The sequence below is a fragment of the Scomber japonicus genome, chromosome 16 (assembly GCF_027409825.1).
Source record: "Scomber japonicus isolate fScoJap1 chromosome 16, fScoJap1.pri, whole genome shotgun sequence".
In the NCBI taxonomy this organism is placed as follows: Eukaryota; Metazoa; Chordata; class Actinopteri; order Scombriformes; family Scombridae; genus Scomber; species Scomber japonicus.
The window spans coordinates 5,109,286-5,170,261 of NC_070593.1; the positions used below are offsets into that span (position 1 = coordinate 5,109,286).

Here is a 60,976-nt window from a genome sequence, read left to right on the forward strand (position 1 = left end):
CTTAAATTTTGATGGTGATCCTTCGACATCCTTTTGATGAATATCAATCTCTGGAGCTTTAACCTTGACTTTAAATCCATGGTCAACATCAGGAAGTTTGACTTCTGATTCAATTTCAGACAATGTGGCATCTACATCTTTCTTTGATAAGCTTAAATCAATTTCAGGACCTTTAACTTTTGGCAATGATATTCCAAATTTTGGCATTTTGAACTTGCTTCCTTTTCCATCAAGTTCAGCTGCTGGTGTTTTCATATCAAGAGATGGACTTTCAATATCAGTGCTAGTTACTGTAATGCCAACTGTGCCACCATCTTCAGGTGTTTTCAGTTGTGTTTCAGGAATTTGAATGTCTTTGTTTTTATCAGATATTTCAACACTGACATTTGGAGTAGCAGTTCCAAATTTGGGTAGTTTGAAAGTTGGCATTTTAAATTTCAATGGTGATCCTTCTCCAGCCTTTCTCGTACCTTTGGTTTCAGGAGCTTTAATTTCTACTTCAGCAGATGGTCCCTTTAGTTCAACATCAGGAAGTTTGACTTCAGCTTTGGCTTCTGGTAGTGTGATATCTACATCTTTCTTTGATGTGCTGAAATCAATTTCAGGCCCTTTGACTTTTGGTATTTTGATTCCCAACTTTGGAATTTTGAACTTTCCTCCTTGTGCATCAAGTTCACCTTCAATGTGCAGAGGTTTGATATCCAACTGAGGTTTTTCAACCTCCAGTTTTTGCTCAGGAATAGAAACATCTATGGTCCTCTGAGTAACATCAATCTCGTGGGCTTCAGGGAATTTGACCTCAGCTGTAGCCTCTGGGACATCTACGCCCTTCTTTGATAAGCTTAAATCAAATTCAGGCCCCTTTATTTTTGGTATTTTGATACCAAACTTTGGCACTTTGAACTTGCCTCCTCGTCCATCAAGTTCACCCTCAGTTTCCAGAGATTTGATCTCCAACTGAGGTTTTTCAACCTCCATCTTTAGCTCAGGGGCTTCAGGGAATTTGACCTCAGCTGTAGCCTCTGAGACGTCCATATCTTTCTTTGATGAGCTTAAATCAAATTCAGGACCTTTTATTTTGGGTATTTTGATACCAAACTTTGGCATCTTAAATTTGCTTCTTTGTCCATCAAGCTCACCTTCAATCTGCAGAGGTTGGATTTCTGATTCAGGTTTTTTGACTTCCAGCTTTTGCTCCGGAATGGAAACATCTACTCTTCCAAGAGTAACATCAACGTCAGGGGCTTCTGGGAATTTTACCTTAGCTGTAGCCTCTGGTAGTGTAACATCTACGTCTTTCTTTGATAAGCTTGAATCAAATTCAGGCCCTTTTATTTTTGGCATTTTGATTCCAAACTTTGGTATTTTGAACTTGCTTCCTTGTCTATCAACGTCACCTTCAGACTGCAGATTTTTGATTTCCAGTTCAGGTTTCTTGACTTCCAGCTTTTGCTCTGGAATGGAAACATCTGCACTTGCTAGAATAATGTCCTCTGTGTGTCTGATGTCTGCGTCTGTCTTTGTGAGGCCTACATCCATTTTAGGTCCTTTCACCTTTGGCATGGAGATACTGAGACTTGGAATTTTAAACTTACTACCCTTTCCTTCTTTTTCAGGTGTTTTTATCTCTGCCCCATCAATGTTTATATCCTTAGCTGCATCTGGAATAACAGCTCCAAATTTGGGCAGTTTGATTATGTGCTCCTCAGCTTCAACATCTTTAATTTCACCTCTGATCTCTGGAAAAGAGACATCAGCGTTTGCCTTTGCAGCATCAAGTTTAACACCGAAACCTGTATGCCTAATGCCCCCATCCTTGGTGGCTAGTGAACCACCTACTGAATCAATGTATTCAAAGTCATCCTTGGGAGCTTCCAGTTCACCTCCAGTTGTCATTGCAGATGTTTCGATTGCAGGTATTTTGATATCAGCCATGACTCCTCCAAGCTGCCTCTTGTCTTTCCCTCTTTCAGTTTTTGACATCTTTCCTTCTACTTTATCAGCTTTTTGCTCAGAGATAGTTTGCTTTGGAAAATCAATTCCAATGTTAGGGATTTTTATGTCTGGTTTTTTAATCCCAAAGCTAGGTATTGCTATCTTTGTCTTCTTTGATTTGTTATCAGATTCTTTTGAACTGAGTGCAGTTGTAAGTTCATATTCCAATTTTATGTCCCCTGTGCCTTTTGTTTTCTCAATTTCTGGCGTCTGATGAATGGCTACCTTTTCTGGACTCTCTTTTCCAATCATAATAATATCTTCTTGTATATAGAGGCCAGTTTTAATATCTTTGTTGCTTTGTTTTTGCTTTGCTCTGGATTCCTTTTCAGGATCTACCTTGACCTCACTAACAAGTTCCTCTGAGGTTACATCAGCTTTGATCTTTGGTAGTTTGATTGAAGACTTGAGGATTTCAGGAGAGGCAGTTACGTCAAATTTAGTGACGTGTGCCTCTTGTTTTGTTTTGGTCTCTACAACTTTTGTTGGTGTTTTCACTGATATTCTTTGTGCATTTGCATCTATCACAGTAATTTCCTCTGGAATTGGCATGCCAGATGTATCAACCTTGGGCAACTTAAATCCAGGCAATTTTGAAACTGCCTCTTTCACACTGTTGACATCAATTGACATTTGTACAGTTTCAGACAGGATTTCTTCATAAGATCCTGTAAAAACTGCTTCAGGCACTTTAATTCCTTTGGCTGTGGTCCCCTTAGACACATCCTCCATACCTGGGATCTCAATGTCTTCACGTTTGGGAAGTTGTGTTCCAGAAACGGTGCTTTTTGACAGTTTGTCATATGGGTCTTCTGTTACATCTTTACCCTCAGTTGTAAATTGCTTGATATTTGTTTTGCTTTCTTCAACATTCACATTGATTTTTTGTATAGTTTCCTCAGTGACAATGTCACTGAAGCCTACTTTAGGCAGTTTGAATGTTGGACTTGTCTTTGTGTCTTGTTTTTGTTTAATGCCCTTGCCTTTCTTTGTTTTTTCTTCGCCTTTCTTTGGAGATTTTTTTACAAGTGCAATATCAGTTATATCAAGTTCAACCTGTGGTACACTTATTTTCACTGGTGTCACTGATTTGGCCTTTGGACTCTCACTGCTGATTATTTGGGTACTGGTATCAAGCATCAGTTGATCCCCCTGTAGATCTGTGTTTGACTCAACAACTGGGATGACATCAGATTTTTCAATTTCAGGTTGATCTGGTTTTTCTATACTTGCCCCCAGCGTTTTCAGCCTTTTAGGTGATTTCGCCTTTGAATCTTTCTTATCTTTCTTAAGCTTATCCCTCCCCAAAAGTTTCATTTTTAATTCAGACTTTTCCTTCTTTTTTTTCTTTCCTTCGGGGGACTTGATAGGAGAGGAGCTTTCTTGATCTGTCAGAGCCATAGTTAGATCTGTTGTTTTCATAGTGCTATCTATGGTGATCAGTTCAACTTTGTGTTGAACAGTTTCAGACTCAGTCAGTTTTTTCTGATTTTGTTCAAGTCTCAAGTCTGACCCTTCCACCACTGTCAAAACATCTTCAGGTGTTTCTCCAGGGGGGCTTTCAGAGCCTATGTCTGATGCTTCCGGTGTCTGATGAATGTCAACGCCACTGATCTGCCCAGTTGTTGGTGTGTCTGTGTCCTGTTCTTCAGATGAACTTACGCGTCCTCTCCTCGTTAGGACAGAAAGCTTTATCTTATGCCTCTTCTTGCCTTTGAGGGCATCCTGAGATTTTATAGGTGAATCTGTGTAACTTGTGGTGGGGCTCAGCTCCAGCTTTCTCTGATCCTCAGCTTCTGAGGAACTGTGAGACCTTGTAAAGCGTGACTTCCGTCCTTTGCCAAAGGAGGGAAACTTAGGCCATGAAATTCGAGTATCACCACGCCTCTTAGTTTTTTCTTGCTCCCTCATCTCCGGAGCGTAGAGGTCTTCTTCCTGTTGGGCAACACAAATACGAAATGTCAGTTTTAGCCTAAAGACTAAATATCACAGAGGAGTGAGCAGTGAGTGTGAGGAGACAGCTTGAGAATAGTTACAGGGATGGCATCAGATTCGATGGTTGGTTCAGTCTCTGTGATGTCTGGTTGGCGTTTCAAGCAGAGCTTCACTTTGTAAGCCTGAGCATGCTCCAGAATCTGAATGGCATCCTCATAGGACACGTTGTCGAAATACACAGTGGCGCTCAGAACCTGATCACCTACATTAAAAAAAAATGAAACATTTTACTATGATGAGAAAACTTTTAGTCTATGGAAATCTATGTTTAAGGTCTCTTGCTCATAAAGTTCCCTTTTTAAAAATTATTGTAATGGATATTTGAAATTTTAAAATGGGAAAATATACAAAAAAATACGGTAGAATCCATTGATTTTTCAGTTGATTAAATTAAGTTATAATTCAGTAATTGAAAAAAGTCACTGTAATACGTACTTATTTGCAACTGCTGGCTTACCTTGTTTCAGTTTTAGACTCTTTGAGGCAGGTGACTCGGGTACCACGTCCTTAATGAAGATTCCCTCTTTACCACCTCCACCATAAATGAGACCCTCCGCACATCCATCTTTGGCTGTTTTCACAATCACCCCTGACTCAGGGCTGGGTACTTCCTGCCAAAACATCAAAATAGAAAGGATAATCATTTTTACCTTTTAGCTGTGCTATTTTCTGGTGCGACTCAGCCTGAAGGCATTCACAGCTCCAGCACAGAGAGGAAAAGGTGGGAAAGTCTCACCTTCAGTTTACTCATCTTGGGAGTTGAGTGCTTGTCAAACATGGACCCAAACCCAGACTTTTTTGTTTTCTTCCCTCTTTTGTGGTGTGGGTCATGCTCCGCTTCACACTTAAAGAAAAATGGAAACAAATATTTGAATTTCAAGTAAACATAACACTGAAAATAGATTACTGTTGCAGTTTGCAGAGCTACAGCTTAAGTAAACCTGAGAGGCAACAGGGATCATTCATTCATTCAGCATCGGGCTTGAGAAGCATTTGCACTGAGAGTGAAGGAGTACATACTCTATATACTGTACAAACAGGGGAGCCTGGGACAGCATTGCAATAAACAACAAAATAGAGAGCCTATTTGCAGCACACACTGTTGAGTGTTGACAGAAATACGGAGCCTGACAAGTAAAGGGCAAAACGCTGACAAATTGTACCCCCCAGAGACCTTTGGGCAGTGGGTGTGTAGACCCCCACCAATGCCACCATACATTGTGTAAGGGCGAGACTTTAAAAAACACAGCAACCACTTCATTTCACGTGCTTTTGGTAACGTTGAGCCGGTGAGAAGGGGCCAACTTTGAATGTTATTTTTCCGAAACACAACCGACAAATCCTCAACCTCTCTTATCTAAGAATGATGATGTATTTCTACAAATATCACTTATTATTCAATCAAATTATTTTTTATTGAAGATGAAATGCTTTTAGTTTTTGTGTGGCCAACTAATCTTTATCTCTTGAGGGATAGCTGATAAGATTTAGGTCTAATATTACCTTCTTTATAAATCATACAGAGGCATAAAAACGAACCGACAAATCTTCATTCTGCCTCTTTCATGTAAGAACAACAATGTATTTCTACAAACATGTAACACTGGATGGTAGAACTTGTGTATGGGATCTTCATGTGGCCCCATGTGAGCATAAATGAGCCAAAAACACAAACTTGGTCACAAGCGAATCTCTCTAACTTCATTTATCTACAGCCTGAACAAAATAGACTGTTGAATCAGAAACTGTTGAATCACTCACTGTGTTCAGCTGCATTTAACTAACCAGGTTATGGTCTGCCCTCTAGTAACCTAATTTTTCATGTAAAGGGGGACCCGGTTTCCTCTATTCAGAGAAGTTTTTGACAATTACAACGTACACCACTCGATCCCAGCTGGAGAAACCTGCCTTTCTGATCATGTGTGTAATTCATTTAGGGTATTGTTGGTTGGTTCTCTGATTTCCTAAAAATAAATCAGCTTAAAAAATGATTTATTTTGTCTGTGTACTGATAGTGATGTGTTGTTCTGTACCTCCTTGTCACTGTCGGTGTATTTCTCAGTTTCAGGAAACTCTTCGACGGGGGACGATCCTTGAGGGCGAGGTCTTTCTCCCTCGGTGAACTGAGCTGCCTCGTCACATATCTACAAGAACAGAAGGTCAGTCAATAAGCACATGGTCTATTCCCAAAACTGTTTTTTTTTTTTCAAAGAGATATAACTACATTTGAGTCCATTTCAGTTTGACATTGCATCTCTTGTTCTGCAGCTCCTTGAAAAACTTAGTGTCAAAAATGTTGTAGCTCCGCCTCCAGCATGAAAAAACATAATCTGAAGAAAGATGGATGAAATGGACAAAATGTGTAGTAACGACATTTTTCCTGAGCTAAAGGCTGCATTGATTCGGTGTTTAGCTGTTTGCCAGTTTTTAAATGTCACATTAGTGGTTTGTTTCCAGGAATGGTAAATTTGGCCAACATTTTGATCCAACGTGAGATTTTAGCAGTAATTAAATGTATTGGCATGAAATTGGTACAGAAATTTAATGGTTCCTAGAAGATTAATCCTAATGACTTTGGTGACTTCCTCACTTTTCATCTAATGCCACCAACAGGTTGTGACAGAAACCTTTTAAGCTGATCACTGAATTGTGGCCTCAGCTGCACTTGGAGATTAACACTAAAATATCTAAATAATATATTCCTACAATTTACGACGTATTTTTGGTTGTTTTTGTGGTTATCCTTATCTGATGGAACCAATTAAATACTTACTTCAAATCAATAGATTCCATAGAATAAGATGCACATTAATTGATATTAATAATGTACAGCAGCAAAACAATTTAAGCTATAAAATCAAACAAATCAATTGTGACATTGTGTAAACTTTAAGCTATCAGCATCGCTAACACATGCAGACCTGGAAAATGTTAATAAAGTAAAGTATAACTCATGGTAAGTAGGATGGTTTAAATAAAAGGGAAGTTTTAATATACTGTTTTTCTTTTAACGGAGCCAATACGGGAACATCTTCCCACATTTAATGAATGATAAATAAACTGAAACATATAAAATGATTTAATACATTAAATTCACTTACTGACTCGTCCTCTTTCCCGGACTCTGGTCCTCTCGCCCTTCGAGCAGCCTCTGTTCACAAAGAAACACACACAACATAAGTACAGACTCCACACTGATATGACATCTGTTCATCGTAAATATTTTAGTAAATAGTTGAGCTTCATTCCACCAGGATCTGCACACACAATTAAATAACCTACAAATGACATACTTACAAATACACTGCATGGTGAGGCATGACTAAAGGGAAAATTGTATTAGGGTAATTTTAGCAGGAAAGCGGTCACAGAGTAACTGAACAGAGTGAGACATCTGACAAATAATCACCCATACATATAAAAACCCAGCAAATAACATGCATTCAACAAGACATCACTGTCATTAAGTAAATTATATTAGTATAAAAAGTACAGTCTGAACAGTTATCCTTCACAGACTGACATTGTTTTAGCCCTTTTTTTTTTTTTTTTTTTTTGCATGAATGAAGGAATGCAGCACAAAAAATAGACAAAAACAGAGCAGTAAAAGTGAAGCTTCCACTCAGTCTGTTGTTGTTTTGAAACTCAGAGAGACACTGGAGCTGATGAGGAGACTATTTAGAGCTCTTCCTGGCAATAATTCCCCCAGGAACCCGCTGCCTCCGACGTTTGTTAAGTGATCCACTGTATTGATCTACAGATTAGACTCTGCAGCCTCTCAGCCCCTTCAGGGCTTCCAAAAAGGGAAAGTCTGACTCCAGATGAATCGGGTTAGTCAGTGGGAGCGTTATTATTACCAGCTGTGATACCTAACCTCTGATTTGATTTGTCTCTATTTCAGATTAGATTAACACTCTATTCAAGACATTTAATGTAAGGTCCATTATATCATGAGTTGTACTTGTTCAAATGTTTGAGATAAAAAAAAAAAACAGCAGATAAAATAAGTAAAATAAGGCTTGAGTCATGGAGAACTAGTGTTGCCCTGTTGCAGCTAAACATCTCTTCAATTTCTGCGGTTTCGGATTCTTATTGACTGTTAAATTAATATCATCAAGAGACTAGAGATCAGTATTTGTTATAGTGTCACTGGACATTGACATGATTAAATGCGGTTTCACTCAACATTGAGAATCAAATTATTTCCATTGCAGATAAAATGTTTTTCGGCTTTGGGCAAGACAATTAATCTTCATCAAATGAAGGATAGTTGATCGTTTTTATGTCTATGATTACAGTCAGATAAATCATAAAGAACCACCAAACTCCTCAAACCCAAATCAAGTACTTAAAATGATAATATTGGCATTATAATTTTATTTTTCTGAAATTGATAGATGAAAATGTGGTTGTGGTTGAACTTCTGAACAGCAAGGGAGCTCCTAAAAGTAAATTATATTCCAATGTTATTAATAACAACAATAAAAATAAAAATAATAATAATGCACTATTGTTAAAATCTCTGGTATCCAAGTCTAGAAAAATATAAGCACTCTGGATCTACTTAGTATTATTACTAGAGCCAAATAACCCAACTAGGTTGTGTCACAGTGGAGGTTAAACTTTCTGTGAAGGATTTCCAAAACAACCTCTTTCCTCTGGCCTTTGAAGCTGGATTGATTGATTGGTTGATCGATTGATTGATTGATTTGAATTTATTATTGTGTCAAGACATCATGCAAAGAGGCACAAACCAGATACCAAATACAGGTAATACTAACCAAATAAACCAGCTTAAGCTTTAGAGATAAAAGTAGCCAACTTATAAACATTCAAATTAAACAACCATCCTATCATCTGTCATCATCAGAGCACCAAAACATCTCTGGTTCATTTCATTAAATAACTGTTCTCTTAACTCATCATAAAACATGACAATACAGAAGAATTCAATACAATACTTATAATTTTGAAGGAAGTATTAATTTAAAACCTATATAAAAGAAAGAAAGTGTTGAATATTGAAAGAGAGATTGTGTAACATTCCTGCAATTTGCACAGTGCTGAAGATGTTTACTATAGCATCCATCACCCCACCCATAGCCTTAATGTATGTCATGTGAAGTCCTCTGAATGCCTGATGGTATACAATCCTCCTACTGTATCAGGGTGTGTCCCCAACTCAAGATTTATATCAAGACGTGATCAAATAACATTCCTGATACTGACACATAACCTGCACTGTCATCATAAAGCTAAATTCCTCTGACATCAGGTTTAGGAATATCATTTATCTGACAGAGAAAAACATTCACAAAGAGCTCGCCACAGTCTAGACGTGCTGTGAAACGTAATAATCAAAAGCTGCCTTTCACTGTGACCTCTAATGTGGAATGAATCCTTTCCATACAGTCATTAGCATCCTCTTATATTCAACATCTCACCTACCTGCTGCTGTGTGTTAGTTTAACTCCTCGGGAATAAAAAAACGAGGTGTTTAATAACTCGTCGTTCAAACTGCCTTTAAACACTCCTGGTGTGAGTCCAACTGCCAAAATGGCTAAAGTGATTTGTTCAGCCTGAGATGGACAAAGGAGGCGGGACACTTTCAGCCTACTTTTAGGTTGCAGTCATACCTTGCTCGAACTTGTGTCACTCCCAAATTGAATTAAGTGGTTTCAAAAAGTCCATAATGCTGACTTTGGTTCTGAGATTTGACTCTTTCAACTATATATTCCTCAAAAATAACCTTAACTCTATACACTCTATACACTATAATCTCTTATCAGTCAACAACCACACCCACATTTAGCTTATTAGGCAGATTCATTTCTATTATGATGATGAGAGTTTGCCATTAAATCCACTTCAATCTCCAAATCCATCATTTTTCTTTTTAAGTTTTTAGTAAAAGACTGATACGCTGTGCCATTAAAACAGAAAAGTAATTGATTGCTTGTAGTTTAATTAATTTAATTGACTTAAAGCTGCTAAAAATCAATAATTTTATAATAACAATGCATCAAATGACAGCATGTTATCGTCTTTATCAGCTTTACGGAGCTTTATAGTTGAGTTTCAGCTCATTGTTTAACTGTCCATTCTCAGCGCTCTCGTAGTGCTGTTTTTGGTCGTAGCAGGCAGCTGTGTTCAGAGACGAAGCTGTAATGTGCATTATCTACTCGGCACCAAATGACAAACAGACACAGTTAGCGAACATAATGAATAAAAATGAGCAGTTAGCTGAGGAAACGCGACTCCAAATTAATGATAATGTTGCTCCATAACTGCTGGATGTGGAAATAAACAGCTGTTTGCTAAAAGGTTCAACATATCAGCTTAAATAATGATGATATGTCAGTGTTGTGTTTACAACTTGTTACTGCTGACCTTCAAGTGTCCTTATCTGCATCAGCTAGAGACTGAACAAAGAAAGATGTGGTACTTTTAATCGTGTAATTGAGTGTAATGTAAGGTAATCAGTCGTAGCTTATTTAATTTGGTGTTAAACTTAAGAGACTAACATTTTCACTCTAGCAACCAATAAATAAACCGATGCAAAAAACATCATTAAAATCCCTTTTATAATTAGTGAGTCCATAAACCAATTTAAGAATATGTCCCTTAAAAGACCCATGATATTAACACTATGAGATTTTAATCTGCAATTCACCCCTAATGGATCAATTAAAGATTTAAGGAATAATATCAAGTTCCCATCTGGACATACAATCATACAACCTGGTGTCACATAAAGTAGCAAAATGTCCTTCTTGAAATCCAGAAAAGGAGGGAGAAGCAATAAATGTTTGAATAATAACAGATGTAGTCTAACACTGAAATGGAGCAATAGAAAGTAAAGATGTGGAGCACTTTAATGTCCTGGGTTGAACTCTTGAGACTTCCTTTCACTGAGGAGTAAAGTGGAGTGTCTGCAGATCAGTGTCTCTTCAGGATTCAGGAAGATAAACTGAACAGAATCAGATGAATTCATTAAATTAACCTCAAGTGCCTCAATGCTGAAAACCGTCATGTGTCATGTCTGAAGTACACAGCCGCTGTAGCTGTAGCAGTGAATCATGGCGTCAGTGTGTACAGGGACCTTTGTGTATTCGGGCCCTGTTTGACTATGATTCGATGATATATTACTTATATTATTCACCACTTAATTCAGGCGGATGTCCAGTATTCCTGCCCAAACAACTGGCGGGCCACATGTAGAAACTCCTTCCTCAAATATTTGTCATGTGGGCGCTGCAGAGGCCTTGATAACAACTCTCATTGCTGCCTTAAACTGTCAAAACAAAATCATATTGCAGGGTATATCTACTTTTTCCTCTTATCATAAATTAGATATACATAAAACATGAATGAAATCTGATCTGCTGCCTCACGTTTGAATGTAACTTTGAAGGCGATATTCTGCAGATATGTACCCACAAAGCAAGAGATGCTTAACTGTTTTGGTGGTGCAGATCCTGCATGATTCATATTTGGGTGCAACTGCAGCTCTGGATTTGGGTGTGGCTCGTTCCTCAGTGCTTCTACTGATGTAAAGACCAGTGAGACCAGTAAACTGCTGTGGCTGCTTTCAAACACTCATGATGCTGTGACAATGAGCCTCTAATATTAATGTATTCACAGCATGTATTGGCATTAATTCAAATTATAAAATATTACCAAAAACCAAAAACTGTAACCCTGTAGATATAAATAATTTTATAGATTTGCTCTGACTGTATTGTGCTAGCTGCCTGTCCTCAGCTCTCCTCTTACATAACTGCCTCCTGCTCCAGTTTGGGTTTCCTGTTTGAAAGTACCTGGAAGGCTCCCTGAGGCTCTCCTCTTCATTAAACTAATATAAAGTGATACAGCTCGTTATTTGTGCTCTCGGATTTGGGATGCTGCTGATTTTTTTTTTTTTTGCCTTTTTTTTGCGCAACAGACAGACACAAGCTCCTTTCACTGGAAGACACAGTTCATTTGGATCCAAATTATAATGAGATTTGAGGGCAGTGCAGAATTAGATTTTCTGCATGGATTATATGAACATGAGACTGCAAAGGCGCATGCTTTCAATCTATTAATCTGCTGCAAATTTACAGCGAGTTTCATCACAGCTTTGGAATTCGTATCTTAATCTGCCTGTTTTCCCACGACATGCATTTACACCAACAGCACACACACATACACATACACATGCACACACACACACACACACACACACACACACACACACACACAAACACACTCTATTATATCAAATCAGCAAACCCACACCTGGGCTGAACTGTGTTTGCAAACACTTCTCGGTGTTTGTTTTTTCTAGCATGCCTGGAGTGCCAACTGACTGATTTAAACATGATCATTTAGCCCAGTTAGTTCAAAGAGGCTGCTGTGATATGATAAATTGTGAAGATATCAAGCTTTTATTAAATATAAGTTATTGACCTGAAAAAAGTTATTTAGTGACAACTTGCAACTTTATGTCACAGTTTCCTGTACTTCGCTTGTTCTCAGTTTTAATATACTGCAACAGATGCTGTTTAAAAGGCACTTTCCATCACAACAAGAAGGGAAATCTGGGTGTAGATTATCATGATATGAACAGATATATGTAAGCGTTACATGTAGACACAAACTATGAGCAACTTCAGTTAGTTGAAATCAAATCATTTAGAAATCTATGCATCAGTTCACCTGTCTGATCCAAGCAGGTTAAAACAAACACTCAGACTGTCTTTTTTCAGACTGACGGTGGTGTAATATTGATTTAAGAGCAGGATTCATCCCAATGAGCCAGATGGTTCGTAATGGATCAGGATCGTCTTTTACAGGCACCACTGCCGAGTAGATCAGCCACTTTGTCTGGCTCGCTTCCTCGCTGTCAGACAAACTCACTCTCTGTCTCTCTCTGAAACCTCTCAGAGCAACACAAACCTCTGCCTAAGTGGCAGCAGAAGAAAATGAGGAGAATTGGCAGAAATTGAAAAATCTATCTTTTGCTGCGACATGGGACAGCATAGTCTATGATATCATACTGTAATACTCCATTATCCTCCAATAACCTATGAAACATAACCATCATTTTACTTTTTATGGGTACTTTGCTGCTTTTATCGTCGCTGTAAATTTCTCCTGATCAGGAAGAACTGTATATTGGTGACGCAGCAATTTCTTCATCACTAACTTACTCTTTCTTATTAGTCACTATACACTGTAGAAGCCTATAAGCTACATCTTAAATCAAATTAAAACTGCTGCTCATGCACCAGAAAACATCCACACAAAGCAACTATTTAAAAGGTTTAAAACTCGTCTTATCTGATAAAGCAACTAAAGTACGAAAATCATAACTTTTCACAGACATGCACTCAAACTTCAAAATACTTTTTCAGCTTCATATGTGCTGATTCAGCTTGAATTTAATTTCAGTTTTCAATTTCACACAAACCATATAGCTATGCTCTACGCCCACATGATCAGATACGGTTTATTTACATGACGGATCATCAGCATCTCTTTGATGTCATTTTTTTTGCCTCAACTAATTTCCATGTGATTCCCTTAAACTGTGCACTAATGAACATGAAAGAGTAAGTAAAGCATATATGAAGAGGGAAAGTGGAAAGTGCAAACTGCAGCGCTACCAGTGCACTCATGTTTTAGAGATTTCAGCTTCCTAAACTTTCAGAAATGTTCATGTATTTTATTGTTATTACAGTAAAAGTGATGCAAGGTTAGTAGCTCTTCCTTCTATCACATAAAGCCTGGAGCCTTGCAGCTTAGATCTCTCAGATTCTGCCAGCGAAGATATATCTAATTTTCCCGAAATATTTATGCTCCCACATTTCAGCAGACTCATTCATCTCAGGAAGTTATCCTCTGCTACTGTTTTTTGCAAATCCTGATTTCTGCTCTGCCGAGCCGCCACAGTAACACCTCGTCTGTTTGCCTTTCAGCCTCTGCTTCAAACACACAGCGGGAGAGAAACAGGAGAAGTGCGGAGCTCCCTGTCAAAAACGATGATGACATCCTTAAACACCCTCCCCTGCACTCTGCAGACACACCCAGCGCTCACTGCAGGTCAGTAACACAACAGCAGCAGCAGCAATAGAGGCAGCATCACACTCGCTCACTGTCTCTCTCCATCACAAACACACACACTTAAATAATCTCTTCCACTGCACTACTGAACCCTGCTGCTGAATCAGTGAGTTGCAGAGGGGAAAGCATCGGACAGAGAGAGAGAGTGAGAGAGGAATAAAGAGCAGAGAGAGAGAGAGAGAGCAAAGAGAATGATGCCCACCCGTCCCTGAGGAGGCTGCGTGCCAGTTGGGGAAGGCCAGGTGGAAACAGTCGCACATGATGGCAGCGGTGATGGAGGCAGCGGCAGCAGAAGAGACGAGGTCCCGGGCCACACAGGCGGGGGGAGATGGAGGGAGGAAAGGTGGTGGTGGTGGTGCAGGGTTGAGCAGGTGCTCGTGTAGCTGCTTCCCCCCGGCTCCTCCTGCGCGTTAGGGTCAGCCAGTCGCAAGCGCAGCGAAGGATGAGTTGCAGAAATAACCCGAGAAAGAAGAGAAGTGAGAGAGCTCGCTGCTGCCTACTCCGCGCTCTGAGCTGTCCACAGAGTGAAGGAAACTCCCTCGCCTGCCCCGTAAACATGGACCTCCAGCACAGCACGCTAACTTAATTATGGGAGGAGCTGCCCCCCTACCCACACTCCCTCCTCCTCCACCCCACTCTCCTCAACACACACAGACACATCCTTTAGTTCTCCTTCTACTCCTCCTCCTCTTCCTCTTCTCTCCCCTCTGTTCACTGTCATTGATCGGCCTAATCGGACAAGGACATTCATGATCTCAGCTTCTGGCTGCAGCACTGACAGCCAATGTGGTGGTAGTGGTGGTGTGGGGGGGTAGTTTATTGACTCTGAGACATAACTCAATTTAACGCTGTGTACACTTTGTTTAAATCCCCTAATTGTGGACAGGGAGGCAAGATGATGAAGATTTTGAGCTGGGAAAGCCGTTACCTGTCAGAGAGCAGGTCAGGTTTGTCTGAGAGGCTGCAAACTGATAAACTTTGATTTTTAGGTCAAGATAAACAGTCGAGCAATCAGAAAAGTTTATTTAAAGACAGAATAACTGCAGTGGTAGCCCTGTGTCATATCGTATAAGATGTCCACATGTAAAAGCACCAATAGAAACTTTAATTTCATGTTCCAGTGGCAAAGACCTGAGGAATTTGTTGAAAAACATCAGCGTAATGAATTATAGATGCTGTAACATTGAAAGCATCAACCTGAGAGCTGCTGAGGAGGAAAAAAATCCACTCTGTCCTATTTTGTTACCTTTTACCTCAAATATTATGATTTACTTTTATACCTAATGAATGATGAGTTGATCAGTGGATTAGTAAACTGATGAACTGTTTCCAATCAATTAATCATCACTAATTGATTGTAAATCATTCGTCAAACATTCTCTGATTGCAACAATGTTGGAAAGTGTTTATTTGCTGTTTTTTCTGCTTAATTGATTATCTTTGGGACTGTTGGTCAGATGAAACAAGCATTTTGTCTTGTCTGGTCTTGAAATGTACAACTTTCACTACTTTCATTTTTTAGACTAAGAATAATCAATAATCAATAGGGCAGCAAATAACGATTATTTCCATTATTGTGTGTCAGTTATTTTCTCAATGATGTTTTCAATTATTGTTTATTAAAATAAAACACATTTTTTAATATGTATTTAAAAACCCTATATTTAACCATTTTCTAATATGAAATATCAGAAAATGGTGAAGAATGTCCATCAGTGTTTCCCAGAGCCAAAGATGCAACCTTAAAAGTAGCTGTTTTGTTCCGACCAACACAAACACAGTAACACAAAAATTCAGTTTACTACCACAGAGGACCAAAGAAACCAGAAAATATTCACGTTAGAAGCTGAAACTAATGTTTTATTTTGTATATTTTTTATTTTTCAAAACAAAAAAGACTCAAAATGATTAATCAACAACAGAGACTTCAGTGTGTAATTATTTTGGATCTAAAAGAAGATTGAGGTCATTGAATCGGAGAGATGACTGACTGTAAAACCTTAATTTTTATTGCTGAGACATTTTTCTAAAGTGGGGTCCAAAAGTCTGAGACCATTTTCCCGGATCGGATGCTAAACACCAAAATGACTCATAAGGAGCAGCGACTCTTTCCCTGAAACAGACTGAACATGTGATATCAAGTGAAAGCATCGATCTTTTACTGATTCTATCACTACGCCTGTAAAGTCATGAAGGCCGGATGGACATGAAGGAGAAAACTCACGTTAAGAGCTTTTAAATCTGGGCAGGTAGGACGTGGCCTCTGTCCAAAAACAGACCTCAGCTGCCTCGGGAGGGGGTTACTTATGTTGACTTTATATTTACCCAAGAGGTGCTATCCCTCAAATGTTGCGCTCACATCCTGTTTGTCAGCGTCAGGGTTTATTAGAAAATCTATTTGGACGTTTTACCTGCCTGCCGGCCAAATCCCCCCCCACGAACCTGAACAAATCATCTGGGGCACTCATCCCGTCTCTGGGTGCTCTTGTGCTTGATCGTCAGTGCTAAGTGATGTTTGGGCCTCGGAGTGAAGCTAGCGGTGCATTAGCCTCGTTGGACCGAGTGCTCAGATCAATACCAGAGAAATGCAAAGCAGCAATATGGTGTGACAGGCAGCGCAGGTATCAGGTAGCTTATACTGTCCACGACTTGTCTGTCTCCAATATGTTTGTTTCCTCCTTCTTGAAACATGAGTGCAAATGAACAACAGAGCAAGCATGAAAACAGGAGTGTGGCTGTGTCATACTTCAGTGTTTCAAGTGGGTGTTTCTATGCCAACAGGGCAATTATTATTATTATCAGGGCAGGACTCTGCTCAGTTAGCATGCAGCAATTCAAAAATGATAACTACTTTATTATTTTATGCTATTATGTATTAAATCACACATCATTTAATCTACTTAAAATAATAAAAAATACCTGATGCATCTTATTTTTTATGCTTAAAACAGCTGTATGAGCAGGATGTGTGATTTGTAACTAAATCTGCATTCAAGTCAGGGCAAATCCAGACAGATGAGATAATCTCTTTACATCTTTTCTTTCTCCCCCCACTCCCCCCTCCCGTCTTGGCCAGCAGTAGCCAAAGTGACACAGCATTTAGTTTTGGCTGAAATTCAAAAAAAACGTTTCCAAACCTAAATCAATTTCTGATGAGAGAGGAAAGGAAAAATATCCACTCCGAGCCGAACTTGAGCCAGGGCCCACAATGGAAATAAGCCTCTGGGCTGTTGTGTGTTGTCCTGTCTCTTCTTTTATGCCTCGGCAGAACTGGTGTTTTTAATATGAAACCATCAAATTACATCAATCAATCAATCAATCAATCGCAACTCATTTTAAATTGATCACACTAGCAGAAGACAAAAGACAGCGAGGACAACAGAACCACTGAGTCAAGATGTTTTATGCTCTGTGGTTTGTTGTTCATCCTTCGGAGGTTAAGTGTCTCAGTGTCCTTCAACAAATGTCACAAAATTCCCATTTATTGTGTATACGACTGTAATGTGCACCAAGAAGAATAGAGCTAAAGAAAGCAGAGTCATTCTTAGCGTAAAGTTTGCACATGCACATAAGCAAGATTACATTATAACCTCTCAACAGATCTCAGTCTTATATTTAACCAGCAGGCGTTAATCAATATTAACTCTATTTAAGGACACACAAATCACAGTCACAGTCTCTAAAACAGGTTACTAATGACCTGATGTTATCTGGGTCCTGTGTAAGCATGACACTGACATGAAACTGGTTAAAGTCAGAGAAGCTATTAGTGACTTAACTGATGTAATCTAAATCTCATTCTTGTTATTCGCTGTACGTCCATTTCATGATCAAATCAAGTCTTTATGTCCCATGACGAATCATATTGCTGCCATTTATTTAAAACACTACAACTCACCACATGAGTCGATAAAAACTATACAAACATGAAAATAATGTATAATAATTGTATCTTCAAATAGCTGAGACCTGCTGATCTGTTCTGTTGTGTGTTGGTATGTAGAATAATATTTGTGTGACATTCAACTTAGGCACGCTGATAAGTTGCATCCTGTTTGCATTACACGTACTTTAAGTCAGGTTAGTAACCCTTTGATTGCACAACCTTAAAGCTGGCAGTCAGACATTTCAAATTATGTAGTTCAGAGGTTTTTAAAGTGGGAGGTGGGCTTCAAACAGTTTCAGGGCAGGCTTAGTCAATGGTTTTGGATTTGGTTAAAGTGATAGTTCAGTAGATTCAGTAGTTTTGGAGAGTCTGAAACGAATAAATAAACCTTCAGACAGACCTTTTTTATGTATTTGGTGTTATCTGAAGTATGTTTAACAGGAGTATTAGACTTTCTTGGCTCAGTTGTTGAGTGTCTATGGGTTCAAATTACATAATCATGATGCCATAGACATACAGGGATTGAGCAAAACTAAGCAAATTAACTAAAGTGGAGAGGACGCCAACAGCCTCAGACTATGAAAACCTCTGATATAGTTCAAATCAGGGCTGCATGATACATCAGAATGATTTGATTCATTTAAATATTACTTTTTGCACTTGTGTAAAATGGCTAAATTGTGTATTTTTAGTCAAGAAGTAATGTAGACAGTAGCTGGTTACATGTTGAGTCACAACAGTCTGATATACTGAGATTAGTTTAACTACACGTTGACCTGCTGCAATTTACAGGACCGTCATGACTCCAGGTGACTCGCTGTCTCCGGCTAACTCATAGTCACATCTACAGACTGAAAATGACTCTGCACCTAATCTGTGCTCCTGGTTTGGTCTGGTAACAAGAGTTAATTTGCTGGAAGTCGACTGAGTTTCCAGATTCTTTGCTCAGTTTGTACCAGGTAGCCAATCAGCCAGCAGTCTGCAGACATCATGTAAGTCTGTGGATGCTCACATGCAACTAGAATCACTTCATTGCTGGTTTTTGTCTTCAATGAGATCTGTTGACAGGAAGAAATAGTAGCATACTTATTGAAAATGCATGACACAAAAATGCTTTAACAATGCACAGCATGCAGCTACTGTAACAATGTACGTCAACTGTCCTTAACTTAATATTAGTTTGATCCGAGTTTCATGAGTTTTAGGCAGTGCTGAACAAATATGGATCAAGATTCTGTCAATGCATTGCCTATTTCTTAACTCAAATGCTTTCAGAAACATATTTTAGTGAACTGTTGAGCTATAATTTCAAGAAAGTTTGTGACAGACAAAGAGGACACAGAGGGACTCACTGCACTAACATGCACATGCAGCCGGTGCAGCTACTAAAACAAAGAACAGAGAAGATAGAATAACAACACACATTAAGGTAGTGTGACTTTATTCACTGCTCTGGTTGCCATCACTCGCAATCAATAAATCAATCTTTATTTGTATAGCGCCAAATCACAACAGAGTTATCTCAAGGCACTTTACACATAGAGCAGGTTCTAAACCGAACTCTTCAGGTTTTAACTTTAAAGAGACCTAACATTCCCACATGAGCAACAGTGGCAAGAAAACACTCCCTTTTAACAGGAAGAACCCTCAGAACCAGACTCAGAGTGGGAGAACATCTGCCTCGACCGGTTGGGGTAGAGAGGAGAGAGAGGAAGGATAGAGGAGAGAAGCACAATGAAAATCAACAATGAAGCTAGAAGGTTCGGGACTGCAATCTGTCATCCGGACTCCATTTTATCCTCACATAGTAAAATAGTTGTTTGCTGACATCCAGGGAGGCTTAGTGTTATTTATTGCACCTTTTTAAAAAATAGTTAAGTAAGAAAGTAAATGAAACGTCTCCTGCATCAAAAACACAACAAAAAACAGTGTGAGCTTTCCCTGTTTTGTTTGCGACAGTGTTGTTGGCTTGTTTTTAAGCAGCTCCGATGGATTCGCTGCAGTTAACGTGCTGTGAGAATGTCAGCAAAGGTGTGCAACTCAGTTTGAGCCCAGTTTCCCAGAGAAATGCAGCCTGACGAGCGTTCGGTTCCACACAACGCACTGTGAACAAATCTGAGAATCCAAGAGACGAGCCAGCATCACATGGCAGCTTATAATACACGCTCGCACACAAACACACAAAACATGCGTGCACATACCACAGGCTTCATAGCGTATACTCTGAGGCGGTTCTTTACTCTTGACCGGTCCGCTGGAATGTGCGTGGATGAGACTGTACATGATCCATACGCTCTGCTGGCGTCACACCGATTTGAATTCCAACTCAGGGATGTTCTGGCACTTCACGTTTTAATCAGCGGAGGGGACAGCTGGGCAGCGCAAGACGTCCAGGTTCAGGAGGGTTGAGTTCAGGGCAGCTGGCATATTTGTGCGCCTCAGCTGTACAAGTTAAAGGGCAGAAAGTCCTCAACAATTTCAACTATTACAGAGTCCAAATATAGAGGCTTAATGAATGGACTTTATTGTCATTACACCAGCAGTATAATGAGATTTCTGTGAGGCTTTCTCTCAATAAATAAGATGCAAAGACAAACAGACAAACAAACACACACAACAATATAAAAAGCTAAACAAACAATCTAAAAGTGATGCAGAGTTACACCATCAGAGCAGCCTTTGTGTAATGTAGCACCATAAATGTCTTAAAGTGTCACGTGCAAGTGTGAGGAGGGGAGAAATGGAGGCAACAGCTCCAGCGTAGAAACAGTTTCTCAGTCTGTTGGTTTTTGTTTTTATTGTTCTGAACCTCCTTCGAAACTTCCTGTATATGCAGAGACTAAATTAAGTTAGTTGGTGGATAAAGTTAAAACAAATCCACTAACTTTTTGAGACAATATCTCTCATTTGTTTGGATTCTTTGCAGATGATGACAGTGTCTTACAACATTGCAGTCATTTAGAAAAGAAATGCTAGAAACAAACCATCAGAGCTTTAATTTATCTCTCAGAACTTTTTTAGTTTTTGGCTCTCCGTCCCAAGCCCACTGATTTACACTAAAGATAATCAATATTTCTTATAATGACAATGTATTAAATGAGTAATGATGAACCTACAGAGAGTTAACCGTGACTCTGCAGCTCCTCTCGGCTTTACAGAGCTTTATAGTTGAGTTTCAGCTCATTGTTTAGCTGTCTGGCTGCAACTCTACTGTTTCGGTTTACTGTCAGCGCTCTCATAGCGTCATAAAAGCTGTAAAAAGCCACTGTACATTACCTGCTCAGCACCAAACGGCAAACACACAGTTAGCTGTAATACTAATAATACTTATAATAATAATAATAACTTAAATAAAACAGTTGTTACTATGTGGTTCAAAGAGCATAGGAAGGCGAGAAATTTAAAGGAACAAGAAATAAAATCACTCAGAGTCCATGTACAAAGTTATAAAATAAACTAAATAAATAAATAATTGCAGGCTGTAACTTGAGGGCAGGAAAAGCCTGAAATGTTTTTTAAGAAGAGACTTGAATGTTGAAACGGAGGTGTTGCTCCTAAGTTCCTCTGGAAAGGCGTTCCCGAGTCGGGCGGCAAAAGCTCTGTGGTGCCAGCCTTGATTTGGGAACAGGCAAGAGGTCCTTACCAGAGCATCAGATGGTGATTTGGTTCATAAGGGGTTCAGAGCAGTTCAATTATTTATCCTGCAGCAAGACCCTGTTTAGCCTTGAATTGAATTAGTAAAATTTTAGAAACAATTCTGAAATGAACTGATAGCCAGTAAAGAGAAGCCAAGATGAGGGGGATATAATCACATTTCCTTGAGTTAGCTGGAGACTAGCTGGTGAACAGCATTTAGCAGCTAAAGAGTCACATATTTCCCTCAGGAAGTTGGTTAGAGAGTCAAATCAGAGCAAAAAGAGAGTGAATATTGGACTTACATTCAGCACATTGACAGAAACACGACTCCTAATGAATAATAATGTTGTTCAGTGACTGCTGGATGTGGAAATAAGTTCAACATATCAATTTGAAATGTAATGATAAGGCACTGTTGTGTTGATAAGTAGCCAAAAAATCAGTTCATGTAGGTTTAAAAACAAATTATTATATATAGTTTAATTTTTTTTAAGTAGTGTCCCTTCCTAAAACAGCTGGGAGTTAGTCTTTAACCAACTTCACTCAAACAGGAGGAAACTTGTGCTTTTGTTCTCAACTATTTTCAGCAGCAGATTAATCCACATTTGGTGCTCTCGTTGAGTACTTGTGGCAGCTGAACTGTGTGTGTGTGTGTGTGTGTGTGTGTGTGTGTGTGTGCATGCATATGTGTGTGTGTGTGTGTGTGTGTGAGAGAGGCATTATTTTTAACCGGTGCTGTTTTCATTCACAGATCTCCACTCAGTGAAGAAAAGGGATTTGTTTTGGCCCCTTTGGCGCGACACATTGTGATACCAAAACTGTCTGTGTGTTTTACAGTTCTTCATCTAGCCCCTCCCTGTCAGTGCTGCAATGCATTGTGGGTGTTCCTGATGGACAGTTTTGCTTTTAAGTATAGCACCATCTGTGTCACACTCAATGTATGTAATTATATATGTTAAAGTGTATTTCATGTAGTCATTTCTCCAGTGTGAGCATTTAACACACTTCAAATGACGGCAGAATTTAGTATTAAAGGAGACAAAGCTACTTATAACTCGGCTTATGGAAGAATGTGTACAAACAGTATTCCCACTAATTATTTGTTTGTAGTATTTACACACAAGTATCATAATTAACATGTGTAGAAACAGCAGAAGTAAACTCTTGAGTTTTGTAACAGAGATACAACAGTACAGTAAATATCTGTGCTGGTGATTCTGATCAACACGTCACGCTCTTCCACACAGCAGTGTTGGAAATGAATTATGTTATCATGCATACAACGTGATTTCATTTTTTCACGGATAAGGAAAACTCCCCAAAAGGTGGAGAGAAGAGGCATGTTTAAAATGCTGCATTGATACGCTTCCACTTTACATCATTTGAAATGCATCTATTTATGGACGGATGGATTAATTACTCACTCTGTGTAGCTGCGTATCACATGGCTGCTTCATATTGTTGACAAGATGTTATAGTTAAAATATGATCAGAATGTGGACGATATGAAATAGAAATATATAGAATATGGAAATAATTTAGAGTGAGTCAGACTTCATGTGTTGTTTTGTACTTTTATCCTATAAGTAAAAACATAATAGTGACTGTTTTTCTCCCTCGTATGTTTTTCATCTCAGGTGTCGTCTATCAGGTTAAAGAAGTAAAGTGAGGGCTGGAAGGTTGCTGGTTCAGATCCCATCACATGCAGGTAAATGAGAGTTTCTCTGTTTCAGCAGCTGTTGTTGAGCAAAGCAGCATGGACTAATGTGATTGTGAGACAGGGCATTTCTGGGACCTCAAAGGGGTTTCCCCCCTGGATGGATAAAATAAAATACCTAGTAAAACATTTTTTTATACTTAAGGTTTGTGTGCCATCTTCAGACATTGGATCTAGTCTTTTAACAGAGACTCTAAACCAGAGGTGTCAAACTCATTTTCATTCAAGGGCCACATACTGCCCAATTTAATCTCACGTGGGCCAGATCATTACAAGGAAGGAAGGAAGGAGGGAAGGGAAGGAGGGAAGGGAGGGAGGAAGGAAGGAAGGAAGGAAGGAAGGAAGGAGGAGAAGGAAGAGAAGACAGGAATGAAAGACGAAAGGAAGGAAAATAAGACAGAAAGGAAGGAAGGACAGATGGAAGGAAGGAAGGAAGGAAGGAAGAAAAAAAGATAGGAAGGAAGGGAGGAATAAGGAACGTGGGTCGGACTTGGACCCCTTGGCGGGCCGGATCTGGCCCATGGGCCGCATGTTTGACACCCCTGCTCTAAACCTTTCACTATTGTTTTAAACACCAAATCACTGTGCAGTTTGGTGCTTTTTTGTGCCATTATGTGAATTTGAACGGTCTGTTTGGCATTAAGAGGACGAGAGCTGATGCTTGTGTTGCATCAGGCCGACCTCTTCGTGTAGAGACACACACAGACCTTTTCTGTTCCCCAATAAGTGATTGATGAGTGGAATATTTAGGTAAACATGTTATGTTAACAGTCCAGACAGAATGAATCCCTGAACTTTCACAAACCATCAGTTTCCTAAGTAATAGCAGAGCTGTCCAGATGCTTTAAAACAGAGCGTTACTCAGAGCGATTGACTGAAGGGGGAGGGTGACAGGGCACGCCATCCAAGTTGCATAATTCACCCACCCTGACAGTGACTGAGGCCTTTTGTTCCTGCTAATTATCTGTGAGATGGCGTTAAAATAAGACTTAGGTTATACTTCTAATATTTTCTTTGAGTCCTGAGAGGCACGAAGCATGACAAGAACAGGACAGAAAAAACATTAAAAATAACAAATTAGAGAAGAGATTTATTTGAAAAGGAGAAGAAAAAAAGATTCAAACCTCATGCAGGTGAAAGTGACCATCATTTTATTCTCCAATTGATTTCTTGACCTGATGTTTACAATGACTTCATGTGACACTTGTACAGTCTGGGATTTTCTACATGGAAATCACCTAAATCTACAGGTTCTTTCCAGGATGTCTACTGCTGTATGAATAACCTTCTGTTACTGTGTGTATGTGATTATCACTGTGATTTGCTGCGTATGGTCAATACTCTCTTTAGGTTTTAAAGAGATTAAAAGTAAAAGCTCAAAAAATCTACAATAACATGACCACATTTCATCCAGTTGAAGGAATTATGATTTGTTGCTGAAATCATCGTCAACCTCACATATATACCTTCTCACAACTTCACAATTTGACCACAGTCCAAAAATAGTATAAATATATATTTTTTTTAGGAGGGGGGTGGAGTTGTTTCATCAGTGTTGTCTTAGGAAAATGTTTTAGCTACATTTATACATGTTAAAAACAACAAAAATCCTTTATTTATATAGCTTTGCATCAGCTAATGGGGATCATAATTATTAATATAGAACTTTACACACAGAGAGAGGAAGACAAAACAAAAGAAAGGATGAATAGTAACTAATAACAAGAATAATAATAATAGTAATAGTAAAGGCATGTGGCCCATAGTATAAACACAGACCTACAGACTTAAGGAGAAATATCTGCGCTGGGTTAAGTTAGTCACAATTAAAATCTCAATAGTGGGAGAATCAGAAGTTGGGAGGACGAGACCGCCACAGTTTTAGGGGCAGCGATAGAAAAAGTCCTTTCCCCATAACACTTCATCCTGGTCTCTGGTTAGACAATCTCTCAGCTCTCTCACAGAGTTCTGTAATGTAAGAGAGAGAGAAAAATCCATTTAATACCTTGTAAACAAACACCAAGATTTTAAAATCAATTCTGTATCTCACAGGCAACCATCAGATTAATATGCTCCTTCTGGTTCAACCTTGACAAAACTCTTGCTGCTGCATTTTAACTAGCAATTAAACAAGATATATATTAAAAAGGGAAACACATGACACAGCAGGATAAGGAGAACCAAGGAAAACAGTAAGGAGCATCACAGAGATTGTAATAAATGAAAACGCAGATGAGGCAGCAAAGATAAAACCAAGATAATCCAAAACGTTGCAGAAAGTTCTGATCGGTGATTAAAAGGAAAATCTGAGGTTTTATAGTAAATACTGATAACTAATATCTGTAATTAATGTTATTACATATGACTCGAAGATTTACCCCTCTCATGTGACTGTCACATGATGGACGTCCACGCATGTTGGTGCCACATGCATGTGCCTCATCTACATGCGACCAGCGGCAGACATGACTAATAGCTTCTACTCTGCCTTTAATTACCCACATTTATAATTCATTTGGAGAAAATTAGATTGAAGCGTGCGAGCGAGCGGCGCGTCCACGTGGTACACCGTCACTCCTGTTCTCCTCATAAAGAGTCGTGGACTTTTAGTTGGTTTTCAGCCATCATCATCATCATCATCATCATCATCGTCATCATCATTACTATCAACGAGATGTCATCACAGGAAAAGCTTTCAATCACATTTTTATGCCCACCTGATCAGCCTCTAAGCCTCCACTCTTACACTCACTCACAGCTTCATGTTGAATCCATATTTCTCTCTTTAGTAAGATGTCAAAGGCCGTGACTCATGCATGGAGGCGTTTCTCATACCTGAGGAGATGCTAATTTAGTGCTCATTACTATTAATTGCTAATTTAGTGTCTGGCTGTAATTCTAATAATAATCACAATACATTTTTTTGTTATAGAGTTATAAACCATACAGAATAAAGAAAAATACTATTAAAAAAGCAAAGCAGAGAAGACGAAACAAACAACGAAAGAAACATCAAAATAATCAAAGAAGCATCTGATGTGGAACTACAATCACCGAGCAGTTTATTAGGAGCACCTGTAATATTTTGTCCTCATTGTCCCCGAACTAGAAATCTCAATGTAGTCTTAGACTCAGACCTCACTCTCAACAGTCACATTAAGATGAGTACAAAGTCAGAATATAATCACTTTAAGAAAATGTTAAGGTTTAAACCAGGGGTGTCAAACTCATTTTCATTCAAGGGCCACATACAGACCAATTTAATCTCACGTGGGCCGGACCATTAAATAGATGGAAGGAAGGAAGGAAGGAAGGAAGGAAATAAGAAGGGAAGGAAGGAAAGACAGACAAAAGGAAGGAAGGAAGAAAGGAAGGAAATAAGAAGGGAAGGAAGGAAAGACAGGCAAAAGGAAAGAGGGAAGAAAGGTAAGAAAGACAGATGAAAGGAAGGACAGATGGAAGAAAGGCAGGCAGGGAAGGAAGGAAGAAAGGAAGGAAATAAGAAGGGAAGGAAGGAAAGACAGGCAAAAGGAAGGAGGGAAGAAAGGCAGGAAAGACAAATGGAAGGAAGGAAGTGAGGAAGGACAGATGGAAGGAAAGACAGAAGGACGAAAGGGAGGAAGGACAGATGGAACGAAGGAAGGACAGATGGAAGGAAGAAAGGAAGGAAGGTAGGAAGGAAAGATGGAAGGAAGGAAAAGAACACAGGAAGGAAAGTGGGCCACATTGGACCCCTCGGCGGGCCGGATCTGGCCCATGGGCCGCATGTTTGACACCCCTGGTTTAAAGGATTTACTCTTGTCCATGCGTTCATCTTCAGTAGACTCGACTACTGTAACGTGACTTTACAGACCTCTCTAAAAACTTGCTCAAGTTAAAAAAAAGTGGATCCCATAACTCCAGTTCTCAGATATTTAAACTGACTTCCTGTCTGACAGCAAATAGATTTTAAATTACTGCTGCTGGTTTATAAAAAATAGTTTATGGGCCAAAATATATTTCTGATCTGCTGCTGCGTTATGAACCATAAACACCTCTCAGGTAGTCTGAAACAGGTCTGCTTTATATAAACTGAACCTGGAGAAGCAGAGTTCAGTTTTTATGCTCCACGTAACTGAACAAACTCCGAAAACTGCAGGTCTGCTTCTTTGAAATCAAGGCTGAAGACCTTTTTTGTTTGCTGCTGCCTTTTATTAAATCAAATTATTATAAATTTCACTGCACTTTAACTTCTACTCTTGTAATTTTACGCCTGTTTTATTCTGTTTTAGCTTGTTTTTGTTTCTATTCTCTTTACTCTTTAATGACTTTTTAATTATATTTAAATTCCCTTTTAGGCAGTGTGCTACTTCTGCATTGTCTCGATGCTTTTAATGTTTTATGTAAAGCACTTTGAGTTACTTTGTGCCATATAAATTAACTTTCCTTGCATTACTCCATTAACAAAATATTAGGAACACTTTTCAAATGAATGTGCCCTCCTGTACACCATTACCACCCACTACGACCTGAATAATAAACATAACATCATCTTATTCTGTTACGTAATTACAGGCTGCTGCTCCTAAAACAGAAGTTACTTGGTATCACTGTTTCACTGTTTATATTCTGAACTACTTCATTCATGTTTCTGATGATGTCGCTCGTAATAAACAACCTCCGCCTCTTTCACATGAAGTTGGAGAAAACCCAAAGTTAGTTGCGCTAGCCAGCTTCCAGCTCCCCCTAATTAGTTGATCAACTGAATATTAATCAATTTCAATTAGTCAATTAAAGTCATTTATTAAAGAATATTGCCAAACACTGCACTGCATTCACAACTCATGCCAGCTCCTCAAATCCCAGGATGCGTAATCTGAATATTGGACTCTTGATACGAAAAATATTTCACCTTAGGCTGTTATTCCAAGTTAGTATCATATGTACTGATACGCTTTGCCAAATGAGATTAATTTAAAACTAAACTTTGGGTTTTTAGGGAAAATTATGAAAATCGTTATCGTCATCGTTATGCCATAATTTTTCATCAAATTATCAAAACATGTCATCAGTGCCAAAATAGTCATTTATAAATCTTGTCCACCAGAATCTGATTACTTCCCCAATTTGTCATATTTAATCAGTTTTAGTGTAAGTTTTTAAAAATGCAGCGAGGCACAGATCCAGTGTAAGTTTGAGTATTGGCAGCGGGCGTCTGGAAATGACCTCGGTCAATAACTTCCCCTTATTTCCCCTTTCAATTAACGAGACCACGTTACGGGAGGGTCGCGACCTTTACATGAGCGCCTTGCTACAAATCACTACGTTCTGTGCTCTGTCTCTGTGTTACTGTCAGTCAGTGCGTTCAGCCAGAAAAACAACATACCAGCAGCTAATTTGTTTCCCCGTGAAAAATGAACGGGAGCCTATTGGTCGGAAGATGCCGCTTCAAATCCATTTCTACATGAATGTTGGTGTTCAGGTCACATTTCGGACCTGCGCTTGAATCTCCACGGTGTCTGGAGAACCTTGTAAATCACTTACAGATAATGTGGAGAATTTGTTCCTCAGGGTTCATGTAGCTTGTCAGACACATTCCCACATCCGTCTTCATCGGATAACAACTCAGAGTTGAGACATTACTCAGAGTCACAAGGTTTCAGCCTCTTTTTACTGCAGTATCATAGACAGGTAGACAACCTTACATCCTCAGCCTGAACCCCTGTCAATGATTTTTTAAAGTTATGTGAGTATTTATTTGTGTATTGCCTTTTGAATGAATCTATTTCTACATTATTAGTGAGTGTAGGACTCACACAACATGATAAAGTATTTTAAAGAAACTACTAAGTATAAAAAGATAAGGTCACAATTTGTACTTAAGCAGCAGTCAGGTGTCTATATGAACATTGAAAGAGGTTTCCCTCGCTGTAATCATTCCTCCTGTTCATACTGACTATTAAAAGATCTTCAAATGTGCTTTCAATGTAAAGTGATGGAGGACAGAATCCACAGTGAGTCCACGCAGTCATTTAAAAGTAGATGACCAGCTTCTATTCAGCTTCATCAGTGTGAGTTAGTCATATTAAGTGGTATCTGACACATTTACAGTCTATTTTTAGCATCTAATTCCCTCTTTGTGTTTCCCTGTTGAGCTGTGGTGGAAGTATAGTAACAAAAAGAGAGACTTTGACACTAAAAACACTGTAACGTTGAATCATTTGGACGACTGAAGCCTCAGATTACAGCCTTTAAAAAAAACATAATTTTGAGCCAAAGAAAACCAAATGTGTGAAAACAATTACATAAAAACCATCCTGTTCATAAACAGCAACACAACTAACCAAAATAGAAAGACTTGGCATCATGTTTTATAACCATAACTCAACTAGTGTGTAACATTTCCTGACAAAACAAACAAACAAAAGGGATGACAGTGGAAGACTTCTGTAATGCATTTAGCTTTCTTGTACCCTCTGCTGTTGAGGACACTGTTTGTTTTGATTCTTCACTTCCTGTAAGCAGAGAAGTGATCGTACATGACATCAGAGTTAACTTAAGCTAAAAAAAACTCAAATCTCATGAAACAGGTCTAATAAAGATGATTATCTTCACTAAAAACACGTGATTTACAACTTCCGTAGTGCAGCTGGATCTATCTATCCATCTATTCATCCATCCATCTATCCATCTATCCATCTATCCATCCATCCATCTATCCATCTATCTATCTATCTATCTATCTATCTATCTATCTATCTATCCATCTATCCATCTATCCATCTATCCATCCATCCATCCCTCTGTTCAGTCAGTCCATCCTGTTGTTTTGCAGCAGCAGATTGTTTGTTCGGTGCGTGCTGAGTCAGCCTGGTAGACGGAGGCTTTCCGAGCCGAAGCCCAGTTTTACTTCACCGCAGTAGACTGATGTCTGCCTGCAGAGAAACATTAAACCCAGACTGACACACAGCAGCACTCTGCCAGATATAGATAGATAGATAGATCCATAGATAGATAGATAGATAGATAGATAGATAGATCCATAGATAGATAGATAGATAGATAGATAGATAGATAGATCCATAGATCCATAGATAGATAGATAGATAGATAGATAGATAGATAGATAGATCCATAGATAGATAGATAGATAGATAGATCCATAGATAGATAGATAGATAGATCCATAGATAGATAGATAGATAGATAGATAGATCCATAGATAGATAGATAGATAGATAGATAGATAGATCCATAGATCCATAGATAGATAGATAGATAGATAGATAGATAGATAGATCCATAGATAGATAGATAGATAGATAGATAGATAGATAGATAGATAGATAGATAGATACATAGATCCATATATAGAAAGATAGATAGATAGATAGATCCATAGATAGATAGATCCATAGATAGATAGATCCATAGATAGATAGATAGATAGATCCATAGATAGATGGATGGATAGATAGATCCATAGATAGATAGATAGATAGATAGATAGATAGATCCATAGATAGATGGATGGATAGATAGATCCATAGATAGATAGATAGATAGATCCATAGATAGATAGATGGATGGATGGATGGATGGATGGATAGATAGATAGATCCATAGATAGATAGATAGATCCATAGATGGATGGATGCAGTGTTGCTCATGTTGCTCCTCCTCATGTTTGGCCACTCCTTGAATTTCAGCTCTGACCAACATGAAGTGAAACTTTACTTGTGTCTGTTTCTCTGATACTGACAGAAGGAGAGCAAGGTGTTTAAATGAAGCAGCACTAATTAGATACAAACAAAAGTGGAACACATATTTTCACATATCAGACAGCTGCAAATTAACGTCAGCTGGATGCCCCGAAGTTTATGACATCATTTCTTTAATTTCTATTTTCCTTGTTAAAGAAACTAGCTAATAAACAGACAAATAAATAAAAAAAGAAACAAATAAAAGCAGCAAACAGGACAGGGTTGAGGCTCCATGGAGATGCATTTAATTACATTTCCTCCCAGGCAGCCGCATGGGAAGCTTTTTGTTGTGGGAGGTTAGTAAGGACACTCGTGAACTGGTACTTTATTTAATTATTTTCATTTTGTGAGATATTTTATCCGCTGTAAAAAGCAGAGAGAGAGGTTTTTTTGGCACAACTTAACCTGCAGCGAAAGAGGAAATAGCCTAAAAAGCTCCAATATTTCTCTTTTTACACCAATTTATCTGATAGCACATGTACTGCTTACTCTAAAAAAAAATGTGTTTCTGAATGTAAGTTTAAAGTCTGATTGACATTGCTAGAGTTCAAATGATAAATGATGCAGTTCACATGCAATATTAAAAATACTACATCAATAATTGGATCATGAACTATACTTTTAATATGTTATTATATATATATAAGGGACATTTCTATTGTTTGATATATAGTTTTGTCCTGTGGAGCCGTAGAGGTGAGACGAGGCTTCTCACTCAGCACTTTTCCATTGAACGAAGTGACGTCTCATTATTTCTTCGTATTCCTCGTGTTCGGGCGTGGGAACCTTTTTTAACACGGCCGTAAAAATCACTGATCCTGATTTTACTGAAGAGCACAGACGCCGGCTTTGAGCGTGGATCATGTTCCTGCTGCACCTGAAACCAATTATTAGTGTTGAAGCTGCAGAAACGTCAACAGCGTCAACAAGCACGGCAGACGCTGATTAATTAATTTAAAATAGTTCATAGACATTATTTACATGCATTTATGTTGTAAAATGTTGTTCCATTTTACTTTGTTATCCTTCTTATGGATTTAATGTCTTTGTTTTGTCTTTTTAATCTATTGTATTTAGTTTAATATAACTCTATTTCGCTACTGTTACTGTTATTATAGCTTTTAAATATATTTAATTACATTTTAATCATTTTTATCTCCTGTGCATTGGTGTTAATTTGTTAGTTTTTTGTTGCTTTTGCTGTCTACATTAGTTCTGTATTATTATTATTATTGGCTTGTCAATCATGTGTGAAGCACTTTTAACTTCTCTAATCTGTATGAAACATTGCTACACAAATAAAGTCTGATTGATTGATTGGTACTGATCATGTTTGTTTAATTTGCACAGTCACGCTTAAGCTCATATCTGCTCTTCACTGAAGCTGCCACTAGAGGGCAGTGCAGGCTTTCATTTGACTCCTCAGCTCTGAGTGGAAAAACATTTAAAGGGTTTTTTTGCCCTGAGCTGAGTCTGCTGGGCTGTTTATCTAACAATCTCCATCAGTGAAATGATGGGAGATTATCTGTTTATTGTCCAGCTTTAGGTTTACCAGTTGCAGAAAAGGGAAGCGTGGCTGTGTCTGAAATCACTCCCTCATTAACTACTCCATATGTCTAATAGTCATTCAATAGTTGCAGAAAATTTAGATTTCTCCTCTTGTGTTGTCACTGCCAGCTGTTGAGTTGCACAACAGTATTTTTTACATTTTCTATTGTTAGTAGACAGTAGTGCAAATGGCATGAACGCTACTTCTTTCTTTGCATTGTGGAGTTTTTGGACAGTTGAAATAAAAAAGCAGGCAGTAAATATAGTAATTCTACTGTAAATGGCATAACTCAGGATTTCTGCTGAAACCTAAGAGGAATATTTGCCTTGTATGCTGAACTCAGGGCAAAAAAAAAATCATTTCAAAACAGAGCCAGTCCATAAACCATATTGCAGTCAGTCGTGTATTGAGTAATACCTCATTGTGTATGCGTGGTGGATGTAAGCCACAAACATGTTTTTATGTGTGGCTGACAGAAATGGCTGGTTTTATGGTCCGTTTTTGTAACACAAGCAGGTCTGTGTGAGGTTGTTATGAAACCTGCTTCAGTTTGTGGAGAGAGAGAGAGAGAGAGAGAGAGAGAGAGAGAGAATAAGACACACAAATGCAGTTAGGGTTTGTTTTTTTACTTGTATTGTTTAATAAAATCTATAAAATATTTCACAAAAAAATACAATACATTATTAATTGTCATCTCATTACCCGGCAAACGCATCCTTCAGATACATATATATCATAATAATCAACACCAACATACAGCTTGTGCTTTAAAGAGACCTGACTGACACTCCTTTCTCACTCTTTGTACTTTCATACAATTATAAATAAACACTGAGGCTTTCTGCTTATTATTTTCAGTCCGGTCAAACAGATTATACAAAAAACAAAAAAAAAAAGATGAAACAAACAAACAAAAAAACAAAGAAGTGGTTTTTATATTTCTCAGGCTGAAATCCAACAGCTTCACACTGTGTTTCTGTGTGTGCGGAGCCATCAGAGGCAAAAAACAAGTTGTTGGGGCAGCAGTGTGCTCCTCGTACATCTCATGTGATTGGTCGGTGGTCTGAGACTGGGCAAAACAAGCTTTTAAACCCCTCCTACTGAACAAGTGACGCAAGCTGCTTCCTCCCAACCCCTCCTCCTCCTCCTATTTTTTCCCTCCCGGCCCTCGCTGCCACCTCCTCCCTCAGCTAGTTCACTGTCAGCCTGTCAGGATACATTAAGATCATATGCCAGTAGTGTTCACTGAGCATAGAAAAAGGGCCAAGAAGAAGGAAGGAAGAAATGATGGCGGTGCTGGCTTTGAGTGCTTTACATAACACCTCAACACAGCTCGTTCTCTTTTTTTTTTTTTTTTTTTCCTCTCCTTATCAATGAAGCTTCGAGCTCAGACAGCCACTAAAAAAAAATAACAAACCTCGACACAGCTGAGAATTAGGTTCAGTAGTAAGGCACGTTGTCAACATGAGACAAGATGGAGATGAGGACGGATTACTTTGGCCTTTGGCGGGAAAGCGTTGGATTTTCAGCCCAGAGATAGAGAGAGAGAGGGATTTCAGACAATGACATAAAACTAGATATTCTTTTCTATCAGTGACAGTCCATGGCTCACGGTGTAAAAAACAGGAGTGTCCAGGTAAACCGACGACAGACAACAGACATCCGGAGGTAGAACAGGAGTAAACAACAGATAGCGAAGGTCCGAGCATCTGCTTCATGTCAGCCTTTCACTCGCTGTATCTCTTCTACTGGACAGGAGATTGGAGTTTCAGGTAGAAACATACAAAACTGTTTTTAAAAAGAAAAAAGAAACACACTCCTGACTTTGCAGTAAAAAAAAAAAAAAAAAAGTCATGCCATCAAGGCCATAAAAATACATAGGCTTTAGTTATCATTTACAATTCTCAGACATGGCAAAGTGAAGTCCTGATTGTTGACTTGAGGCAATCATCTCCTCAGTCAGAACAAGACTGGGATTACATTACTAATATATATATATTTATGTATATACGTTCTCTGCTGCGTTCATGTCACGTTGGATTTAACGTAAATACGAGCTGCCGAAGAGGAGAAGCTGTTAACATCGTCCTCGTGGTGATTTATAGAAAGTACATGTCCCATTTGGTGTCGCAAATGGCGCAAAAACAGAAAGCAGCTGACATGGCAGCCCAAGATCTAAAATTATAAGTTACACTCACACCAAACGATCAACTCTACATACAAAAAAAACAAGTCGAATCTGCTGCAGTTTGTGGTCGATTTTCATTCATAAATAAGAATAATATTACATAAAAGGTGTTCTTTTCTTTATCGCGGCAAATGACGTGACATCCGAGACTCCTCGACATGAACGCGGCGTTACATTTACGTGGACTGGAAGCTTTTCTTTTGTCATTCCTCAATTTCAGAGGCCACATTCTCCCGTTTACCCAGCCAAAAAAATAATTTAGACTGCAGCCGCAATGACTTCTGTGCTGATGTCAGTTTTTTCTCAGTCTCATTTTAAAGATCCTACACGGTTCAATAGGAGCCGTTCAGTCTCAATACTGTGAACGGAGACCCAAGGCCTTTGCCCTCTTGGTTGGCAAAAGCAAAAAACCCTCCTCTTAAGTAATTGAATGGATTTCAATTAATAATCAACCTGGGATCGGATCTAACAGCGCACTACAACCTGACAGCTCAAGTTTCTTCCTCCTGAGTGGATTCAAACTTCAGCTACGACTTTTGAGAGAAAAAGAGACATAAAAAGTGGCAGTGAAGATTAGAAATGAAAAGGCTCCATCTGCATTTGAAGTTTTACTCAATGGAGGAAAAGTCCAACATTTCTGCCCCCAATTACACGTGTTGCAATATACTAACTTTGTCCCAACCTGACTCCTTTACTTTTACTACAGATTGATCACTCATTACTCAAAACACAAGCTGCTCTGAGCCTTTAAAACACGTGCAGGAAGCTCGGCCTCTTAGTGTTTTATATGGGATATTAAACTGGATTCTTTTATATACAATCATAAACGTTTGATATCTAATTATAGAAAGTAGCTCGTGTTTATAACTCATGATTTTAAATGAGTTACATGCATCAGAATTTGGGACTAACTGAGGCTTAAAACATATTTTTCAACCAAAATGTCAGATGGAGCCTTTTTTTAAAAATCCAAAGTCACGCTAAAAGTTCGCCCCCCAATCCTCGAATCACAACAGTCAATATTCAGGAGTTCATGTTGAGGATCAGGACTTTACTAAAATCTCCATGATGTGGTCCAGCTCATTCAGGTCCATCAAACACGACTGGAGACTCCCGGCGGAGTTGTGACCGGCCGAGCGCATTTTAACGTCCTCGTCCGCCCAGAGCGACACACTGATTGGCCACAGGGAGCCCGTCGCCCAGGCCGAGGGCAAGTCCGACGACGTCTCGTACATGGACGTGTCAATGTCCTCAAAGATGTCGTCCAGGGCGAGGTCGCTGAGGTAGCCCATGGCGTTTACTGCATCGCTAAAAGTGTTGATTGTCGCGGCAGGAAGTGGTTTCTGCTGGTCAGGCGAGGTGTTTGCCTCCTGAGAAGATAGTTCTGGGGACAGAGGCGGAGAGAGGCTTTCCCCGTCCTCGCTCTCCTCTGCGCACCCGGGGCACGTAACCTGCATGTCCCCCCTGAGAATACACGAGTCAGGGTGGGCGCCGTTGAGGAGCACGTCCGGGGTGCAGGTTCCCGCCACGTCGCTCCGCATGTCGTCCTGGATCTGCCTGAGCGTGTTGATGAGGAGCACGGAGCGGCGAAGGCTGAGCTCCATCCCGGCCTGGTAGCGCTGCAGCTTCTCCAAACAGAGGCCGAGCACCCGCTGACGCTGCTGCAGGTGGCTCGTGTCGGATTTGGACGGACCCACGAGGAGCCCGCTCTCGCCGTCCATCAAATCCTCCACATCCTGCTCCTTCTCCTCCGTCACAGCAGAGGGGACGGACTCCACCTCCAGCTCCTCCAGGCAGCTCCACTTCCGCTTCACACCACGACCCAACATCTGCCTACACACACACACACACACATGAATGAATATTAAACATCATCAGTTACAGTTCATGTACATTGAGTTTGACCATTATACAAACTTAATGTCTTCCTAGTATTAATATCTTCCCACTTTTACAAAACAGTGCATGTATTCAGCCGTCTTCTCCTAAATATTACACACTTATAAAACATTTAGACAAAAAAAACAAATCTCCCCTATAAACCATAAAATGATAAAGTTGATCATCATTTCATTTCATTGATAGAATTACAACCAATATTTACCTACTCCAGCTTCAAAAGGAAAGAAAATAAGATATTTTACTGCATTGAATTAAATAATTACCTTAATCAAATTTAACAAAATTACAAAAAACTAAATCACAAGCCCAGTTTTTTTTCCAGTGGTGCTTAATTGACAGAGAAGAGAGGCTGCATGTCAAGCTGCGTTACCATGTAGTAAACCCAGCATCTAGTTTATGTAAGAGCACTAGGCAAGCAAACATGGCTGGTTTCACCTTCATTTTCAATTCAACAAGTATCCCCTCCCTCCAAAAAACAAAACACAATGACATCCAAAATACAACTGCAAACTAAATTTACATGTTGAGGCTTCTGAGTTTAGGTTGAGTATTTTTAAGTTAAGGGTTTTTTTTTTTGTTTCTTCCATTTAAGACAGTTGAAGTGAGAGGCATTGTACTGTCATGACTCATTGTAGGATGTTAAGACTTTACTCATCCATACAAGCATGAGTTTACTTGATGATTTGAAGTGTTTTAGTCGTTGTTGTAGGCTACACATTTGAAAAAAAGAGGCACAAATGAAGATGAGAGTTTCATCCTCCCCCCATCTGAGGGGAGGTTAAAGCTGCTTGGTCTGAAATGGTACAAAGGTTGAACTACTGTATAAATTAAAACGTATGATTAAATAACTCACATAATAAAAACGATTTCCTCTTTAAAGCAGTCGAAATAATGTTATAATTTTGCTCTATATCATACTTATTTAACCCTAGAAAGAGCCCCGAGGAATCACCCTGAGAGATCACTGCTGGGTGAAGCGCAAGTTTGAGGGCAAAACTTAAGGACATTTAACATGAAAAATTAAAAAAAATAAATGTTTAAAATAAATTACCTTACGTGTGCTTGGAAAGTGTCATGAGCTTCTTCTTTTTTTCCTCTTTCCTTGTTGTTTTTTAAATCCTCAGCTCGTTTCGTTTCGTCCCCGCGTTCCTCTGCTATCGGGTCGAGAGGAATAAGAGGAATGTTCAGCCCCTCCACAGAGACCGGGGAGGGGGAGGAGGCGTGGCCGGAGCAGGGCAGCTCTCAGCCGGCTTCCATTGGTCCGCCGAGCCGCTGATCAGGCCTCCACCTCCGCCACTCACGGGGCTGCGAATGTGCGGAGAAGCGGTGAGCTGCTGCTGCGTTCAGGGGCATCTCGTGTAAAACGCAATCGGGAGCGGAGCACACGTGAGCTGCAGTAGTGATTGGGGGTTGGGGGGGATTTATTACGAGACGGATCCAAGTGTTTAAAGTATTAATAGAGATATTGATTGTAATGTTAAAACACGATCGTGACAACATATTCACACATGCTGCAGCCTGAAGACAGAGAGCATGTGACATTGACTGTAGGCCAGGGGTGTCAAACATGCAGCGGGTGGGCCAGAACCAGCCGTCAAAGGGTCCAATCCGGCCTACTGGATAACTTTGCAATGTATGAAAATTACAGATACTGATCGTAATGTAAAAAATTGTCGAGGTAATCTATTCAGAGCTGCAGCCTGAGGACAGAGTGCATGTGGCATTAACTGCAGGCCAGAGCTCAGGGGTGTCAAACATGCAGCCCGTGGGCCAGAACCGGCCGCCAAGTGGTCCAATCCGGCCCACTGGATAACTTTGCAAAGTATGAAAATTGCAGAAAAGTCATTTATCCAATCCAATATATCTGCTGCTGACCAGAATACATTTGTCTGAAAAAAAACTATTAACCCTTTCATGCCTGAATTATGATAACCTCAGTCCTAATTCAATTCAATTTAAACTTAATTATCTCTTACACCAAATGATACAGTAATACATTATAATATCATAATTCAACTGATCTACAACCGGAAACATTACTGCAGGTTTAGTGTCGTGTGATGTATGAGATGACGCACTAGTGTAACTATGCCATCAAAATCCTTTCATACATAAGAAAACAGCTTTTAAACAGCTGTCCACTGCAGTGACCACTATGCTTGAAAGGGTTCATCATATGGTCATATACTGAACGCTCAAAATGTTGTCACTTATATTAAAGTCATAACATATATAATATAGTCTTTGTAGGTTGTTATGTAATGGTTTTACTGGTTCGGCCCACTTGAGATCAAATTAAGCTGTTTGTGGCGCCCTTAAACTAAAAATGAGTTTGACACCCCGAGTATAAGCAGCTGTCCAGGGCAGAGATTTTCAAAGTGAGGGTCCTGGTGCCTCCAGGGATCCTCAATACAAAGGGGAGATCATTATTGTTACTATAGTTAAATCCATAAGTAACAGCAAGACAGAGTGTATGACTGTTGTGGTGATGTGGCACAAAAATCTGACCAAATGTGAGTCCCTGGTCTGATTTGTGTCAGTTTAAAGGTCCTTGACGTGTAAAAGTTTGAGAATGATCGGCCTAAAGCACCAAATGAATGAAACATAGGGGTTTTTTGTTTGTTTGTCTTGTTTCTTAATGACAAGTGTGCTTGTATACAGCTTTTGGAAATATGTACTTGTTCTCCCTTCCTTTAACATTATTTCTCTCTGTTTCCACATTGACCTGTTTTCATCTAGTTGGATCTTCAAAGCCTTACTGGTCGGCTGCTCAACCAACAACCTCTACTTTCTACTTTCCTTTTTATCTGGAGGACTGGGAGGATTTCTTCTGGGCTGGAGACACGATTGCTGCACTTCAATTTAGTGTGAGTACATTTTTGAAGTACTCGTACTGGAGTGACTGTTTTTGCACTTTTGGGGCTCTCATCTACAATCTCACCTAAGGCATCAGTATAGTCAGGGCCAGACCTGCCTGCAGCACGACAGCATCCACTGAATTCACAGTTCAAATCCTTTATTTTTAAGTAAACTATAGCTGTCAGATAAATGTAGTCTAGTAAAAAAGTACACTATCATTTTAAATGCAACAGAGTAGAAGTATTAAGTCATATGAAATGGAAATAATTGGTGAATTAAGAAATAAATAAATAAAGTAAAGGGTAAAATAAGTAAGTACAGTACATGCATTCCTTGACTTAAACCATGATTCACGAGGAGATGAGAGGTGCTTGTTGGTCCTTCTGACAATAATTAAACAGGTCTGTATGTCAGAGGAAAATATGAATTAAAATGCTTTCAGGATTACAGACAGCTCCCGTCTTCAGTTTTGGAACAACTATGAGATATTTACGTAGTGACACCACAGTATATAAAACACTGCATTACACCTAAAAAGCCCTTTATTCAAAAGTAACTAAGTAGTAATAGGTATTAACAGGAACATTAACTTACATTATACTAAAGTAAAGATTCTCATAATGATAAATGGCCAAATTCACACCATTATTCATTATTACTGATGTATTTGGACAGCATATAAAGTCACATTACACCAAATTAATCTGCTAAATATAGTGAAATATAGGTATAAAATGTCAATAGTCATGTAAAATACTTCAAAACTGGACAGTACAGTTCAGTAGAGTACTTAAATAAATAAAGAAACCACCACTGCAGACACATTGCTTGGTTTCCTTTTTTAAAAATACAATACCACATGGTTTATAATGGGGTTTTTTTTACATTTCTATGACTCATAACTCTGTTTAGATGCCAAAAATCTCACCACACATTCAGAAAGTTGTGTGAATTCAAATATAACCGGAAGCCCCAGTTAGAATATATATAGAAATATGATGGTGTATTTCATAAATGCAGCCTATCTGTTTGCAGTGGGAACCTGAACGCAGCATTTTAAAGGGACAGATGACTCAGAGGGGAAGGGGAAGGACGTGACCGGAAAGAGGGGGAAGGCAAACACCAAATAAGGAAACTCCTCTTTCACGTTTTTCCGTCTCTTCCTACTGAAGCTGTCACAAGGTTGGATCAGCCGGAGGGACCAGTTGCGAAAAAAAAAAAAAAAAACTCTCGCGAGGATTTAACCCCTTTAATCTCGCGAGGGTTTTTTCTTCCCTCCAGCTTGATCCAACCTATCATTTACCCCGGTCTCACACAGCTACACTTCAGCTTCTTCTTCTTTCCTTCTGGTTCCTCTTTTTTTTTTTTTTTTAACAGAAAAGTAAACACGACATTCTTGCACTCTTTGTCGTTTTGACCTACATTTCGTTGGTGGTTTCTTTGCGACACAGAAGCAGGGTTATCATAACCAATCTGAGCTCTGAAGTTTCAGGTCTGTGCCAAAAAAAAAAAAAAAAAAAAGATCAAAAATAGAGAATGACTATAAAATCCAGTCAGGAAATTGTAACAAGAGAGTTATTAGGAGGGTTGTTTTAGGAGATTTTTTGAGATGTGAGTTGTTTTTTAAGTAATTTATTTTACAGCTGTAATGATTAATTGACAGGAAATGAACTATTTTGATATGCAGTGATGTGTTTTGTATGTTTTTTAAGCCAAAATGTTAAAGATTTCCTGTTTCCAACCTTCAAAATATGATGATTTCATACTTTTCTTTAACACATATTATTGTAAACTTATGATCTTTGGATTTTATACTGTTAATCAGACAAAACTGGGCTCAAAAACAGACTAATTCGACTATTTTCTGTCCATTTATAGACCAAACAAGTCATTAATGAATCAAAGAAATAAAAAGATGAATCAATGCAGCTCTAATTAGTTTAGTTCATCTCTTTTACATCAACAGAATCCAACTACAGCTACAGGATTCATTTTGTCATTAGTCAAAAGCAAAGTGTTTTACTTAGATTTGAGAGAAGTGGTTATTGTGGCTTTTAGGAGGAGAACCTGAAGGCAGCACAAGACCTGCAGCCTGTTAGCAGCATTTTAACCACAAGCGTGCTCACGGTGGTCCGACAGCACACAACACATGCATTGTGAGTAAGGCATGTTATGTATTATACTGAAGGGTAGAATAATTGCTTCCAGGCACCTTAAGAAAACTAAGAAAAAAATGGCCTCTTCACATCACAAGGTGTAAAAACGTGTGTACGTGTCGTGTATCTCTCTCTAAAAAACAATTCACGTTTTCCACATCACATTTGCTGTGTGCTCTCTGTTTCTGCTTTTTAAGACACTGTAATCCCCCCCTCTCCTTCTCTCTCTTTTCTCTCTCTCTCTTCCTCTCTCTCTCTCTCTGATGACTCGCTCTCCTCAGGCTGCCTTTTTGCTGAGTCACCCAGGCCATTAATCTTTAACTATACAGTAACCAAGACTCTGCAGCAGGGCTGACATGCAGAGTAAGCCACAATTTTACACCTTTTTGATAGTTTCAGACCAGTGATTTTTATTTAACTGCTTCAATTAAAACAGGAATATGATTAGTATTAGTTAAGGAAATGGAAAAGTAGCATTTATTATGATTAAATTCATAACCCAGGCCTGATATTTTTGTGTGTGGCTCTGCTCTGAAGAGGTTAGATTCATGCATGTTCTCAGCTGCAAACAGACAATAGTCCCTTTCTGCTGGATTCATTTTAACCCTCCCTGCATATCTAATGCAGAATCTCACGGTCCAACGTCATCATGTGACAGCACGTGAGGACAAAGGTCCCACTGCAGCCGAGTCACATCCAATTCTCCCTTTCAGCGTTTTCGTGTCGCTATTGAAACGGAAAATTTGACACACAAAAAAAACACACGAACGCACCGTGCAGCTACTGTAAGAGAGAGAGAGAGCCGCTGAGCAAGGCAGCAAACTGCTTCAGGGTTTAGCAGATTGTTCAGAGCTGCAAAATTTAAGCTTTTTATGTTTTTCGTGCACCAAAACAAGCCCCAGTTGAGCATGTCACACCTCTTATTATTGAGTAGTAAAGCCAATTTTATGTGTATAGTCAAATATAAGCATCCTCTGTCCTTACACCCTCGATTTAGACCAGGAAAGACTTCATAAAAGAAACCCTGTAGTGGGGGAAAGAATGGAAGAAACCTCAGGAACATTTGACACATTTAAACACACAAACGCACCGAGCAGCTACTGTAAGAGAGAGAGAGCCGCTGAGCAAGGCAGCAACCTGCTTCAGGGTTTAGCAGATTGTTCAGAGCTGGTACATTATGAGCTTTTTATGTTTTTCATGCATCATAACAAGCCCCAGTTGAGCGTGACGCACCTCTAATTATTGAGTATTTATTCACAAATCAGCCGCGTGGAGCTCCAGCAGCAATACAGCTTCCTCTGTTCCTTACACCCTCCATTTAGACAAGGAGAGACTTTATAAAAGAAACCCTTTAATGAAGAGGAAAAAGAAAAGCAACAGACAGACAAGCAATAGATGAGTGGACAGAATAAACAAATACAGCATGGAAATAAAGAAAGTTACCAACTGAACTGTATCTCTAACACTTATTTATGTTATTTTATAGACAGACTTTATGGCAGAGCTGTTGTATTAGGTTGTGCAGGTGTTCCTAATAAAGTCCTCTGACAGTTTATATTTCCAGCAATGAACATTAGACCTTTATTTAAAGTTGATCTTACACACATGTGCATCGTCCTGCTGCCGTAAAGACTCATTAAAGACTCAAACATGCGTCTATATACTAACCTGAGTGTCTCTTTTATGTATCTACATGGTTACAATGACGTTAAAAATCCTCGAATCTCTTGAAAATAGTCCCTAAATATTTGATTTAGTTAGTAATTTGTTAGGGACAATGTAAATTAACTTAGTACAACTTTAGCTTGTTACAAAGGAGCTGCATATATAGATGATAGCTATAGCTGGTTCCTATCTCCTGTCTCTAGTTAAGCTTTTAAAAGACAGATATTAATACATACCAAACCAATAATGATACAAAGGAAAAGAAAGAAGGGAAAAACCATCTTACATATGAACTAAATGAACTGTTGACTTTGAGTTTGAGTAGTACGCTGTCTCACTGTAACAGGAAGTCACCTTTAAAAAAAACAGGCGTAGCACCTTTCAGTAGTATTTCTGACCTATTTAACAAACACAAGTGAAACAAACCTGTGGCTATAAATAGTCCCTTACTAATGTGTTAATGGGGAATCACCTGTTAAAGAGGAAGTTCTTCTCTTTCCATCTAAGAAACGTAACATTTGAGACACAGTTTAAACCAGGGGTGTCATACATGCGGCCCGTGGGCCAGAACTGGCCTGCCAAGGGGTCCCACTTTCCTTCCTGTCTTTTTTCCTTCTTTCTTATCTTCCTTCGTACCCGTCTTCTTTTCCTTCCATATTTCCTTCCTTCCTTCCTTCCATATTTCGTACCTGTCTTCTTTCCCTTCTTTCCTTCCATCTGTCCTTCCTTACTTCCATATTTCCGTCCTGTCTTCTTTTCCTGTCTTCCTTCCTTCATACCCATCTTCTTTTCCTTCTTTCCTTTCCATCTGTTCTTCTCTTCCTTCCTTCCATATTTCCTTCCTTCCTTCTTGACATCTCTTCCATCCTTCCTTCGTACCCATCTTCTTTTCCTTCCTTCCATATTTCCTTCCTTCCTTCCTTCTTGACTTCTCTTCCTTCCTTCCATACCCATCTTTTCCTTCTTTCCTTGCTTACTTCCTTCCATCCATATTTCCCTCCTGTCTTCTTTTCCTACTTCCTTCCTTCCATCTTTTTAATGACCCGGCCCACATCAGATCAAATTGAGCTGTATGTGGCCCTTGAATGAAAATGAGTTTGACCCCCCTGCTTTAAACTAAAGTCAGAAACACAATGCTGGTTTTAGTCTCTTTAAATATAAATAAAATAAAACATAAATCAGACTTACCATCAGTACAGAACAAACAATACAATAAGGGATGAAACCACACGACACGATGAATAGTTGCACCTTTTATTATAAAAAATATTTACAAAGATGCTACAATGTTTTTTACCTTAATATAAAAAAATGCATACATTTTACAACGGTAATTAGTCTTTGAAGTTCTAGCTCCCATTCAGACCAGAGTGACATCCTTCAGGAGTGTTGTGGTAAGGTATTAAGCGTGTCGTAATACTGTATTTTTGTCAATACATTTTGTTTGCCTGAGTTAATCTCTTCATCACGATGATAAGGAACAATTTTGAAAAAATGCATTTGATTTTCCACATCTTCAGGAGAAAAAGGCAACTGTTTGCATAAAGGAATTAAAGGACATTTGAGTCGTATACAATCATTTTTGAAACACGTATGACAGAGCTGCATAGTGATTTGAATAGTAACCCGGTTGTTATTATTATTATTATTATTACTAATAATAAAAAAAAAAAAGTGTGAGGAATAAATAGGTACTGCATTCAAAACCGGAGGGGATTTTTTTCTCTCTTTTTTTTTAGATAAATATAATTTCATTGGGCCTCATGGTTGTTTTTGTAGTCAATATGGCATGTCTGTACCTAGATATAATAAATACAATAAATAAAACAACAATAAATTAGATGGGTTAACACAGAGAAGTTCTTCATTTGTAGTTAGAACAAATGAGAGAAAGAAATATGGCTTCTTGATGCAGTTATCACCCCGGGGTTTCTCCAAATGCTTCAGGAAAAAAGCTGTTATTAGATCTGTATGTAAAAAGCAGGACAGGAAATTTACTGGAAAAATTTGTACACTGGCCACTGTAAACTCACCAGAAATGGACAAATCTTTTAACCAGCGCTTGGTTTGGTGGCTGGCAGTAATTTCCCTTTCCTGCGTAAAGCTTTTTGAGGAAAAAAAAAAAAGGAAAAAGAAAAGAAAGAACAGCGCCTACAAAGTGTGACGATGCCAGTCCCGACACCTGTTACAGTCGACTTGTTATACCAAACCATGGGAAGACACTGTCTCGAGTCTGGCTACATTAAAATCTTAAAAACCGCTTGGGAGGGAAAAAAATAATAATAGTAATATCAAATGATACTTGCAAAATCCCCAAGCTGTATAATGCAAAAAATATATTTCTATATACACATACGTACATATACATATATTCCATTCATAATTGCTCAAATCTTTAGGAAAATATGCATTGATTCATAGATTTGGATTTACAATTTGTTCTGATGCGTGTGTAGTGTGATGAATTTTTCTTTAAGTCCATGTAACAATAAATAGAAATGGACAAAAATGGCAGAGAGTACGACCAGAAGGAGCTAGTATGACAGAATGTATGACAGACGTAAACATGGAAAGTACGTAAATAAAAATGCATCATGGTATAGGTAATTATCCTTGCCTTCTCACAGAAATCGTTGACTTTTTTTTCGGATTTCGTCGACAAAGTAGGAAACTAACGGCTTCGTCCACAGACCGCGACGGCTCGTGAACCCCCCCCCCCCCCCAAAAATACAGTTATATATCCCTCCCCTTCCCTCCCTCCCTCCCCCTCGCTACTTTTACCTGCCAATTACATTTATTTCTTTTAATACAAGATTAAATGTCCCGACGGCCGCTGCCTGGTTGGCTTACTGGCCACTATCGGAGCAGACTAACTACTAACTCAGCCAATCCTTTAACCGATGTGGCTCGCTGTTAATTTCCCACCTTGTCCCAAAACCGCCAACTATCTCCACGTGTAAAAATACCACATTCAGAACACGCACATGTGTACTGTGCATAGTCTGGTAAGAGTCTGTGGGATCAGTACAGGCCAGAGGAATGTTCTGAGTTTCAGGATCCCACTATGATCTCCATAATGTGGTCCAGTTCGTTCAGGTCTGACCTACAGCTCGAGCTGGAGCTCAGGGCCGTCGGCGCGTGAGATGAGAGGCTTTCCAGCAGGTCGTAAGGTCCCATCTTCGGAGCGCTCTGCATGCCCGTCAGCACCGTGTCTAGGTCATAGTAAGATGGGTCCACGTCTGAAAACAGTTCTTCGAGAGCAGGGTCAGGGGGCGGCGTCGGGTGCTTGATCTCGAAAGTCCCAAAAACCTGCTCCCCCGTCCTGGACTCTGCGGTCAGGGTGTCCCGCTCCACCTCCTCTCCCTCCGACACGCACTCCTCGCTGTCCTCCTCTTCGTCATCCTCGCAATCACCGTCTTCCTCTTCCTCCTCCCAGCAGGGTCCCATGCCGAAAGGGCCGGCCAGGTAAGAAGCGGAGGACAGCTGGGGGGAGACGGGGGACAGAGTGGACATGGTGACCTCGGTCTCCACGTCGCCCTCCATCACCACCTCCTCCGCGTGGTAGCCTTCCTCCAGGCCGACCACGGAGAAGGGTTTGGGGCTCTGACCCGCCTGAGCCGCCGCGTCCGTCTGTCGGCAGAGCACCTCGGTGGCTACGAGGCGGTCGGCGGGACACTGAGCGGCCGCCAGGGCCTGGGTCATTATCTGCCAGGTGCCGTCCTGGGTCATCTCCTCCTGGATCTGCCGCACGGTGTTAGCGATGAGCACGGAGCGGCACAGGTTGGGCTCCACCAGCATGTGACAGAGCTGCAGCTTGATCAGCGACATGTCGAGCAGCGACTGCCTCTGCAGGCTGTAAGAGGACGACAGCGTCCGAACCGCCGCAGACGTGGCCGCCGCTGCCGCCGCCGCCGCAGCGCTCTGGTCGCCGCTGGAGACCGGCTCCTCCCCGGAGTCTGAGAACTTGCGCTTGGTGCCCTTCGGGAACATGTTGTCTCTCTGTGGTGACGGCGAGGAGACAGAAACACAGTCAGACACGGAGCGACTCAACTGACCAACAAATGTATGACACTGACAAACACACAAAATATCTACTGTTCTGAATTTCACTAGCTAAGAAGCATAATGAGAGTAAAAAGTGCCATGTAATTAAAAATGTGCATGTGTGATGTAATGAGGCTATGTGGTGTAATACTTGTGTGTGAACATGAGGGAGCTAGGGCTACAAACTGCTGAGTAGCAGCTGTGACTTTATAAATAAACTCTACAGCTTAAACTCTTTGTGGACTACAGTAAACAGTAAATTGTTTGTTGTAGTTGTTTTTTTCTTAAAGTTTGCTATACCTTTCCTGTTGAGAGGCACAGGCAATAGCATAGCAGCTTGGTCCCGGCTGCAACGCTTCAAGTACTTTTGTACGAGCGACAAGCAGCTTTTGTTCAGCACCATTTCTGCCCATTTTAGGCCAGTCTGAGGCAAGACTCCTGCTGGGCGGAACAACCACACTTTTAACAGACCACTGAGCCACCGAAAATAGCATGGTTACCAACTAAATGCGAACGCTGCATCAAAGTAAGCACAGACTAAAGAGAGACCTATGTCAGAGAACAAAAAAACAGCACTCAAGTTACATGATCAGTGCACTTATATTCTTTCCCACTGCCACCTGTGATCAAGAAAATAGTCCTAATCAATAAGGTGCTTTTTTTTTTTAAAAAAAAAAGGGATAAAAGTGATATACAAAAAAAATAAGAAGGAGAATAAGAAGAAAAATAACAGCATTTACAATATTCACAATACAATATTACCACCATGAACCACTAATATTTACAGGGGATATCAGGTTTCCGGGTCTAACACACGCCACACTTCAAAAACTAGTTGAACAAGATTTTCACTTTCTCTTCACTGGGGAGGGGAAGAAAAGTAGAGTCAACTTCCTTATTACACCCTGCTTCACAAACACACAAATGTCTCACAGGTATATATAAATGTATGTATATATATATAAAATACAAATTAACACTCCTGTCACCATTTTTTTTCTTCTGTACTTAAAAACGAGATGCGAGTAAAAAGGAGACTGCGCTCTGAAACAGCAGCCTGTGGCATTTAATTTTCCATCAGACAAGAGAGAAAAAAAAAATAAGTTTGCAGTGGCCGGCTGCGTCTCTCCTCAGTGTTAAAACCTGTGGGTGAATGATTGATTTCACTTCTCTTCAAGCTTTTTTTTTTCTTTCTATATTTGTGATACATTTACATATAATCACAAAACAACCAAGAGAAGAAGGGAGGGGGGGGGGGATTCGGGGAGGGGGGGGTACAATGAAAATATTAATACATTGTAAAAAGGAGTGTAAAAAGCATATAGTGTTAAAAAAATAAAAAAAAATAAAGGGTTTACAGAAACAGGAAAGAGGTGACAACAATATCACACAAAATATAAGATGACGGCCCCAATTTTCCTCCGAAAAGAAAATGAAACTAAATGATGTTACCGTCACAATTAGTCTGGCGAACCACAAGAAAGACAGAAAGGGGAGATTCTTACATTTGTTTTTCCTCTTTTTTTAAATGTTTCTTCTTTTTTTTTTTAAGTGTGTGTGTTTTTAGGAAAAGCTAAACAATACTAAAAAGCCCTATAATCTGTTCAAATTACATACCATCTTAAAATGAACACACTGGCTGTAGCACTCAGAGAGGGGGGGGGGGGGGGGGGGGGAGTGTGTGGTACGGGGGGGGGGGGGGGGGGGGGGTTGTAGGGGGGAGTGTGTGGTAGGGGGGGGCAGGGGGGGGTTCGTGTTGTGCAGCCAAAAACTAGGATGGGAAATAAAAAACAACACAACACGACGTAAATCAACAATTTTTTGACATTTTAATCCATTTATATGAAAGTCAAATGACATTTTTTTTTTTTTCACCTCTCGCCACAGTAGAGGAAGTCACTTTGCTCTGCTGCCATACAATAAAGAAAGAGTATTAAATTCCCCCTTTGTTTAATCAGGACTGAACTTCAAACCACCATAATAATAATAATAATAAATTATAATATACCAATAAAAAGAAAAAAAAAGAAAAAAGGAGAAGTGGATCTAATGATTTGGGAACCTGGAGGTCTTTGAGTCCTCGCTTGCATAGAGTAACGTTTCCTGACAGTGGACAAAATAAGGAAGTTGGAGGTTGGGAGGGTGGGGGTGGAGGGGTAGGGGGGTTGAGGGGTTGGGTTGGGGGGTAAAAGTCATTTATGAAGGTGCCCGGAGATCTAAAAATACAAAAAAGGGAGTAAGAAAAACAATATTATGGGGAGGTGTGTTGTCTCCTTGTGTGGTGGTGTGCATTTGTGGCTGCGCCCCTGTTAAACAAGAGACACTAGAGAGCACTATGTTCTTTCTCCCTGAAGGAAAAACAACAACAAGTAATGCAAAAATGTGGAAATGTAGAAAAAATTGGAATAAATTGAGAGAATAATGAACAAACAACCAGGAAAAGTTAAAGTTAAAACAAGCCTATAAAAACTGAGAGAAGAGCACAAATGCAAAGATCAGTTTTTTTGACATAAAGACAGATTTTCTTTCTTTTTTCTTTTTTTTTTTGCAGGTAAACTAATAAAAGTGTTGTTTTTGAACACCTCATAGTTCAGCATTTTGGGGCGAAATCTCAACAGGAGTTTATTTAATTATTCAAATGTTAAAAAATCTATATAAATGAGAAGTGGGTGTGTGTTTGAGGGGTTTATAAGTCTGATTGAAAATGTCTCAAATCACTCTGATTAGGACGGAAATGCATCATTTAAAACAACTGATGCAATACTAGTTGATTTTTTAGTAACGTTATTTGCTGTTTCTTATGATTGTATAACTATTAGTAATAAAATACCATTAAAACTGTATTAGTAGCACACAATTAATACAGAAATGAAGCTCAAACTTACATAAAATAGCAAAAATGAAGAAATTAATTTAAACTTTTAGACAAAAACTATTTAAAAAGGAGTTTATTCGCAGTTTCTTATATGATTGTATAACTATTAGTAATAAAAGATCATTAAAACTGTATTAGTAGCACACAATTAATACAGAAATGAAGCTCAAACTTATGTAAAATAGCAAAAATGAAAAATGTATTTATACTTTTACACAAAAACTATTAAAATTTAAAGTAAAAAGGTGTTTTAAAGTGTTTCTGAGTGTGTTCAGTAATCTAGGTCACATTATATTCTTTACTAAGAGTCTTTATACTAAATTGCTCAATATATAAAATAACAAAACTGACCATAAAGTTTCCAAAATACCCACAAACTTCATCTAAATGCCTCAAAATCTACCAAAACTACAGCGAATTAGATGAACTTTTTATTTATTACGTAACAAACTCCACTGAGCATCGGTCATGTGCTTATTCAGAGTGTGGTTAGAGTCAATTTTAAGACTTAATACGCCTAATCAGAGTGACTGAAATACAGATTATCACTAATACACTTAAAATCTCGGGGCTGCAACTAATGATCATTTTTCATTATCGATTAATCAATTAGTTGTTTGGTAAATAAAAAGTGAGAAATGTGGATCAATGTGCTTAAAAAACTAAAGTAAATACTAAGTGAAACAAAAAAATTCACCTTTTTTGAAATGAACTAATACAAATAGACAAAGTGTTCTTACATTTACATTTAGAAAAGCAAACAATTAAGTGGAAGAACTGGTCGAGTAGATATAGAAATACCCAGAGGCAATGTCACTTATCTTAAAAAAAAAAAAAGATACTTTAATTTACTTTATACTTCAAATTCACTACATTTCAAAGGGAAATATTATAATTTATACTTCACCTCAAGCTAGGAGTGGGAAATATATTAATATCCTACTATTGAAATATCCAATAATATATGATATATATGTTGTCACTTCCTGGTTTAAAAGGCTGCCTAACAGTAGAGTGATGTCACTTCCTGTTCTACCTGTTCTGACTCATTACTTCCACGTTACTGATGATTCTCTAGTAAAACTCTAATAATAGTCAAAAATGTTAATGATACTTAATAAAAAATGATTATTAATGATTAAATCAAGGAGGTGTTAAAAGTTAGAAGTCGGAAACTAATTGATTAATCGTTGCAGCAGCTCTTTTCTAAAAAGTCACAAACACTTCAACACATTTTTTAGAGCCTTTAAAAATTATAAATTTATTTTTCTAAACTAAGATTTCACAGGAAAATGCTGACATATGACATGTTCAAAAACTCAAGATATCAAAAGGCAATGAAAAAAAAAATCCCCCCCGTGTTGAAATAATACACATATTATAATATTCGGTGTGTGTGTTTCAAGTGTTACACAATATGATGTGTATCAGTCCCTCCAGGAAATTGGTGATTACAAATGATTAATGCAAATTCAAGAAATCTCTGCAGCTGGTTTTTTGCAATTTTGTTTAAGTATTGCATCATTTTTGTGTATTTTGTGTATTTTCTAACTTGCACATTCAGGTGGAAATAATAAATGTCACCTGCTGACACAAATAACGTCCGCAACCCGAGCAATACAATCCCCAAAAGTGGTTTTATTCATTTCAAATCAGAAGAATAAGAAGTTAATGTTAATCAGACAGATGAATGTAATCTACCTAAAAACATAAAAATGAACACTTTGGAAATGAAACTACACTTTTATGGTATTACTGAGTAGTTTAATTTGCTGCTAATGTTTTAAAAAAAGTGAAAGTTTATTCGATAAAGGCTTAAAAACAAAAAATATTTGATGTTACGTAACTTTTGAGAAAATCAGGATTGAAATAAAGTTGCTTTAGTGATATATGACATGCTTTAGAGATTAGATATGACTTTTAAATTGTGCAACCTTTTGCTTAATTCTTGCAACTTTTTCTGCAGAAAAGCCCAAATTTAGACAAAAAAACACTCATTTTTGGAGTGTAATAATCACCTCTAAATTCCTGGACGGACTGAGTCACCCCCCCCCCTCCCCCTCCTCCTTTCTGATATAAACAGTTTTTAAGCCTTTATGAAAGTTTATTTGATAAAGGCTTAAAAACATACATTATTTGATGTTTTATGTAACCTTTGAGAATTTCTTTTTTAATCAGGACTGAAATATAGTTGCTTTAATGCTATGTGACATGCTTTTTTTTTTAATCAAAGTTTTAAATTGTGCAACTTTACAACTAAATCTTGCAATGTTTCCTGCAGAAAGAGCTTAAATTTGGACCCAAAAAACACTAATTTCGGGTTTTTTAGAGTGTAATAATCACCTTTAAAATCCTAGAGGGACTGAGTTAACCCATCTCTGATATAAAACAGTTTTTTTTAAAGGATAAAATGTAATATAGAGACTACTTGTGTTGTGTGTATGTGTGTGTACTATGCTAGGAGCCACAGAAACCAAACAAAATGCAGCCTCTCTTTACGTCAATGGCTCCTAAGCATGACCCATCCCCCACCGACTAGTGTTAAAAAAAAAACCCACACACTTTCACCACTCGCTTTCCCAAACTAAAACATTAAAACTAAAAAAAAAAACAACACGACTACTTCAATTAACTACCCCTCTACCTAACCCTACTTGTTAACTATGCGTTATAAGCGGTAAAAAGCGGGTAAAGTGGCGCCGTTTTAAAGGGGCCGTGACTGCAGCATGCTTTGTCTTTTTCAGAGCATCAAGAGCTACGAGGCCATTTTGCGCTATAGGAGCTAACAAGCAGCTAGCCTTGCTATGCTAACGGGGCTCGAGCGGCTACTTTTACCTTTAAAAGAGGAACACAGTTAGACAGTGACGGTGTTAAAAATAAGTAAAATGATTAAGAGGCGATGTAAAAGCGTCCCAAGTATTCTAGGTGGTGTAGTTTCCCCTCATTTTGTTTAATCTTTAATCGTTAAAAAAAGGCGATCGGCTAACGCTAAAGCTAATTAGCTACAGCGCCCACCGTTCCATCCTCCTCCTCCCCCCCTCCGGTGCTTCCTCCTTCCCCTCCCCCGAAAACAAGACTCCATTCCCCGCCACTGAGCTGCTAACTTCACCCCCCTCTGTCTGGCTCTATTCACACATAAAAACCCCAACAATTTATACAAAAAATTAGAGGAAATGTTACATCGTCGCCGTACTCACCTCGTGTTCGTGTTATTTTATTCCAGTCTCGGTCATAGGATCGACAGCAGAGGGGAAAGAAAGCGGAGATCAGGTTGAGATGAGATCATTCATGCCACGGCTTCAGTGCTGCTGCTGCTGCTGCGGAGAGCTGAGAGGGGAAGGGAGGGGGGAGGGGAGCCATATGCCTGGGATTCCTCTCTAATCATTCCTCCCTGCTTTTGCTCTCTCGCTCTCTCTCTCTCTCTCTCTCTCTCCTTCTCCCCCCTCCTTCCTCTCCTTCTCCTCCAAACGCTTTATTTGGCAAACAAGTGAAAGCTTGAAGAGTTTTGGCATCCGGACACAAGAAATATTATATATCAGTAGTTATTTTTAAATAGATCTGCATGTACACATTTTTAATCAAAGTAAGTATAACATACATAACATATCATTAGTAAGGAAGGTTGGGAACAATTGTTTTTACATTTTCACACTAAATTTACAGACTTTTGAATCTTTCTTTTTCTTTCTGTTAATGTGATGAAAAAAAAAGATTATGTAAGTTAATGTAAAGAGGAGTTTTCTCAAAATAATGACTTAGTATCTCGAAATAATGACTCAATGTCTCAAAACAATGACGTAGTCCCTCAAAATAATGAGATATTATCTCAAAATAATGACTTATATCAAAATAATGACTAAATATCTCAAAATAATTACTTAAAATCTCAAAATTATGACTTATTACCCAAAATTATGACTTATTATCCCAAAATAATTACTTAAAATCTCAAAATAATGACTTAGTATCTCAAACTTATGACTTATCACTCAAAACAATGACTTAAAATCTCAAAATAATTACTTAGTACCTCAAAATTATGACTTATTACTCAAAATAATGACTTAGTATCTCAAAATAATAACTTAAAATCTCAAAATAATGACTTAGTATCTCAAAATAATAACTTAAAATCTCAAAATAATGACTTAGTATCTCAAAATAATAACTTAAAATCTCAAAATAATGACTTAGTATCTCAAAATAATAACTTAAAATCTCAAAATAATGACTTAGTATCTCAAACTTATGACTTATGACTCAAAATAATGACTTAAAATATCAAAATAATGACTTAAAATCTCAAAATAATTACTTAAAATCTCAAAATAATGACTTAGTATCTCAAAATAATAACTTTAGAAAAATTAGAGAAATTAGAAACTATCCCAAAAAAGAGTTATCTCAAAATAATGACTTAGTATTTCAAAATAATGAGCTACTAATAAGTCACAAGTCATTATGTTGAGATAGTTTCTCATTAACCTGGTACAGTAGATTAATGTGAGTGATTATGTTGCAGATTCAGATTTTACAAACACAATATAACAACGATACTACGATGCATCATTGTTCATTAAACTCTCAGCTTTATATAAAATAATGAGAATTAAAAGCTTCACCTTGAGCAGACGTCAAAATAAAAGATAAAAGTACACGTTGCTGATAATACTAGTGTACTTTTATTTAAGGAGTTTTCATGCAGGACTTTTACTTGTTATGGAGTATTTTTACATTTTACTTAAAAATACGATCATAGTACTTCTTCCTACACTGACCAGAAGTGGAAAGTAACTAAGTACATTTACTCATGTACTGTGCTTAAGTACTATTTTAAGGTAATTTTCTTATTTCCAACAATAATAACTAAACAGACATAAGACCAATATCAACAAAGACAATAACCAATCCATAGGAAGCAATCGACATCAGTCCAGAGTTTAGATTCATGAGGTTCAATACCAAATTATTATTATTATTATTATTATTAGTCGGGTCCAAGATAGATTCATATAATATACATATATATATTTATTTCACTTTAATCTGTGCATAAGAATATCTGGTATATTACTGCTTAATACCGCTTAATTTTTGTCTGGTCAAAGACAGGAAGTGCTGGTCAGAAACCCCTCAGGTGGTGCAGCTGCAGCGTAGAGTATCACGACCGCTCACACTGTCATTACAGATTATATTCAGGTTAAATGAACATGTCTGTCTTTATTTTTCTTCCTTTTAGGAACATTTTAGAGCTGTAATACCGCCATACCGTGAAACCTTGATATTTTTTCTTATGGTTATCATACCACCAGAATCTCATACCGGCCCATGCCTAGTCATCAATGGGTTAATCCCAGATAGCATGCGGATGTGGGCCACTTGAGGCAATGATCCGGCACTGTAGGCATTCTTCTGGCCCGGACAAAACAGACGTGAACCTAAACTGGCCCATGTAGTAAATGACATTAGGGCCAAATATCACAAAACGAATATGGCCCATCTTTGGCCGAAATATGGCAAGTATGGCAATGACTAATCCGGATGTGAGCCTAAAGAGGCCCACATATAAGGAAACATACTTGGCCCACCTTTGTTGAAACATATTTGGGCCAGTCTTGGCCGAACTGGTTTATTTGGTGTGTTTTTGGTTGACATCTGGCATTGTGATGGCTTGGTTATGGCCCACTTTTGGCAAACATGAGCGGACCGCCCAAGTGCCATCATTCCATGCTGTATGTGGGCCGGATGAACATGTCAGGTGTGGGCCAGATATGGGCCAAAAGAGTTTTGCTATCTGGGATGGGTTTCAGTTTTACATTTAAGACACAGAGAAGAGAGCAATTGGGTTGAAAAAATTGTCTGCGATTAGGAGATAAATATAAATCTATGTATTATTTTCAACTGGATTGCTTTTGTCTGAGTTCCCTCTCCCATGCACCCTTAATTCTCTGTGCACCAGTACAAGATAAGTCACGTAATACATGATAAAGCAAACTAAGAGACCCTTTTCCTGTATGTCGTGTGTTTCCATTTAAAGAAACTTTATACTTATACTGAAATATTAAACTTTCTACTACATCATTCACAACTTCTTTTTTTTAAGTCTGTCCTAAAACAACATTCAGGAGCCGAGGGTTTTTTTTATTCTTCCTGTAATCATTCCTCCTGTTCATACCGGCTATTAAAAGATGCCTTCATAATTCGCTTAAAGTGGTAAAGGGCCAAAATCCACAGTCCTCCATCTGTGCAAAAATGTATTTAAAAGTTGATCTGATTCAGTTTAGAAGTAGACGTTTCTAATCTAATATGAAGCTTCAGCCGTCCAAATAAGTAAAAAAAAGTGAAGTAGAAAGTGTGAGTGTGATTAGTTTAGGTATTAAAAGTATTACACAAAGTAAAATAAATATATATATATATATATATATAAATAAAACATTTACCTGATGATGGAAAGTCAGAGGATCCTCAAAATCGTTAAATAATAAATTGTGTGGGAAAGTAATACCATCCATCCTGTAATCAACGTTAATCATCACAGACGGCTAAAACCTTGATCCCATTAAAATTTGAAGGAAGGAAGGGAGGAAGGAAGGAAGGAAGGAAGGAAGGAAGGAAGGAAGGAAGGAATGAAGGAAGGAGGGAAGGAAAGAAGGAAGGGAGGGAGGGAGGGAGGAAGAAGGAAGGAGGGAAGGAAGGAAGGGAGGGAGGGAGGAAGGAAAGAAGAAAGGAAGGAAGGAAGGAAGGAATGGAGGAAGGAAGGAAGGAAGGAAGGAAGGAAGGGAGGGAGGGAGGAAGGAAAGAAGGAAGGAAGGAAGGAAGGAATGAAGGGAGGGAGGGAGGAAGGAAGGAAGGGAGGGAGGAAGGAAGAAGGAAGGAGGGAAGGAAAGAAGGAAGGGAGGGAGGAAGGAAGGAAGGAATGAAGGAAGGAAGGGAGGGAGGAAGGAAGGAAGGAAGGAGGGAAGGAAGGAAGGAAGCAAGAAGGAGGGAAGGGAGGGAGGAAGAAGTAAAGAAGGAAGGGAGGGAGGAAGGAGGGAAGGAATGAAGGACGGAAGGGAGGGAGGAAGGAAGGAGGGAAGGGAGGAAGGAAGGAAGGAGAGAAGGAAAGAAGGAAGGGAGGGAGGAAGGAAGGAAGGAAGGGAGGGAGGAAAGAAGGAAGGAAGGAAGGGGGATTTAAGAAAGAAAGAAGAGGAGGGAGAAAGGAAAAGAGGAAGGGAGGAAAGAAGGAACAGTCAAAACAGACAGGGTCAGTTTGATCCGGGAGGACGACAGGAAGCTTAAACCGTTCATAAGCTGAACACATTGTGCAAAAAGTTGTCCGAAAAAACCTTAAATATAATATTGTTATATATATTATTATATTGTTGAAATTGCTCATTTTTGTTAAGACACCTCCGGCTGTTTAACTGGTTTGTAACTCGATGGATTATTATAGTAAAAATATATAAACATACATATAATGGTTTTACTGGTTCGGCCCACTTGAGATCAAATTGGGCTGAAAGTGGCCCTTGAACTAAAATTAGTCTCACACCCCTGATCTAGAGTCAAGGAAGGGAGGAAGGAAGAAGGAAGGGAGGGAGGGAGGGAGGAAGGAAGGAAGGAAGGAAGGAAGGAAGGAAGGAAGGAAGGAAGGAAGGAAGGAAGGAAGGACAGAAGGGAGGAAGAAAGGGGGAAGGAAGCAAGAAAGAAGGAAGGGAGGAAAGAAGGAACAGTCAAAACAGACGGGGTCAGTTTGACCCGGGAGGACGACAGGAAGGTTAAACCGTTCATAAGCTGAACACATTGTGCAAAAAGTTGTCAAACAGCAGCTTCTGTGCAAAAAAAACGTAAATATTATATTGTTGAAATTGCTCATTTTTCTTACGACACCTCCGGCTGTGTATCTGGTTTGTAACTAGATGGATTATTATTGTAAATATATAAACATACATATAATGGTTTTACTGGTTCGGCCCACTTGAGATCAAATTGGGCTGAATGTGGCCCTTGAACTAAAATTAGTTTCACACCCCTGATCTACAGTCAAGGAAGGGAGGGAGGAAGAAGGAAGGGAGGGAGAGAGGAAGGAAGGAAGGAAGGAAGGAAGGGAGGGAGGGAGGGAGGGAGGAAGGAAGGAAGGACAGAAGGGAGGAAGAAAGGGGGATGGAAGAAAGAAAGAAGGAAGGAAGGAACAGTCAAAACAGACGGGGCTGTTTAACTGGTTTGTAACTAGATGGATTATTATAGTAAATATATATAAACATACATATAATGGTTTTACTGGTTCGGCCCACTTGAGATCAAATTGGGCTGAATGTGGCCCTTGAACTAAAATTAGTTTCACACCCCTGATCTAGATCTTTTTTTTGCCAGCGTTGGCAAAAACCTTCAGTCATTTCAGTTGTATTGTTCATTTATTACTGTGACTTCCACACAAACCACCCTTTAAATCTAATTGGTGTAATTATCAGTAATTATAAGCTCTAATGATGCTTATTATCTCTGCCACGGAGCCGTTTGTTGCAATTAGTTTAACCGGCCTCTTTCAGAAATATATAAATATTGTTTAAAATGTATTTGAAAGCAGGAATTAATTGAAAAGCATTTAATTAGTTGTGAGATGTTTACACACAGTCACCTGCTGCTGTAAGATGTTAATGCAGTAACACGGACCCGATATCCCTCACTGACTTCCCACCAGAGAACACTTTCTATAATATACTAATAGTAAGAAGTTTCCTCCCCATGTTAGCAGAGTTCACGACAATAAGGATCGCAGTACAAGAGAAATTAACTGTTAGAAACTGGAGAGAATAAAGCAGTACACTGTCCTCATTGTCCCGCTCACTGTTTAATATGTAAATCCAGTTAAATGGAGGAATGTTTTTACTGTGAATCATGTAAATGCTTCAGGAATGTCGTCAGAGTTTCAACTAACCAATGATCAGTGAGACCCTTTACTTCAGAAGAGCCAACACAACAAATACTCAGTTACAAGTAAAAGTACTGCAGTATTAGGAGTGATGTAGTATGCAGTATTACAGTAAAAGTACTGCAGTATTAGGAGTGATGTAGTATGCAGTATTACAGTAAAAGTACTGCAGTATTATGAGTGATGTAGTATGCAGTATTACAGTAAAAGTAGTGATATATTATTATATATGACATCATTAGATTATTAATAGTGAAGCATCAGTGTTAGAGCAGCATGTTACTGTTGTAGCTGCTGGAGGTGGAGCTAGTTTATACTACTTTATATACAGTTAGCTAGTTTACACTACTTTATATACAGTTAGCTAGTTTATACCACTTTATATACAGTTAGCTAGTTTATACTACTTTATATACAGTTAGCTAGTTTATACTACTTTATATACAGTTAGCTAGTTTATACTACTTTATATACAGTTAGCTAGTTTATACTACTTTATATACAGTTAGCTAGTTTACACTACTTTATATACAGTTAGCTAGTTTACACTACTTTATATACAGTTAGCTAGTTTATACCACTTTATCTACAGTTAGCTAGTTTACTACTTTATATACAGTTAGCTAGTTTACACTACTTTATATACAGTTAGCTAGTTTATACTACTTTATATACAGTTAGCTAGTTTACACTACTTTATATACAGTTAGCTAGTTTACACTACTTTATATACAGTTAGCTAGTTTATACCACTTTATCTACAGTTAGCTAGTTTACTACTTTATATACAGTTAGCTAGTTTACACTACTTTATATACAGTTAGCTAGTTTACACTACTTTATATACAGTTAGCTAGTTTACAATACTTTATATACAGTTAGCTAGTTTATACCACTTTATATACAGTTAGCTAGTTTATACTACTTTATATACAGTTAGCTAGTTTATACTACTTTATATACAGTTAGCTAGTTTATACCACTTTATATACAGTTAGCTAGTTTATACCACTTTATATACAGTTAGCTAGTTTACTACTTTATATACAGTTAGCTAGTTTATACTACTTTATATACAGTTAGCTAGTTTATACTACTTTATATACAGTTAGCTAGTTTACACTACTTTATATACAGTTAGCTAGTTTACAATACTTTATATACAGTTAGCTAGTTTAGTCCAGTGGTTCCCAACCTAGGGGTGGGGCCCCTCCAAAGGATCAGCAGATAAATGTGAGGGCTGATGAGATGATTAATGGGAGAGGAAAGAAGAAAAAACACAAATGTTTTTTCAGTTTATGGACTTTTTCTCTAATCTTTGATTTTTGCTGAAATATTGGATCATTTGAACATTTATTGAAATTAAACCATGTGAGAAGTTTAGAGGAAAGAATCACTATTTGGTGGAGCTGTTAACAACTCATAGACATCAGTGTGTTGGATTTAGTGGCATCTAGTGGTGAGGTTACAGATTGCAGCCAGCTGAATACCTCTCCCCTCCCCCTCTACTTCCAAGCATGTAGGACAACCTACAGTGGCTATGAAACTCAGGAAAAGACTTTCTCTAGAGCCGGCGTTTGGTTTGTCCACTCTGAGCTACTGTAGAAATATGGAGGTGCAACATGTCAGGCTCTGTGCAAGAAGACCCGCTCCATCTGTAGATATAAAGGGCTCATTTTAAGATTACTTTACATGTTCTCCTCGTGCCTGCGTGGGTTCTCTCTCTGAAACTCTTTCAAATTAATGTGG

The 60,976-nt window shown here is 38.7% G+C and overlaps 3 protein-coding genes across 5 annotated transcripts in view; all 3 read right to left on the bottom strand.

Annotated features, from left to right (window-relative positions):
• The window catches only part of LOC128375825 (neuroblast differentiation-associated protein AHNAK-like), a 23,225-nt gene extending 8,868 nt beyond the window's left edge, over window positions 1–14,357 (bottom strand). The window contains exons 1-9 of the mRNA XM_053336239.1: window positions 14,300–14,357; window positions 7,092–7,141; window positions 6,024–6,134; window positions 4,727–4,834; window positions 4,448–4,601; window positions 4,032–4,192; window positions 3,167–3,930; window positions 2,170–3,121; window positions 1–1,956 (exon numbers count right to left, since the gene is read on the bottom strand). The exon at window positions 1–1,956 is cut by the window's left edge and continues 6,000 nt beyond it. Of these exons, the coding sequence (XP_053192214.1) occupies window positions 1–1,956; window positions 2,170–3,121; window positions 3,167–3,930; window positions 4,032–4,192; window positions 4,448–4,601; window positions 4,727–4,834; window positions 6,024–6,134; window positions 7,092–7,141; window positions 14,300–14,357 (4,314 nt within the window). The remainder of the gene's footprint in view (window positions 1,957–2,169; window positions 3,122–3,166; window positions 3,931–4,031; window positions 4,193–4,447; window positions 4,602–4,726; window positions 4,835–6,023; window positions 6,135–7,091; window positions 7,142–14,299) is intronic.
• Window positions 14,358–35,465: 21,108 nt separating this feature from the next.
• On the bottom strand, window positions 35,466–37,833 carry si:dkey-177p2.6 (uncharacterized protein LOC568712 homolog). 2 transcript variants are annotated; one of them, XM_053336070.1, is made up of 2 exons: window positions 37,769–37,833; window positions 35,466–36,648 (listed from the first exon to the last, which is right to left on the bottom strand). In XM_053336070.1, the coding sequence occupies exon 2, from the start codon at window positions 36,642–36,644 to the stop codon at window positions 35,859–35,861; it is 786 nt and encodes a 261-aa protein (XP_053192045.1). In that variant the 5' UTR covers window positions 36,645–36,648; window positions 37,769–37,833; the 3' UTR covers window positions 35,466–35,858. The 2 variants fall into 2 exon arrangements, with proteins under 2 accessions (XP_053192045.1, XP_053192044.1); XM_053336069.1 differs by having other exon boundaries at window positions 37,774–37,812.
• Window positions 37,834–46,167: 8,334 nt separating this feature from the next.
• On the bottom strand, window positions 46,168–53,663 carry cdca4 (cell division cycle associated 4). 2 transcript variants are annotated; one of them, XM_053336065.1, is made up of 2 exons: window positions 53,514–53,663; window positions 46,168–47,396 (listed from the first exon to the last, which is right to left on the bottom strand). In XM_053336065.1, the coding sequence occupies exon 2, from the start codon at window positions 47,385–47,387 to the stop codon at window positions 46,449–46,451; it is 939 nt and encodes a 312-aa protein (XP_053192040.1). In that variant the 5' UTR covers window positions 47,388–47,396; window positions 53,514–53,663; the 3' UTR covers window positions 46,168–46,448. The 2 variants fall into 2 exon arrangements, with proteins under 2 accessions (XP_053192040.1, XP_053192041.1); XM_053336066.1 differs by lacking the exon at window positions 53,514–53,663 and adding an exon at window positions 47,742–48,621.
• Window positions 53,664–60,976: the final 7,313 nt, after the last annotated feature.

Coding starts and splice junctions, on each gene's coding strand:
- si:dkey-177p2.6 (XM_053336069.1), bottom strand. CDS start 37,793: ATGACACTTTCCAAGCACAC. Junction 36,649..37,773: donor ATGACACTTTCCAAGCACAC/GTAAGGTAATTT, acceptor GTGTGTGTGTAG/GCAGATGTTGGGTCGTGGTG.
- cdca4 (XM_053336065.1), bottom strand. CDS start 47,387: ATGTTCCCGAAGGGCACCAAGCGCAAGTTCTCAGACTCCGGGGAGGAG.